The sequence below is a fragment of the Ipomoea triloba genome, chromosome 14, assembly GCF_003576645.1.
Source record: "Ipomoea triloba cultivar NCNSP0323 chromosome 14, ASM357664v1".
Lineage (NCBI taxonomy): Eukaryota > Viridiplantae > Streptophyta > Magnoliopsida > Solanales > Convolvulaceae > Ipomoea > Ipomoea triloba.
Genome location: NC_044929.1, coordinates 1,103,021 through 1,173,488, shown reverse-complemented (window position 1 = coordinate 1,173,488; position 70,468 = coordinate 1,103,021). Strand labels below are relative to the sequence as shown.

Here is a 70,468-nt window from a genome sequence, read left to right as displayed (position 1 = left end):
TTTGTATCGTGTAAGTTGGTGGAAGAGTGTTTGAAGTGAATAAATTGTGTGTTTTTTGTTTATGTTTGGAGTGTTCTATATGCGTCGAAAATTAATATCACTATATATATATATATATATATTACTATATATAAATTATAATACATAGAAGTTATCATAGGTTGAGATAGCTTAGTTGGTAGGTAGTGGTGGTTGTTTACTATGAAAGGTTTAATGACCAAACCTTGTTACTTACATAGTTTATTGCAATCCTAAATACACTATAAAATTTGTTTATATTTTAACTTTATTTTTCTCCTAACACTCTTTGAATATATAATTATATTTTAATTTTATTTTCTTATTAGAATTAAAATTGTAATTTGTGAGATTTATTCATAATTCTAATTGTATATTAATTATGAAATTTATAATGTATTACATGTGATAAAAATTATTTAAAGTGATTAATTAATTGATAAGAAATGTGTTCTGTAATTGAATTATGAAAATATTTTAAAAGAAAATTTTATTTTTTATTATTATCTAGTCAATGTAATATTGAAATTTCAAATGTGCTTTATTGTATTTAAATTCTTGTAGAAATACTCAGAGTTGATATAATTAAAATAAAAACTATTTAGGATTTAGGAATGTTTTAGGAATGTTGTATTAATAGGAACGATAAACAATTTATTTCAACAATTTCGTATTCTATCATAAATATTTATATTTTTTTCATCACTAAACAAAATTTTTAGCTCCGCTTGTAATCTTGTAATTACTAAGCCGGCGGGAGGAGGCGGCATGCACTGGTTATCATGGTCTAGAATGTGTGTTCCGAAAAGTTGTGGTGGTATTGGCTTCAAACGTCTTCATGAATTTAATGTAGCACTCCTGGCCAAACAAGGTTGGAGGTTTTTAAATCACCCTGGTTCCCTAGCTGCTCGGTTATACAAAGCTAGATATTTCCGTGACTGTTCGTTTTTGCAAGCTAAACTTGGTGCTAATCCGAGTTATGTATGGCGATCGATCCTTGCTGCACAAAATCTTTTACAAAGGGGTTGTTACCGCAGAATTGGCGATGGAAATACAACTAGTATATGGGATGATCCCTGGTTGCCTGATAAGGAATCCCCTTTTCTTGCTACACCTCGGTCAGCCCAACATGGTTCTGCGACGGTCTCGGCATTAATCGATCCTGTAACTACAGATTGGGATGTGCCACTGCTTAAGGAGTTGTTATGTGACAGGGATGTTGCTCTTATCCTGAAAATCCCCATATCCCCGTCGTTTAGCGACCAGTGGTGTTGGAGAGGTGATGTCCGGGGAATTTATACGGTGAAGCATGGTTATAGAATGCTGATGGAGAATGCGGTTAATGTCCCTGCGCAGTTCACTGCATGGCGATTATTGTGGAAGCTCAAACTTCCGCCGACAGTTCTCAATTTCATTTGGAGATGTGCCCGTGACATTCTCCCCACAAGTACGAATTTAGTTGGTCGTGGTGTTAACATTGCTCCCTTATGTCCATTATGCCACTCATATCAGGAAACACCATTACATCTTTTCAAGTATTGCTCTCACACATGCAGGTTTTGGGACAATATTTCTGATCTCCCTCAGGTACAGCCAACTGATGATTTTGCTGCATGGCTTTCAAAGGTGGTTGAAGGAAGAAACGATGAAGTCATCCGCGCGTGCATGGCGTTGTGCTGGTCTATATGGAAAGGTCGTAATGATATGTTGTGGAACAATAAACCTTGGACACCTAGTGAAGTGGGGCGGCGGGCGACTGTTATGGCTGAGGAATGGAATGCTCTGTCTACTGCCCCAGGTAATCCATTTATTACTGGTTCAGAACTTGCGGATGACCCTGGAATTGATGATAGAGTATCTATTCATGTAGATACCGCTGTCTATCCAAATAAAGATGAGGGTTTTGTTTCTGCTGTTGTGCATGGGAGTGATGGAGGGTTCCTGGCTGCTCGAAATTGCTCAGTGAGGAGTCTTCGGGACCCTATTCTTGCTGAGGCAATGGCGGTTAAAGAGGCCCTCTCTTGGGCGAAGGATCGTGGTTGGCATAAGGTGGTGTTGTACTCAGATTGTCAGCTTGTTTGCAACCTATTGGAGAGCTCTTTGCCTAACAATTCATATGTTGGTTGCATTGTTCGTGACTGTGTTTCTCTGAAACGTTTCTTCGATGATGTTTCGTTTCATTTTATTTCTAGATCAGCGAATACGTTAGCTCATGTGCTAGCAAGAGCTACGGCTTCTCAGTCTGGTCCTCGTATTTGGCTTTCTTCTTTCCCTGATTGTATTCAGCATTTGCTTTTGAGTAATTAATATACTTGTGGCTTTGGTTTTCAAAAAAAAAAAAAAAAAAAAGTTAACAACTTGATTAACTTGGTAAGGATAGTTCTGTAGATATTATTTTTTTAAGAATAAATATAATCATTAAGAATAGTCTATTCTTAAAATTGATATTTAATTTCAAAAGCTAAACGTGTTACTAGTGAATGATATGTGACAATATTAGTAAACGGGAATCCCATCCACGCATGGGCACTATAGTAAAACTCCGTAACCACTTTTAACATGTTTGCCTAATAGATTTTGTGATTGTCAATGTGTTAATTTGTCCACGTCGAAAATGTAAAAACAAAAAAGTGGTAAACATTCAAAGAAACACACTAAACGTCATCTGTCAAACCACATTTACGGATAACGTTGTTGACCATTGTAACGTTAGTAAATAGCAGAAATCAATGTCCCACCAGGGGGTTCGATCTTGTGGCCACCATTTAAAATGGTGTATAGTACCATTACACTACATAGCAGTTGGCTTAAAATTTTCTAATATATTCCTGCCATATGTGTAAACAATAACAATATCATGCACAAACGCAAATATAACAGGGTCTTAGTAAATAACTGTTAACTGATAGCTGTTAGTTGATTGAGTTAGTGTTGATTGAGTTAGTGAGTTTGACTAGACGATAGCATTTTCTTTATTGTAGAAAGATGTTTGATAAATTAGCTATTAATTACAAGCAAAATGACTTTCCCAAATAGCTTATCGAAAAAACTATTTTGAGCGAGCCTCGATCCTGCCCCCTCTAACATAGGGTGCAACCAAATGCCACTATCGGATGCCACTAGACCACAAGGTCATTGACACAAAAAGTTGTTTAATAAAACACTTATATTGATTGTTTAATCAAATTAAACAACTAATAATGATCAAATAAGATAAAATTGACTTGATCCTATAACTAAATTGCCTCTCATAAGTCATAACTGCTACCTGGCCTTGAACTCTTTTGCATTCTTAAAAGTGTTCAAACTTATGCGGAGAAACATCAAAAGTCTAATAATCATTATTTATAATATGTTGTTGACATGAACAACAATTGCATGTGCAACCACATGCAAAACATATACTTCTTGGTAAGTGTTAACCATTTGACCAACTAACTATGAAATTAACATTAAAAGAACTTAAATTAGTAAAATAAGGTAACATTTGTAGAAATGATATAATTTGATAGAAATAATATTTTTTTTAAATACATATATGATACATAATATACATCATAAATTCCTCTCGTATTCATAAAATCTATGAAAATTTTAATTTAACAAGATTCTATAGTCATTTTCCAAAAATATTTAGATCCAGGCGTTCTAAATCTACAGTATTATTATATGATAATTTGGTGCAACTATAAATTTACTTAAATATATCACTTTCTAGATGAACATATACAAGACAAAATTCTTTAAGAAATTTTAGGAGTAACAAAATTTCTTTAATATATTTAATTTTTTTGTTTTGTTTTGTTTTGTTTTGTTTTTGATTTTTTTGTTTTTTTTTTCTTATCCCTCAGCTTGCCCCGATAGCTCTATCGATGTCGAGGAGTATTGCTAAATTAAATATATTTGGTCCAAGTTGGAGACTTCAACTTATAATAATAAATGGGACCTATTAGGCATTTATTAATTTGACATATTAGACATTAATACATAACACATATAAAACTCAAAGAGATAGACTAAACGTGATTGGTCCAAAAACATTTTATGGATTACGTTGTTGACCTTTGTAACATTAGTAAATAGTTATACGTAAACTTTGTTTGACCAATCCGTAAAACAAATTGATGAGTTCACGTTGCGTTTTGTGCAATTTTTTTAAAAAAATAAACTTTAGTGCAATTTAATTAGAGAATTGTTACACATTATTTTTGTGTTATTGATACCACTTTTATAAAGAGGAAATGGCCATTTTTTCTTACCCCTGAAAGAGTTGGTCAAGTGGACTGAGCATGATTTTCGTACCTAAAGATCACAAGTTTGATTCTTACCAACATTCTCTTGGAGAGCAACACTCACTCGGATAGTGGTAGCACGTGCCCTCTTAGAGTGCACCACTCACTTGGATAGTGGTAGCAGGTTTTCCTCGTGACCTCATCACCCGAAAAATAGAGACACTTTAAAAAAGAAAAATTCTTTGCAAATACTCTAAGTGGTCGAAAATGTGATAAAAATCGAAATTTCTGACAAAAAATTAACGATTTCAGACCACTTTATGTTGGTAAGAAAATCGATTTAACACCCTATCACTACCCCTAAAGTGCCTCACATAATTGAAACCTTTTAACTCTTGTGTTTTCTAATATTCAACATGTTAATGAAAATACTAACACTATGATCCTAACATGAGAGCATAGGTTGGGTTTAAGTTTGTGTTAAAGATAGGAGAGCAATGTAGCAGTAGTATATTGAAGAAGAAGGATAGAAGGTTTTGAGTAATTTGGATCTCTCAAAGTTTAGAATAGAATGAATTTGAATCGATCGCTAGTTTGTTTATAAAAATAATATTTACACTTGCTATTCTAAGATTATAGTCTACAAATTATGGCAAATGAGATAACTAAGCGTGTTCTCTCCTTTTGTGCCTTCCACGATTACCTTTGAGATGCATTAGCAAAAAATCTGTTGAGCGTAAGTAACTATAACGTTATCTTGACCGTTAGATAGGTTTAGACGTATGTGGCTAATCTACCAACTCGTCTACTTCTCCCGCCTTGCCTTAAACATCTTTCTGCTATTAGTCTAGTCAAACATCTAGATCGATTACCAAGTTAAAGGTGACCTCAATCGTAATTTTTCCAGCACAACCATTAATGGAGAAATTCTACAAATCTAATAATCATTTTCAAATATGTTGTTGACATGAACAACAATCGCATGTGCAACCACAAGAAAAAAGTATACTTCTTGGTAATTGTTAACCATTTGGCCAAGAAATTAACAATAAAAAGAACTTAAATTAGCAAACTAAGGTGAAAAAAGTATACTTCTTGGTAATTGTTAACCATTTGGCCAAGAAATTAACAATAAAAAGAACTTAAATTAGCAAACTAAGGTAACATTTATCAGAAATTTTATAATTTGATACAAATGAGGAACTACCCAAGTAAGATAACAAGGATTAAACTTGCCACTTCCCTATGAAAAGGATTAGTGAAGTTGCCTACAATTGAGGGGATAAGTATACACTTGTGTTTGAAAGGCAACCGCCTACCTTTTGCAGACGGCAAATTATTGTGTGGACCATGAATGCAATATACAATTTTAATATATTAAAAATATATTATTTGTGTACTGAATATACATAATTTGATAATATATAAAAAATTATTTACTTTTAGTATATTAAAAATATACTTTTTATCTATGGTTCACACAAATATTTGTGAACTATGGTCCATGGAATACTGATTGTTTGCCAACCTTTCAAGAGGATGTCATTTGCTCGAAGCAAATTCATTATATTTTTATGAGTACTATTGACTCTGTTACAGGCAAATTCATTAATCATTATCTTGTTTAGTCATGAGTTTCGTTTTTAGAGTCTTCCCCTTCTTTTGATAAAAAAAAAGTGTTATTTTTCCTTTAAAAGTAATTAAATTATATAGTACGGTAAATAAAATTTGTGTATATGCATTTTTTAATTAGACCACCGGGTGTCTTTAAGTAGGTCATAATTGTAGGAGGCATATTTAATCCCGTACATAATTTTACCTACTATATAATATATAATTTTATTTACCGTACTATACATAATTGTAGGCCATAAGCCCATAATCGTAGGAGGCATATTTAACTCCGTATCATACTCAGACTAACAAAATACATAATACAACTCAGGAAACATTAAAAACCCATCTTTATATATATATTGACTTACCTATTTGTGCGGAAGTTTAGAATTTTGCTTGGACTGATTTGCCCCTTATTGATGTTTATGAGAATTGAATTGCTGATTATTAGCATGAATTTAGGTGTATGTTAGACTCTTAATCATAGTCATTGATCACTTATTTTTTATGATAAAGATTTGTCATTAATTTTTATATAAGATATGTGTTCTCGTGTAAACGCAAACATATATATAATGAGACCAAACATGGTTAGTCAACCCACGTTTGTGTTTTACTTTGACCTTTTTAACGGCAGTAGTATATGCATAAACGTGGCTTGACCAATCTGAAACTATATCTTCAAATTGAAGTTTTGAACCACTGTCGGATTTCATTTTGAAACTTCTAGTCATTGATGAATTAATAAAATAAGTTTAAAAATTTAATAAAATAAGTTTATTTGTCAGTTAGGGTCGATGGAGTTTATTTGTACGCGTGCGAACAGTGATTGTGAGTTGCATTCATCACATAAAAAAAAGTTTATTTGGTCACAATTGAAATTTATTGATTGTTTGTTCACACATGATTGTCACCCTTACTTTACTTTGTGTTCAAGCACAAACTGTATAATCAATTCAAATATGATGAACATTGAATTCAAACTTAATAAATATTATGATTTCTAATATATATTCTATATCCAAAATATATTATATATATTGATAAAAACCTATAACTAGAAAGCCATGACCATTATATTAATGTATTATTAATATACATTGAAGCTACAATCTCATTCATCATCAATAATCTCCCCCTTTTTCTATTGGACAGTGACCTGTAAAGGATCAAGTCTAGCAATATGTGACTATAAAATTGTTGAGCTGGTAAATTCAGCAACCTACTTATCGAAAACGTGACAGTATAAAAATAAAATAAAATTGCGCCTTTGAGCTATAATTTTTTGCGTAGTAATAAACTCTTCATCCTAACGATTTCAATACTGAGTAAGAAAATTACTTATTTGGATATCCACCACTGGTGCTAGAAGTAGAAGAGCTATTTATCCAATTGTCAGTTAAAGAATCAGTTGAAGCTGGGGATTTGGTTTTCTTCAACAAGATGGCATCTTCTGATGAAGGGGCAATAAGTACTTCATGATTATCTTCTTTCCAATCTCTGAACTCCCCATTCTGAATATCAATCAGTGTTGCCAACACTTCATCCATGGAGGGCCTCATCTCCTTCTCAGGCTGCAGGCATTGAAACCCTAGCTCAGCAACCTTAGTAGTCATATGTAGAATGTTGTTGTCTGTTTCAACCCCAAGAAATGGATCAATTAGCTCTCCAATTTCATGTCTTAGGATTTTGGTCATGGCAAAATTGGCCAAGTTGATCTCATGTCTATGCCTGGTTATGTCAACCGCAGGCATAGACGATAACAGCTCGATCAGCACGACCCCGAAGCTGTAAACGTCACTCTTATCAGTCAATTGGAAACACTCGTTGTACTCCGGATCGACATACCCCGGGGTCCCCTGAGGGGCCGTCGAGACATGGGTAACGTTGTCGGGGAAAAGCCTCGAGAGCCCGAAATCGGAGACCTTAACGCCGAAATTGCTGTCGAGGAGAATGTTGCTAGTCTTGACATCGCGGTGGATGACGTCCGTGGCGTGGAGGTAGGCCAACGCTCCCGCGGTCTCGATGGCGACGTTCATCCTAATGGGCCATGAGAGCAATCCTTCTTTGGCTCTTTGGCCATGGAGGTGATCAGCAAGGGTTCCATTGCAAACATATTCATAAACAAGGAGCCCATGGCTATGCCTTGATGTGCATCGCCCATAAAGGGTCACAAGATTTGGGTGCCTTAAGCGGCTAATAATTTCAACTTCATTCATAAACAGCTCCGTTCTCTTGGGGTTGAATTCATACAGCCGCTTCACTGCAACTTCTCTCCCATCTCTAAGCTTTCCTGGTTATAAGTAATACATAAACATGAACATTGTTCCTAATACTTCTTGAATATAAAATATGGGGTAAATCTCCTGTAAGGTCGTCTTATAGATCCTTACACGCGAAACATGTCGGGATAATGTGAAAATTTAATACTTCATTCTTCCCATTTCATAATATTTCGCAGTATTGCAAAAATCCGACCTAGGCACCGATTATTAAACGGCGTTTAGGCGTTTGCCGACAGCCTAGCATATCACCATAATTGGTGGTCTAGGCGGCAGACTGGGCCGCCTAAATGCCGCTAGGCACGAGGTGACCTAGTTGGTCGATTAGTTATCGTTCTCGTATTTTTTAAATGTGTTATTTCACTCAAAACCATATCGTTTTGAGCGATATAGCCCTAAATACATTTTTTGGGTTAATATTTAATATTTTAGTATAAAAAAAATATTAAATAGTTTATAATTATCAAATTTTAAAAATTTAAACAAATTTATTAAAAAAATTACAAGGGCGTGCCAATTAATTCCCGTCTAGGCGCTAGATGCCCCAATGAGCGCCTAACTATTTTTTGAACCATGATATTCAGTTTAACATTAATATACAAAATTTATATATTTAGAAACTATATTAAAAGGAGTATTAAATATAAAAATTTAAATTTAAAATTAATTAAAGAAATTAAGCAGAAATGTGTTACCATGGTATACAGTTCCAAAAGCTCCATCGCCTAGTTCTTTGGAAGCGTCGAAGTTATTGGTGGCTTCTTGGAGTTCGGAGTAGGAGAACATAGGAGCTCCGAAGTAGTTACTGTGTTCTTCGCTGTATACATCCATGGTGGCATCAGAAGATGTGTTTCTTGAATTCTTGTGTGAGAAGAACTTAGTCCTTTTCTTGAAAAACCAGATGGTGAAGATAATTCCAAGGGATATGACAAATCCACTGGCTAAAACTGCAAATTGAACACAAGGAGCAGTTCTAATCAGAATATGCTATGGGAATTAATTAAAGAAGCAAGTAGCAGTAATTCAAGAATACATTAAAAAAGTTTGCAGTCACTATTCGAGGGTGTGCACGGGTAAATTCCCAATCTTGTAGCCCTGGCTGACAAAGGACCATGTTGGTCAGAGACGTGAAGGGCCCTGACTGACAAAGGACCATGTTGGTCGGAGATGTGAAGGGCCAATTCAAGCACCTTGCCTCTCGAAAATGTAACAGTATAAGGGAAGTAAAGTTGCGTCTTTGTTGAAAAATTGCTAGGCAGAGGTTTGAAAGGATAAGTCTAGCACCCCCTTCTCGAAGATGTGGCGATATGAGAAAATAAAAGTGGGTATTCACTACAGGTTATAGCTTTTGGCCAAGTGTAAACACTTAATCCTAACAGACCACAAGGAGACAGTAACCAATCTAGGTTGCCCAGACCAACTCAAATCAAGAAGGTTAATAGCCGTTCTCGCTAGAATCAACTTGTAACCTTATGGTTACCAACTCGATCAACAGTCTGACTAACTTAGGTAGGATTGTCCTAATTATCTCGAATATTTATAAGAAGAAAGAATATGTTTTACCTGCAGCTAGAATCCCTTTCCATGGAGAGGAGGAAGATGAATGAACACATCTGAATTGATTTGTTTTCTTGTCAGTCACACATTGCCCCCCTAATCTGTAGTGACACTCAGAACAATTTTCAGTCAAAAACCAGCTTATGAAAAACTCAGAACCTAGCATAGCAAACAAATCAGTAGCATTATTGCTTGTCTCATTCTGCTTGAGTGGCAATTGGATGACTGAACAATGAGGAGGAACATTGAATCCTGTGAAATTATTGGGATTTCTGTAAAACACACTAAAACCTTCACAGCCATAGCTTTCATAACCAAGAAATTGATCACCTGTCTTATTGCTACTTATATTGCTGCATTTCAACAAAGTGATAATGGGACTGACTCTGTATGTAACAGAGGGAGAATTTGGGAATGAGATATTCCTATTGAAAGACTGGCAACTTCTGTTCTGCAATAAACCAGACAGCTTTTGATCCGAAAGCTGAAGAAAAGGAACATCCTGGTACTGAATATCATACACATCTCTTCTCAATTCAAGTTTTGGGTATGGTTTAGCATCACAATCTACCATTAACAGCCCACAATCGGGCCGCGAGGATTGGGTTAAAGGAAACCTTGTGGTGTTAAGGCCTCCACAGGGGAACTCCTCTGGGCAATCATTGTGGGTTTTGTTTGAGGCTAGGGATGAATGAAAGAGGAGTAAATGGCAGACGAAGAAGAAAATAGGGAAAGAAGGTATAGCCATAGTATCATATATGGTTTTGGTTGGTTTCTTGCAAGAAAACCATGTAAACATTAGTATAGGATGGTTTTGGCTGGTTTCTTGCTATAACCTTAAACAATGAGGTCTTATCTGCAATAATTGACTTGGAAATGTCTTCAAGGACTTGAGCAAACCGACTTTTCATGGAATCAACGTAGCAGCCTCGCAGTCTTGAGATAGTGGTGGAACAATTAATCTACCAGTGGGAACACTTTGACCTTAGCTTTCATATTAGCAGAGAAGATTTCTGGAGAAAGTTGCATTTTTGTGAATAACTTATAATGAACCTTGAAGAAAAAAACAATTAAAGATATAAGTAGATGGTCATAACTTCTTGAGTGAATATTCCTCCATTTTTCTTGGCTGTGGTGCAACGTGCAATTAACTTTTTGATGCTTCTCTGTTACTGAAATAGATCATCCTACAAAGAATTGGCTGCAAACAATTGACCTTAGACTTTTCAGCAACTCATGGGAAAAAGGATTTGGGGTTAGAGAGGCTCGAACTCAGGATCACTCTAAGCTATGAGACCTACGCGCTAGCCAACTGCGCCACCACCCCTTGTTAATATTCTTCCATACATTTATATGACATCTCTTCGGTTGAGGACTGGTTTTCAACAATGATTCCACATGTATATGTACTTGAGTTGTTTGATGATAAAGAATACCTCATACAAGATCGCTGGTAAAAGGAATGGTGTCTTTGGGAGTTTGACGGACATAAGACACCTACAAAATAAAATAAATTTTGTTTCATTAAGTGATCTAACTAACTTTGCTAAGTATATTAAGTCTAACAACTATTCAATACTTTTTTAAAATCTAGAGTTGGTATATACCTATGATGTTGAGGGAGAGGAAAAACAAGGCTTAGGAGGGATTTCTAAATTGGATAGGTTGCCTTCTAACATTTTCACTATCTTAGACATTGATGGTCGGATGGCTGGATCCATATATTTGCATGCACCACAAACTCAGTATTACCATCTTTCTTGCATATTCATTCTCTCCTCATTTGTAATTCCAGTTAGCTCAAGCTCTTCATCTAATTCAAGTCGTGAATGAATCCAATGTGAAAAGTATATTTCACTTTCATGACTATTTCATTGCCACAAGACTCCCATTATGCATCTTTCCTTTGTATACGCAACCATAGCCTCCTTGACCGAGTTGATTCTTAAAGGACTCTGTCATTTTTTTAACTTTTGAGAAACTGTAGCTTTTTGGAGCAAGTGATTCATAAGTCATTAGAAAGTTTTCCAACCTTTGCTCGTTATATGTTTTAGTTTTGATGAAATTCAAAATTTGTTCAAAGAAATATTTCTTTATGAGGAAGAGCATAAGGATGACAAATATTGCAATTCAACCAACACAAGCAGCTGCAAATAAAGTTAATGGAGTAATATAATGCTTCCTAATTAAGTGGTTTGCACAATGTATCTCTTGTGTACCATATTAGGAATTAAGTGGTTTGCACAATGTATCTCTTGTGTACCATATCAGGATTTCAAAGGTTGATAACTTTATACCTATATCCTATATGTACGCATGGTTCATTGAACACTAATGTGTCATTTGAAACAAAATAAGTCTTTCTCACACGTCCACGAATTTATTTGTAAAATGTACAAAATAATTCTTTCTCACACGTCCACGTATTTATTTGTAAAATGTATAAACTAACGAAATCTATTTGATATTTTCAGCAACTCTTGGAGAAAAACATTTTGGTACAAGAGAGGCTCAAACTCTCAACCTCAAGATCACTCTATAAGCTATGAGACCTACGCACTAGCCAACTACGCCACCACCCCTGTTGATAATTCTCCATACATACTGTTGAAGACTGGTTTTCAACATATGATTCCACATGTACATGTACTTGAGTTGTTTGATGATAAATAATGTCTCATGCAAGATCGCTGGTAAGGGGACTGGTGTCATTGTGACTTTGACGAACGTAAGAGACCTACAAAATAAAATAAAATAAATCTTGTTTCATTAACACTCGTAGTCTAGCTAACTTTGCTAAGTTTCTTAAGTCTAGCAGCGTAAGTTTGTAACTCTAGGAAGTCACAAATTCAATTGTATAATGATTCTGCAATATATGATAGAAGCATTTAAAAATCTAGAGCTGAGGTTTACCTCTGATGTTGAGGGAGAGGAAAAGCAAGGCTTAGGAGGGATTTCTAAATTGGATAGGTTGCCTTCTAACATTTCCACTATCTTTGACATAGATGGTCGGATGGCTGGATCCATTTGTATGCACCACAAACTCACAATTACCATCTTTCTTGCATATTCATTCTCCTCTTCATTTGTAATTCCAGTTAGCTCAAGCTCTTCATCTAATTGAAGTCGTGAATGAATCCAATGTGGAAAGTATATTTCACTTGCACGACTAACGCCAACATCAACATTCTTTCTTCCTCCAACCATCTCAAGGACCATCATTCCATAACTGTACACATCTGACTTGTAAGAAATTCCCCCAATACTTCTGCATACAACTTCTGGAGCAATGTATCCAATCGTTCCTCGTGCACCAACTATAGATACAGTGCTCTCTTTATTCACGCACAACTTAGCAAGACCAAAATCAGAGATTTTAGGACAGAAGTTTTCATCTAGTAGAATATTATGGGGCTTTATATCAAAATGTAGAATTCGAGTGTTGCACCCACGATGCAAGTACTCCAGTCCTCGGGCTATTCCAATTGCTATGTTGTATAAAACCTTCCATCCCAATTGACGCCTTGTCGAAGACGTGTTCTCGTAAATAAACTTCTCAAGAGACCCATTACTCATGAATTCATAAACGAGAGCTCTTTTCCGACTATCAAAACAAAATCCATTAAGTGAAACAATGTTGACATGGGATGTCCTACTAATACTTGCAACTTCATTAATAAATCCTTCTCCATCTTCTTTCAAATCCTTCAAAACCTTAACTGCCACAGCACTACCATTATGCATGTTGCCTTTGTAAACGCAACCAAAGCCTCCTTGACCTAGTTGATTCTTGAAAGATTCTGTCATTTTTCTGAGTTCTGAATAGCTATACCTTTTAGGAGCAAGTGATCCATATTTTGCTAGAAAGTTCTCTAGAGCTTGCTCATCATTTGTTTTAGTTCTAATCAAACTCCAAACATGTCCACAAAGATATTTCCTTCTGAAGTAGAACATTAAGATGATAATTATTGCAATTCCCCCAATACAAGCTCCTGTAACTGTTCATAAAATTCAGTTTTAGATCAAATGAAGTTAATCAAGTAAAGCTTCCTGGTTTGCACAATGTGCCTTGTTGTGAGGAAAGGTAGAAATGTGAATGTGAGTGAAAATTAGTTTTTTTGAAAATTAGTTTGATGTATATTGATGCCGAAACCTTTGGGAGCAAGGGTTTTATTTTTTTATTTTTTTATTTTTTTTATTTTTTTTATTTTTAATAGGAAGAAAAGTACTGTTTGCCAAGAAAATCTGGTGACAGAAAACTAGGTGTAGTTGCTGGTAAGGAGGAAGAGACTTGGAAGAGATGAAAAGGATAACTAAATATGTAAGAGTTAAAATAGTTTTGACTTATATTGATGTGTATTATGTACATTAGTACAAGCTAAGGATTATATATGAGATCGTACTATAGAACGTGGTAACTATTAGGAAACAAGGGGAAAATTGCATATTTCGTCTTTGAGTTATACACTTATACCCAAGTTTTGACTCAGTCCCTCAGTTATGAATATATCCATTTTTAGTACTTCACTTATGAGCAAAGTGGCGTGTTTGGTCCCGGACGTTAGGAATCTGTTTAAACTGACGGAAAAACTAAAAAAAACCTTTAAAATTTGAGAGGTAAACTAAGAAATTCACATTTTATTTTCTTTCTTATATAAAACCACTTTGGCATCATTATTTTTCACTTCCCAACCTCCTATTACAAGGGTTTTCAACTCCAAAAGCATTTCAATAACTTTCGTAGGGTTTTTAACTCCAAAAGCATTTCAATAACTTTCGTATGACTTGTTAAAAACCTGGTTCTTGTATAAGGAACCTGAGACTCAGTACAAAACAAGGAAACACTTGATCATTGTCTTCAGGTGTGAAACACACTATCCTAACAGTTTTCGAGTTCCCTTACTAAGGCAGCAAAGGTAATCAACTCAGAACTTTTGAAATACAAAATGTGTTAAATTTCTCAGGTTGCTTGGATGAGAAATTCACGAACGGAGTAACTAAAGATTTTTAGTATATAAAAATTCTTTTGTAAACTATGCAGTAGCTTAGTCAATAATCGTATATCCTGGCAACATATGATGCCAAAGTGGTTTTATATAAGAAAGAAAATAAAATGTGAATTTCCTAGTTTACCTCTTAAACTTTAAAGGTTTTTTTTTTTAGTTTTTTCGCCAGTTTAAACAGATCCCTAACGTTAGGGACCAAACACACCACTTCACTTATAACTTAGGGACTAAAAATGGATATCGTCATAATTGAAGGACTGAATTAGAACTTGAGTATACCTCAAAGGGCATGCAATCTTTCCGGAAACAAATTACACTATTTTTATAACTATTGTCTTGGGTAATGAATAAAGTCAGTAGCCATGGAGTTTATGCAATAAATAAAATGTGAGTACATCCTACCTAAAACATTCTATAAGCAGAATGGAATTTACCAGGAAAAAGAAGAAAATATATTTGTACCTGCAACCAGAATCCATTTCCGCGGAGAGGAGGAAGTGACCGTATCATTCAAAACTAAGCAATTGAATTGATTTGTTTTCCTATCAGTCAGACATTGCCCTCCTGATTTGTAGTGACAGTCTAAACAATTTTCAGTCAAAAACCAGCTTACGAAAAACTCAGAAGCTAGCATAGGAAACAAGCCACTAGCATTTGGTAAACTCTGCTGGAGTGGCAGTTGGATGATTGAACAATTAGGAGGAATAACATCGTTGGCTGTTGAATTACCTTGAGAACCATTAATGGGATTTATGTAAAACACACTGAAGCCTTCACAGCCATGGTAGCTTTCATAACCAAGGAATTGATCACCTGTCGTGTTGCTGCATTTCAACAAAGTGATAATGGGACTGACTATATGTAACAGAGGGAGAATTTGGGAAAGAGATATTCCTATTGAAAGACTGGCAACTTCTGCTCTGCAATAAACCAGACAGATTTCGGTCCGAAAGCTGGAGATAAGGAACATCCTGGTACACAATATCATACCCATCGTCTCTTCCCAAATCAAGTTTTGGGTATGGTTTAGCATCACAATCTACCCTTAACAGCCCACAATCGGGCCGCGAGGATTGGGTTAAAGGAAACCGTGTGGTGTTAAGGCCTCCACAGGGGAATTCCTCTGGGCAATAATCATTGTGGGTTTTGTTTGAGGCTTGGGATGAATGAAAGAGGAGTAAATGGCAGATGAAGAAGAAAATAGGGAAAGAAGGTATAGCCATAGTATCATATATGGTATATCACTTTAATTTGCAAGAAAACCATGTAAACATTAGTATAGGATGGTTTTGGTTGGTTTCTTGGTATGTCCTTAAACAATGAGGTCTTTTCTGCAATAATTGACTTGGAAATTTCTGCATGGACTTGAGCAAACCGACTTTTCATGGAATCAACGTAGCAGCCTCGTGATAGTGGACTAGTGGTGGAACAATTAATCTATCAGTGAGAACGCTTTGACCTTAGCTTTTATATTAGCAGAAAATTGTATTTTTCATCTAAAAGTCATAATGAGCCTTTGGGGTCTCTCGACCTCAGGAATACTCTAAGCTATGAGACCTACACGCTAGCCAACTGCGCCACCACCCCTTGTTGATATTTCTCCATACATACATAAAACATGGTTCGATTGAGGACTGGTTTTCAACATATGATTCCACATGTACGTGTACTTGAGTTTGTTTGATGATAAATAATGCCTCATGCAAGATCGCTGCTAAAAGGAATAGTGTCATTCGAACTTTGACGGACATAAGACACCTACAAATAATATGTTACAATTTACAATGAGACCACTACATATACGTGATGTGCCTTGGGCCAAAAGTTCCATTTTATTCACAATTTACCAGCATTGGCAATTTCTTTTGTGTAAATACTTAATAGTAGTCATTTCCATTTTTGTCCTATTGTTATTGGGGTATTGCCAATTTTAGTCCACTTCATTAATTTTTGCCACGGCCAGTCTTATTTAGTCCTTACCACTTTTAGTCCACCGTTAAAATTTTCGTCAAGTGGCCGTCCTAAACAGGGGTATTTTTGGTCTTTTCATGTTTTGGTCATTTCCTTGACCCTTTGCAGTGGTTTTCCTTACACATTTTCATCCAATGAAGAGGTCCAGCGAAAGCCATGTGAGTCATATTACAAAGTCATGGCTTTCGTCGGACCTCTTCATTAGATGAAAATGTGTAAGGAAAATTACTGCAAAGGGTTAAGGAGATGATCAAAGCATGAAAAGACCAAAATACCCCTGTTTTGGACGGTTATTTGACAAAAATTTTAACGATGGACTAAAAGTGGCAAGGACTAAATAAGACTGGTCGCAATGTGGCAAAAATTAATAAAGTGGACTAAAATTGGCAATGCCCTAATAACAGTATGACCAAAAATGGAAATAATAGTATGATCTAACCATCTAAACAAGGGATTTAGGTATCAAGGAAAGAATCAAACACCCAACCCCTTTACAGTATGAGAATTGAAGCATATTATATTACAGAATCCAAAAATTCATGTTGTAGGCTATACCTCTCTGATCTTGTAGGAGAAGAAAAGTAGGGTTTGGGAGGGATCTCCAAATTGGACAGGTTTCCTTCTAACATCTCCACAACCCTAGACATTGATGGCCGGCTTGCAGGATCTAATTGTATGCACCACAAACTAACAATTATCATCTTTCTTACACATTTATCATCTTCTTCTTGTGTGATTCCATGGAGTTCAAGATCTTGTAATTTCAGCCGTGAATGAATCCAATATGGAAAATACATCTCACTTGTGTGACTAACTTCAACATCGAAATTCCTTCTTCCTCCGACCATCTCAAGTACCATCATCCCATAACTGTAGACGTCCGACTTGTAAGAAATTCCACCAATACTTCTGCATACGACTTCTGGAGCAATGTATCCAACTGTTCCCCGTGCACCGATCACTGACGACAGAATGCTGTCTTTATTTGTGCACAGCTTAGCAAGACCAAAATCAGAGATTTTAGGACAAAAGTCTTCGTCAAGAAGAATATTATGGGGTTTTATGTCAAAATGTAGAATTCGAGTGTTGCACCCACGATGCAAGTACTCTAGCCCTCGGGCTATTCCTATTGCTATTTTGTACAAAACTTTCCATTCCAGTTGACGACCTATGAAACTCTTGTTCCCGTAAATAAACCTCTCAAGAGATCCATTACTCATGAACTCGTAGATGAGCACTTTTTTCCGACCATCGAAACAAAATCCCTTTAGTGTGACAACATTGACATGAGATGTCCTAATAATACTCCCTAATTCATTGATAAACTCTTCTTCACCATCTTTTAGATCCTTCAAAACCTTAACTGCCACAAGACTCCCATCATGCATCTTTCCTTTGTATACGCAACCATAGCCTCCTTGACCGAGTTGATTCTTGAAGGACTCTGTCATTTTTCTAACTTCTGAATAATTGTACCTTTTTGTAGCAAGTGATCCATAAGTAGTCATTAGAAAGCTCTCCAACCTTTGCTCGTTATATGTTTTAGTTCTGATCAAATTCCAAATTTGTCCAAAGAAATATCTCTTTCTGAGGAAGTGCATAAGGATGACAAATATTGCAATCCCACCAACACAAGCAGCTGCAAAAAATAATTTTAAAAACAAATCAATTTTACATCAAATAAAGTTAATGGAGTAATGCTTCCTATATTGGTTTGCACAATGTATCTGTTTGATTTACAGGAAAACTCACAGTCGTTAAGGTGGACTCTGGGTGAATCCCTCTTTCTAAACTTAACCGATAAAAGACCACAAGAAGGTGAATCAATCTATATATATATTACCCATAAGTCATAGTTGATCAATTCAAACAAAAAAAGTTATTAGACAGCTTTACAAGAAGTTCAACTTAGAGTCTTATGGTTATTAAGTCTGACCAAGTTGATTGGTTACCTACACAATACATCTCTAATTGCATGTGTGAGAAGGCAAGTATGTTAAGTACTTTATATTTAGAAAATATTTTGGGGAAAAGGAGAAGAAGAAGAGAAAATGATACATTAACTGCTGATACACTTGTAAATAGTAATAAAAGGGGAGGCAAACATATTACCTGTTATAATAACAATCTTGAGATTTCGTTTTCGCTTTCCTTTGGCTGGGGGAGAACCTGTAAATTATACATTTTTAATTAGTTGGGAAGCTATTATTAAGTTTAACTAAGTTAGCTTGTCATCTAATAACATTACTATTATTTTTTATAATAAAAAAAAAGATTTCAAATTCTAGTCACATCCCAATTAGGGTTGACATTGTTGTTGAAACAGATAATAAGTTATAGTGTATAAATAAAAATTAAAAACGTATTAAGTCCAAGATTATGTTCAGAAAACAATGAAAATACTTTTTTTTTTAATGGATTATTGAAACAAAATCTGATTGCAACAAATTATTTTTAGTATACCAGAATGCTTAATGCTTTGCCAAGAAGACATGATTAGGTGATTTAGTAAAGAGCATCGGTAACCTAAATCCACGGAGACTCAAATCCGCTCCCTTCCATGAGGGAGTGTAAACCAGGTGTCACTAAACTACAAGGTCTTTGACGTGGTTACCATTACGCTAAAAGAACTAATAAGTGATATCAGAGTCAGGTCACTGGTTCAAGTTCTAACCAAAGCAGTTAAGTTTGGCTAGTGCTCGGAGAAGAAATTGTTAGACAAAGGTCAACAATGGTCAAGTCCAATACCATGTGGCTAAGAAATTATTGGGTGGGAGCCTATAAAGGGTCAAATTCAACTCTCAAAAATGCAATCATTATTGTGTGGATCATGATCCACATAGATACTAAAAAGTATATGATTTTTTATGGTCCACACAATAATTTGCCTCGAAAATACTAGTCAACACCATGTGATTAGGGGATTGTTGGGCGAAAGCGTATAAAGGGTCAAGTCCAACTCTCTAAAATGCAATTATTATTGCGTGGACCATGATCCACACAGGTACTAAAAGTACATGATTTTTTATAGTCCACACAATAACTTGTCTCGAAAATATAATAGTCTTCTGTAAGAAAATAAAATTGTGCCTTCGCTTTTGGGGTGAACACTTGATCCTAGATTCCTAGCATGCTATCCATGCAAACTAGGAAGATGAATTAAGGTAATTTATTTATAGTTGTTACCGTACCTATGGAAACCAAGCAATTGAATTCATTTGTTTCCGTTTGAGTCAGACATCGTCCTCCTGATCCGAAACACTTGGCACAATCCCCAGTCAAAGACCAGGTCAGGTAAAACTCAGAAGTCAGAGTAAAAAACTTTTCACCTGCAACATCATCTGCTTCATCTTGAGCTGGAAATTGGATCAATGAACAGTTAGGAGGAAGACGATGCACGTATCCTGTATCCTGAGACATATTTGTCGTATAAGGATCTCTGTAATACACAGTAAATCCTTCACAGCCATAACTTTGATACCCATCAGCAGTATTGTTGTCGCTACAGTTGAACAACGTTTGAACGGGAGTTCTCACGTACGTGATCGAAAGGGTGGTCTGAAAAGATTTCCTTATCGAGGAGAAATTCCTGGAGAATTGGCAGCTTTTGGTGTCCAGGAAATTGCGCAGATTTGGGTCCAAGAGCAAGATAGAAGAACCGTCGTGGAACTTAGCATCATACGCTTTTCCCCCTGATTCGATTCTTGGGTATGGTTTAGCATCGCAATCTAGCCTTAACAGCCCACAATCGGGTCGTGAGGATTGGGTTAAAGGGAAGCGTAGGACTCCGAGGGTTCCACAGGGAAATTCCTCAGGGCACTCATCAGGTTCATGTTCATCATCTTGTGTCTGGGCAAAACAATGAAGGAGAAGTATATGACAGAGTATCAAGAAAAGGGTAAAAAAAGATGGTTTTTTAGCCATGGAGATTCTTTTTTTTTTTTTTGGGAATAAACTAGTATGGAGTTTAGTCTAGTCTTATATGCCATGGTTGACTTGAAAAGTATTGCATTGACTTGAGAGAGCAAGCGCATTTTTTCTTCTACATTATTATGTCCACATATAGCTTATTTCTAAAATAATTTACATTGTTACACAACTTTTCAGACCTCCTCTCCCATTGGTTGGTCGGAAAGAATTAGGCACTTTAAATTCTCAACTAAAGAACAATACAAAAAATAATTAAATTGCCACCGAGTTTTTTTAAAAAAGTTTTCTCCAATATGAGCTATTGGTTTTAATTAGATCCATGGCTGAGATCAAATCTATTTTTTACCTGAAGTCTATTACCGCACCTGATCTTCATATATATATATATATATATATATATATATATATATATATATATATGTCATTGTCACTCTTTTCCAAAGTCTGTATCACAGTATGGACAGATCTTAGTCATTGAATACTTGAGATCAATATGACTTAGATTTCATCAATCGTACAACGTACATGCAACTGAATAGTGGAATATTCTTTTATTATGGTATATAATTTGAACAGAAATATTTTTTTTATCAATATTTTAATATTGATTTGAAGCATGTATGTATGTATGTATATGTATGTATGGGTATTTCAAATGGGTTTGGAGTAAGCATGGACAACATTCATTCATGTTCAAGTAGTCATTTATATGTTCTGGTTCAATTCATATTTGAAAATTGCTAAATAGACAAGTACCTACCTCTATTGTCATCCATAATAGCATGGGTAGTGTTATATGATATGACTTATGAATTGACAGATAAGTAAAATGAAAGTTTACAGATAATAGTAATGGTGATTATAAATAAAACTTTGTGTATGTGCTACTTATTTTGAAAAAAAAAAAAACAATAAACAAATATTTTTCAAATCCTTTGTTGAATTGGAAAAATGAAAAACAACGCTAAAAAACACAAATGTTTTACTTGTTTTTCATTTACCAGAAAAATGAAAGAAAACAAATTCCAAGAACCAAACACTTTTAAATCTCATGATAAATCATAGAAATTTTTGAGAAATAAATATACCAAAACCATTTAATCATATACTTTAAAAAAACGAAACAAGCATGTAAATCACTTTATAACTATAACATAGAAAGCTAGAAGGATAAGTTAATCTTTATGAAGGAAAAATTATATTTTTATTCTAAGTAATATGCTTACAGTGAACTAGTTGGCTCATTTCCTAGCTATGAGCACTGGCGTGCTCTCAATCGTTCGTTTTTATTGGTAGTTCTCTCCCTGGGATTATTTACTGCAATTTTTGAGTTGATTTAATGAATTTTCTCTTTAAAAAAATGCTTATGATCACTTCTAAATTATTAATGTATCTATATATTAAAATGTATTAGTGAAGCATAAGTGGGGTGGTGGCGCAGTTGGCTAGCGCGTAGGTCTCATAGCTTTGGGTGATCCTGAGGTCGAGAGTTCGAGCCTCTCTCACCCCAATTCTTTTTGCCCAAGAGATGCTGAACCCGTGCGTGGTAGGGTTTTGTTCAATTTGATTTTGCATACACATGAGGATATATTATGGGTAATGAAATTTTGAACACAAATGATGAGCATATCAGTATTGATTATACATTTTTATATGGGTTAATCACATTTTTGTCTTTTTTTTTTTGTTTTGGAAAACCAAACAACCAAATGCATTAGAATAAGCGTTACAATACAAATAGGAGTATAATCAATCCAACTAGTATGACCAGCATCAAAACGAGTAGCTCGAGCTAACTTGTGGGCAAACTTATTCGCTAATCAAGTAAGAAACTGAAAAGACACCACTTCAAAGTGTTGTTGAAAGAGCTGACATTCATTTATAACACAACACGTATAAGAGCGATTCGACATGGTACCATTGATCATATTATAATCCGAGAAAACCTTAATTTTCGTTATACCCCATATCCTTGACCCAAGAGAGAGCCTCCTTAATCGCAAGAGCTTCGGCTAGGTGTGGATCGTTCAAGCATCGAATATCACCATTCTTAGCCGCCACAAAATTCCCATGCATATCCCTGATCACCACAACAAAAATAACCCTGCTCAAACATTTTTGTCTTTTAATTATTAACGACATAGTATTATGTATGTATGAATACTTTCAGTGACGGAGCTGCCCTGGGGGCAGTGGGGGCACCTGCCCCCACTCACCCCACCCCCACCCCATATATAGCTTTGTATGTATATATGTATATATATCCCACCCCATATATAGCTTTGTATGTATATATGTATATATATACCTGCCCATATATAGCTTTGTATGTATATATGTATATATATACCTGTTTTAGATAAGCTTTGTATGTATATATGTATATATATACCTGTTTTAGATATAAATATATAAAAACAGATTATATATATACCTGTTTTAGATATAAATATATAAAAACAGATGATATATATACCTGTTTTAGATATAAATATATAAAAACAGATGTATTAAACAAAGTATAATTGTGTAAGCTAGACAAGATGGTAGAATTGTGTTTTGCTTTAGCAAAGGTTGTGTGTTCGAATCCTATGTGAAGCACAATTGTTTATGCGAATCCTGTAGCTTCTTTAGTGATTTTTTTATACACAAGATTCTTGTGCTAAGAAAGGTTATGGCCTTATGGGGTTCAATTCCCTTGCTTTAAAAAAGTTTTATGAATTTTTTAATATATATATATATATATATATATATATATATATATATATATATATATATATATATATATATAGAGAGAGAGAGAGAGAGAGAGAGATATGTAATTTATAATTTGTTTTCTATTTGAATTAATTTATCAAATTAATTATGTTTCATATTTTGTTATAAATATTTTTATAAAGTTTTGATATGTTTTATTTATCGCCTATATCCAACAATATTTATGATTATATTTCTTTAAGTATTTCTTTCTTCTTTTTTTTTTTTTTTTAAATATTTCACCCCCGCTGGAACAAATTCCTGGATACGTCCCTGAATACTTTGTAACTGGTGGCTATAATCCCACTACCCTTTATTTAGTGGGTTAGGTACAATTATTATTGGATGTATATATATTTACAGATATCAATGAAAAGTAATTATAAGTTTAAGTGTTCAATTCTATATTTTTCTCTTTTATATTGTTCTGAGTATACGATGATATCATTACATAACATTCACATGAGGATACACTGTAATTTTTCAACAAAATTGTCATTTATTTTCAATTTTAGATTTAGACCATCAATTATTTGATCATGTTGTAAATTTGTCTCTTAATGAATTAAATGGTCTTACTATCACATCACTTTGTAAATATATAATAATAACAATAATAATAATAATAATATATAAATGGTCAAATGGGCTTTGATAATCAGAATTTCAGAGGCCCAAAACATGACAAATAAAAAAATTGTTAGGTCAGTTTGGTATCAATTGCCAATAGCCTATTAAATTAAGGACCTAATTTCACTTATTTTTTGTGTGTCGGTTAAATCGCGAAGAATTTGACCACAATTGTTGACCGCTTAAGCCGCGGAATAATTCTAACCACTCATCCTAACCGACATACCAGCACTGCGTGATTTCTACGTTTGCTTTATCTGAAACGCGTCTCAGACCTATAAATATATCTCAAGCCTTCCCTTCTTTCATCTCGTTCTGATCTGATTCTCTGTTTTGCAGTCTCTCAAAGCTCTCTCATATTCCATGGTGTTTCGGATAGCTGTTTCAGATTCGCAGTGATCGGTTTGATTATTCGTGTTTCGTTATCCTATGCTTAATTTTCTGGAAATTTTGGTTTCTCTCTTGATCGGTTGCCGAAGATGTCTATTTCTAGTTACTTATGCTCGTCTGTATGTCTTGTCATGCTGATGTAGCTCAGATCGTGGATTTGAAGTCAAGTGCCAAAACTTCGGATTTGTTCTAGTTGGAACGGAAACGATCGGTTTGATCGATACGTGTCTAGTTATCCTGTGCTTGATTTTGTGGAAATTTCGCGTTTATATTGATCGGTTGCTTAAGATTTCTGTTTCCGATTATTTATTGTTGGTATGTCTCCATGACTTGATGTAGTTTGGATCGGGGATTCGATTTTAGCTTGCTGCTTCCGGATGTCTTTTGGTTGAACGGCATGGATCGGTTTGATTAATTCGTGCTTTGTTATCCTATGCTTGATTTTCTGGAAATTTTGGGTTTCTCTCTTGATCGATTGCCGACGATGTCTATTTCCAGTTACTCATGTTCGTCTATATGTCTTGTCATGTTGATGTAGCTCAGATCGTGGATTTGAAGTCAAGTGCCGAGGCTTCGGATTTGTTCTAGTTGAACGAAAACGATCGGTTTGAGCGATACGTGTCTAGTTATCCTATGCTTGATTTTGTGGAAATTTCGCCTTTATATTGATCGGTTGCTTAAGATTTCTGTTTCCGATTATTTATTGTTGGTATGTCTGTCATGCCTTGATGTGTCATGCCTTGATGTAGTTTGGATCGTGGATTCGATTTCAGCCCACTGCTGCTTTTGGATGTCTTTTGGTTGAACGGCATGGATCGGTTTGATAATAAGTGTTTGGTTATCTTATGCGCGATTCTCTATGAATTTTGGTTTATGTCTTGATCGGTTGCCGAAGATGTCTATTTCCAGTTACTGACGTTGATGTAGATCAGATCGTGGATTTGAAGACGAGGGCAAGGCTTCGGATTTTTTCTAGTTGATCGGAAACGATCGGTTTGATCTATACTTAGTCTAGTTATCCTGTGCTTGATTTTATGGAAATTTCGTGTTTATATTGATCGGTTGCTTAAGATTTCTGTTTCCGATTATTTATTGTTGGTATGTCTGTCATGACTTGATGTAGTTTGGATGGTGGATTCGATTTCAGCCTGTTTCTTTCGGATGTCTTTTGGTTGAGCGGCATGGATTGGTTTGATAATACGTGTTTGGTTATCTTATTCGTGGTTCTCTGTGAATTTTGGTTTATGTCTTGATTGGTTGCTGAAGATGTCTATCTGCAGTTACTTATGCTCATCTGTATGTCTTGTCATGTTATGTTGTTCAGATTGTGGATTTGATATCAAGTTCAAGGCTCCGGATTTGTTCTAGTTGAGCAAATAGATCGGTTTATCCTATGCTTGGTTTTTTTGAACTTTTGTGTTTATATTGATCAGTTGCTTTCAGTTTCTCTTTCCGAATATGTATTGCTGCTTTGTCTGTCATGACTTTATGTAGTTCGGGTCGCAGATTCGGTTTCAGCAGCATGCTTTCGGATTTCAGGCATGCTTTCGGATTTCATTTGGTTGAACGACCTCGAAAGGTTTAAAAGCTTGGTTCTAGTCCTTCATCACTCATCAGCAAGCTTGTTTGAATGACAATGATCGGTTTGGCAGGCCTTTGAATTTCCCTTCATTAGTAGACTCATTTAATATTTTATTAGACTTAAATTTATGGGTTCTTTGCTGTTTTGGTTATTCATCCTAGGTTTGATCTAATATTGGGGTTCATTAACCTAACTAATGCTAAGAGGTCCCATGTAGAGCAGCCCAGTCAGTCCCATGATGATCATTAGTGGCCTTGCCAAGCTTGGTTTTATTCCTTCCAAAAAATTGTCCTTGAATTTTGGTTTTGATTTCCCAAAATTTCTTCACTCTTTTACTGTATATATTTTAGTATAATCCTAATTCTTCCTTTATATTTATTCTTCTGCATAATTGCAGGTCTAGTTGTGGTGTTCCATGATGATCATGATCATTAGTGCCCTTGTCAAGCTTGGTTTTATTCCTTCCAAAAATTTTTGTCCTTGAATTTCGGTTTTGATTTCCCAAAATTTCTTTTCTCTTTTACTGTATATATAATTAAGTAAAATCCTAAATTCTTCCTTTATATTTATTTTTCTGCATAATTGCAGGTCTAGTTGTGGTTTAGAAAGACCAGTTCAGGACATCTTCCAATTGTAAAAATTTTGGTTTGGTTGTGGTTTTGTTTTTTTTGGTGCTTTTGCCCTTTTCCCTTCACTAGTAGAGTAGACATATCATTGTTTGTTTACCCTTTAACTTTTTGGGTTTTCTTTGCTCTTGATGTTCTTTCTAGGTATAATCCAAGATTAGGTTGATTAACCAAGTTCCTAGAGGAGGAAGCCAGTCCATTCACTGTTGTATGATGATCATTAGTGGTGTGCTATTTATTATTATTATTTTTAAAATTTTTTTTTTAATCTCTAATGGGTTCAGTTTGATGCATGAATGCCTGGTTATCTCTTATTCGTCAAATAATCAGTTCAGTTGTATTTAAATATATTTTGTACCTTTGGCCATATTAATGGTCAGGTTCTTGAAAGTTTGCATTTATATTGATCGGCTGCTTAAGAAGATTTCTGTTTCCGATTATTTATTGTTTGTATGATGTCGTGACTTAATGTAGTTTGGGTCGTGGATTCGAATTCAGCTGCTGATTTTGGATGTCTTTTGGTTGAATGGCATGGATCAGTTTGATGATACTTGATTGGTTATCTTATGCCTTTATATGTCTTGATTGGTTGCTGAAGTTGTCTATTTCCAGTTACTTATGCTCGTCTGTATGTCTTGTCATGTTGATGTAGCTCAGATTGTGGATTTGATATCAAGTTCAAGGCTCCGGATATGTTCTAGTTGAGCGAATAGATCGGTTTGATCATTAAACGTTTCAGTTATCCTATTCTTGGTTTTCTGGAAATTTTGAGTTTATATTGATCGGATGTTCAATTTCTCTTTCTGATTTGGTTTTCTATTTGATCTGTTCCTAAAGACTTCCCATCCAATTACTTATTGTTCTGTCTTGACTTGATGTAATCCAGATTGTGGCTTTGATGTCACCTGCAAGTTCTTGGATTATTGTCCTGATTGAAGTGTTGAACAACATAGATCGGTTTGATTAGTTTTATCTTCTGGAAATTTTGGTTTGTATATGAATTGTTGAGATATCCATTTTCCACTATATATGGTTGTCTTTTGGTCTGATGATGCAGCTCAGGTTATGGATTCGATATCAGCTGCAATGTTTTGGATTCTTGTTCTGATTAAACAACTGAAATGGGTTTGGTTAATTTGTGTTTGGCTCTCCTATGATTGCATCTTTGGATACTATTTGTTGCATTAATGTTCCCACTATAATTATTCCATCTCTTATGTACTTCAGATCATGGATCCTTTTATGTCAGCTATGCAAGGTTTCAGCTGCCTTTTCTGGTTAAATGACATAGATTGGTTTAATTTATTCATATCTTACTCTATGTTTTTTTTTTCCTTTTTTGGAAATTTTGCTGTCTTTATGGGATTGCTAAGAATTTTGTTACCCCAGTTATTCATCAATCTTTTGATCTGACTTGATGATCAGATTGTGCAATCTATGCCAGCTGCAAGGTTTTAGATTCATATTCATGTTCCGTGTGATCGGGTTGATACTCAACAATATGGTTTAGATCTCAGAATCAATTTCAGCTGCAAGGTTTCAAATGCTTATTTGGTTAGCAAGGTCAATTGGTTTCATTAGAACATTCTTGTTTATCCTAATGCTTGATCATATTTTGTCATGAGTTTTTAAAATTTCAGTTTCTGATTATTTACAGTTTATGTTGACAATTCTTATGGAGTCCTTTGGTATTCAGATGTGTATGGTTTTCAACCCTGGCCTATTCTCTTGTATTTTTATTTGGTTATTTCATTTCTGTAATCAAAATGATACTTAAATCCTTTGAATCTTTTGGCTTTTTAGAATGTGGTATGTGGTAGTAGGTATAGTTGGTGAGCCATAATGGATTTTTTTATTTGGAAAGGTTCAAGTAACTTTTTAATATTAACATTTTAATTTATGTACCTTTATAATGATAATGATAATATAGTAAAATCATTTTTCTTCCCTTACATGAGTTCTGCATATTTGCAGGTCTAGATGTGTTCTGCGTTTGAAGGGTTAGTTCTGGTCATTTTCCATTCATGAAATAATTTGGTTTTGGTTTGTGGTTAATTATCCTTTTTTCTGTGCTTTTGCCCCTCTCCCCATTCCACCAGTAAACACATTAATATTTGATCAGACTTAATTTTGTTGGGGATTCTTTGCTCTCTTGAAATTCATTCTAGGTTTGATCTATAAGATTTGGGGTTCATTAACCTAATGCTGAGAGCTTGCACCAGCCAGTCTTATGATTATCACTAGTCGCCTACACTTGAGCTTGGTTCTATTTCTCTAACTTGTGCATGAAGTTCAGTTGTGGTTCCCAAAATTTTCTATACTCTTTTACTACATACTATATTTTATATAATTAAGTAAAATCATATTCCTTCTCTTACATATATTCTTCTGCATATATGCAGGTCTAGATATGTTGAAATCCCAGTTGTATGATTATCATTAATGGCCTTCTTGAGTTCAGTTCTTTTTCTATTTAACTTTTGTCCATAAAGATTTCAGTTGTGATTTCTCATATTTTTTGCACTCTTTTACTACATTACTTGCACAATGTACATTAGTAAAATCCATATTCCTTCCCTTATATTCTTCTGCATATTTGCAGGTCTAGAGATATTGTGTTGTAAGTATCCGTTCTGCTCATCTTCCATTTTGATGTGGTTAATTGTTCTTTTATTCTGTGCTTTTGTGCCTCTCTCTCTCTCTCTCTCTCTTTATGTGGCGTTAATATTTCTTTATACTTATGCAGTTCTGCTCTTTATACTTATCGTTGGTGCTGATTCATGCAAATTTCAGTTTGATTATTGGTTCAATTGTATCTTCTTCTTTGCCCCCTTCTTTGGTTTTTGACTTAAATTTTACTAACTTTTTTTCATTATTTCCCCACTCCAATACTACCCTTATTATTTTTGTATATAAATATATATGAATTTATATTGGGTTCTTTGCTCTTTGTATGTTTCAAGGTTTGCTCTAGTTGTGGTACATGATGTGTCGAAGAACTCTGAGTAAGGAAAATTTAAGTCTAAATTCTTGATTGTTATAGATAGTTTCTTGTTTCTAGTGTGTAGTGTGTCCAGGAAAGAGCTTCCAACCAGGGTAGCTTTCAGGAATCAACTACTTCCTACACTCTTTTGGGATTTGCTTTAATGCCATGTTATTGATTATACACAAAATCCATGTCCCGTCTGAGATGGTAATAACCACTTGATTATTAAGGAACAGTATATGATGTCAACTACTTCTGATGCTAAGTTTTGGGATTTGATTTTAATGCCATGGTATTGATTGATGTTTATGGATGCTATAATAAATTGGTCTGGTTTGTGACATCTTTTGGTAATGGCCACCTGACTCTGAAGGAACAGTAGATATTGATTTGGTTTTGTCCTACTTGGAGCTAGAGTCCAGCTACTGAGGTATTATTGTTCGAGATATTATTTTCCCTAGATTGCCAGCCCATGTTTTGTTCTTTGTCTTGTCTCATGATTAATTTTGTCACTTACGTTTTCTAGAGGCATAATTCTCATGTAGAGAAACTAATGGCTTGGAGTTAAATAGCGACATGATGATTAGCCCATCCTCTTGCCTGGTTACATGTACTGAAGTCTGTCTGAATCTGGTTATATTGGGAGCATGAAAGAGATGAGCTTTGATTATTTAAACTCAAATCAAAATCCTGGTATAGTTCATATGCACCTTTTTCTTCTCTCAACATCTGGGGTAATTAACTAATTATGTTGGAGTTAGCAACAGATATTCTTTCCAACCATCTGACTTGAGCAATGGATATTCTTTCTGGCACATCTGAATTGCATACTCTCTTTGTTGTCTGAGTTGGGGGAATTCTTTTACCGTTTTCTTTACAGTTGACAATGGGTTGTAATGTGAGCTGATGAACTTCATTAACAACAATCTTGTTTCCATGTGAGATGGCTTATGTTGTGTGAACTAATGAACTACTTCTTTTACAAAATCAGTATGAACATGAAGGTGCATGATTTGGCCTTTTGCGGTGCTGGTCATTGCAAGTATTTGCAACTACATGGATTCTCTGTTTAATTGTTTGGCAGTTCTGGTTCATGTCTACTAGAAATGGTTTATCTACAGCATGTCGACAATTGTCTCCGGTTTTGTTTGTCACTTGTTTTCTGCACTCCTTGAAGAATGCTTTTCTAGAGAATGGTTTCTCCCTAGTGAAAGACTGTTTTTCTGACTTTTTTAAGAGTACAAAGGTAGCTTTATGTAATTAATTAATGATTGCCTGTCTGAAAGGCGTCTGTTTATGATTTCTCCTTGTGAAGATGCTCCTACTTGGGCTGGTTTTCTAGAGAATGGGTCTCTCTTTTGTGAAAACGAAGTTAAGAGAATGCTTTACTTGATTGTATATCAACCTTAATTGGAGATACATTTTGGGTGGCTCAAGTGTATGCAGTAAAGGTTCAACATAGATATCAAACAAAAATGTTACATAATGTCGGTGATAATTGTTGGTTTTGTTCAACAATGTGTATTCATCAGAAACTCAAATTCATGGTTTTATTTTCCAAGATGGTAATGCTTGCATCTTTAGTTTGAAGTATTTTGTTTTTGTTTTGCTTTTTTTGTTTTTATTGTTAATTTGGTTTTTTGCTTTTTAACTCTGCCTGTGAAAGCAGCCGGTCCCAAGCCCGGATAAAGGAGGAGGGAAAAGCCTGTCAGCATTTAATTTTAAAGTTGTATTTTATTATTTCTTAGAAGACATTACTTGTTCTAATTAGTGCAAGAGAGTTGATCTATTAAATAAATCTTAATTAAGTTTTGAACTAAAAAAAAAAGTTCATTATGCGATAGTGGGAGGTATGCAAAAAAAAAAAAAAGTTGAAAATATTAGATAGTGTATGCAATGAATAAATAAATGACTTAATAGTTCTTGGTGAAACTTAACAAAATTACCAAAACTTATCTCTATTTATAAAATTTAATGAGAGCTAATGATGATAATTCTTAATTGGAATGAGTTCATCTATTTTGATTATATAATTTACTATTACTATATATTTTTTCATTACTTCATAATATATATATAATTTTTTATAACCAACATGATTGGCGTGGTGGTTCAGTTGATCCCTACCCATGTGAATGGGGCAAACCATCTGGTCAGTCCCCTACTACTTAGTACTTACCTTTGATTACTACTTAGTACTTACCTTTGAGTGCTCAAATCAATTGTTGTTTATTTATTTAGTATTTTTACTTATTTTTAAATTAAATTAAATTTTTTATTTTTTATATTTAATAATATTTTTAATGTATTTTCTAGAAAAGGTATTTTTAATATATTTCTTAAATATATAAATATAAATTTCATATATTAATATTAAATTTATAAAAATTTAAATTAAAAATAACTTTAATTAAATCTAATTAACTCTTACCTTTGATTACTACTTAGTACTTACCTTTGAGTGCTCAAATCAATTGTTGTTTATTTATTTAGTATTTTTACTTATTTTTAAATTAAATTAAATTATTTATTTAGTATTTTTACTTATTTTTAAATTAAATTAAATTTTTTATTTTTTATATTTAATAATATTTTTAATGTATTTTCTAGAAAAGGTATTTTTAATATATTTCTTAAATATATAAATATAAATTTCATATATTAATATTAAATTTATAAAAATTTAAATTAAAAATAACTTTAATTAAATCTAATTAACTAAAATTTAAATTAAAAATAACTTTAATTAAATCTAATTAACTGAACCAGACAATGAGATGATGAACTATTATTATAGTCAAAATAGAACCATTAAAGTCTAACATGTTACACGTTGAAATATGAGTATATATACAATAGACGTGATATAAGCAAACTATTCGTAGCGCTCAACCGACCCGTTCGTACAAAGAGCAACCAGTTACCAGTCTGCCACAGATAAGAAGTATGGGAGCACTCCGAACGTGTGGTGGAGGGAGTGCCCCACCTCATCCTACCTCACATCTCAAGTCCTCCATAGTTCCTCGCCAAATCTATGTGTCTTTCTGCAATGGAGTCTCTCATCCCATTCCTCCATTCAGCTACGGACCAGTGTATGCATACTGTCGTACGGTATCTTATTCCCGGCTCCGGCTCCGGCTCCGAGCTTCTGGCCCCGGACATTTTGGCGGTAGCGATGATCAAAATCCTACAAAACCACAGACAATGCTAGAAGGCGAAGCGGAGAAGTTTGATCATCGGAAAGGCTCTGTTGCCATGCTAGAGAGCATGATCACAGAAGGAAACATCGCTATAATTTCGGCCTGCTTTGTCGGTCTTTTTACCGGTATCTGCGTTGTACTCTTCAATATTGCGGTACGTCGTTGTTTTGTTTGCCTATTTCTATGATAAGTTGTGCAGTGATATGGTGAGCGATAGTAATTTGGCTGAACACTTCACCACGAACTTTAACTTCCAGCGAGCGTGACATCTTTATAGTGAAATCTTCTTTCGAATGGCTCTGAGATGCGTGGTTTGGAATGTGAAAGAATGAAATCTTCACCGTTATTACTGTGCAATCTGAAATCAGATGTGCAATTAATTTAAACTACAGTAGTTACGAAGCTTGACATATTTATAGTGAAATCTTCTTTAGAATGGCTCTGAGATGCGTGGTTTGGAATGTGAAAGAATGAAATCTTCACCATTATTACTGTGCAATCTGAAATCAGATGTGCAATTAATTCAAACTACAGTAGTGACACTTAGTGATCCTTTGAAGTTTTGATGATATTTGCTTTCCTACATTCCAATCTGGAACTTAAGCTCAGTCAATAGTTGAGAATTTACACTGTATTTCGTATCTTCTGCAAATGTAATAAGGATACATTTGTGTAACTTGAACCATTTTCTTTAAAAAATTTGCTGTTGAGTGGTTATATTTCTATTGGGGCTTACTTCTGGACTCATGGAGGTTATTGACCTGCTAATAGTTCGTGATGATGCGCATTTCATGTTATAGGTGCATGAAATACGTGACTTTTGTTGGGATGGCATTGCAGATCAGGGTGCCTCATGGTTACGAGAGGAGCCCAAAGAGGTAATTTGGGGACGTGTAATCTTAGTGCCAGCTTGTGGGGGTTTGGTAGTCAGCTTATTAAATTTTCTGCGAACCACACTAGATGTATCCATTAAAGGAGATTCAAGATCACAAGTTAAGTCTTTAGTGCAATCATTTTTAAAGACAGTGGCTGCTTGTGTCACACTAGGAACGGGGAATTCATTAGGACCTGAAGGTCCAAGTGTTGAGATTGGTAACTCCATTGCAAAGGGAGTTGGTCCTTTCTTTGACAAAGGTGCTCAAAGAAAGCTGTCACTTCGGGCTGCCGGATCTGCTGCTGGAATATCTTCTGGTTGGTATTCCAACTAAACCATCACTCCTATATAGATGATGCGAATTTTCTTCTTCCTTTTAGTTCTTTAAGCACACTTGTTGAAATATGGTCATAAATTATCAACACATCTTTTAAAAATCTGTAAAGCTCTTTTAGGTGAAAATATTTCCACTTATTGATACTCAACCTAAACCTGTGCAATAGCTGAAGCTTATTAAAACTTTAAGAAGCAAGTTTATATTTTTCTCCCAAATGGGGAAAAACAAATTGGATTGTAGGTGGAGTTGATTCAGTGTGATTCCTTGCTGATGCGCTTTGGATTATTTATTTATATTATGTGGGGGCAGGGAGAGCCAATGGATATATCACATTTCAGATAGATACAATTGCTAGGCTGAGATTCAAGTGGCATGTAGTGACTCTCCCAAATGGGAGGTCATGAGATCGAACCTTAGTGGAGACAGTATTAACTCTTTGTGCTTCAACAGGTTGAGAAAGTATAGATGAACAGATACTACAATGTAATAGAGTCGGTAGTACTAAAAAAAAAGTATTCTTTACATTGTTGCTGTGCCAGTGCAATTGTCCATGAAATGCCATTTTCATTTGCTTCTAGATCAATTCTGATAGTGACTTCTATCTTTATCTTAGTTCCTTGATGTTTGCTCTGATATATAAACCTTGAAGAAAGTGAAGCAAAACCCCCCCCCCCCCCAAAAAAAAAACAGAAGAAAAATCTGGAAATTGAAAGTGGGGGAAAAACAATAAAAAATAATAATAAAGGAAAACAGTTTTGACTTGTTGAAATAGATGAAAAGTAGTACTAGTTATGCAAATATAAAATCATTGACACAAGTAGGGCTAATATTTTGCTATCATATTTTAATTCACTTCTAAATCCTTTTTCATTTTTTGGTTTTCAAGGTTTCAATGCTGCTGTGGCGGGTTGTTTTTTTGCTGTAGAATCAGTTTTGTGGCCCTCACCGTCAGAATCATCATTATCATTAACAAATACAACCTCAATGGTCATTCTCAGTGCTGTGCTAGCTTCTGTAGTGTCAGAAATAGGCTTAGGGTCTGAACCTGCCTTTTCAATCCCTGATTATGATTTTCATTCTCCAACTGGTAATTTCTTGTTTGCTGTTTATGTTTTCTTTTTTAACGCTTTTGTATTATATTGCATAACATTAATCTTCTTTCCTTCTGAATCAGAGTTACCGCTTTATCTTTTGCTTGGTGTTCTCTGTGGATTGGTTTCAGTGGCATTATCTAGGTGCACATCTCTTATGTTGCTTGCAGTCAACAATATCCAACAGACCATTGACCCACCAAAATCAGTTTTCCCTATTGTGGGTGGGTTTTCTGTTGGGCTTATAGCATTGGCATATCCCGAAATTCTTTACTGGGGTTTTCAGAATGTTGACATTTTGTTAGAATCTCGCCCATTAGTCAAAAGTCTTTCCACCGATTTGTTGCTGCAGCTGGTGGTTGTCAAAATAGTAGCAACTTCATTATGCCGAGCCACTGGATTGGTTGGAGGCTACTATGCACCTTCGCTCTTTATTGGTGCTGCTACAGGAATGGCATATGCTAAAATTCTTGGCTTCATCTCTCAAGCTAATCCCATCTTACATATCTCCTTGGATGTTGCTTCACCGCAATCATATGGCCTGGTATGAATTAATCATGGTCCTATATAAAAGAGTATCATGCTTTCAACTCCGCAATTTAATCCTCTGTAAGAAAATGTGAACTTGTTCACGATTAGGTTGCATAAAGTGTGTAGCTATATATCACTTTCTAACACATGAATTCTTACACTTGTTCCACCATTATGATACAGGTTGGCATGGCTGCTACTCTTGCCGGTGTATGCCAGGTGCCTCTTACTGCAGTTCTGCTACTCTTTGAACTGACACAGGATTATCGGATAGTTTTGCCCCTTTTAGGAGCAGTGGGGATGTCATCTTGGATTACATCTGGCCAGATTACAAGAATGACAAAGGAGGATGTCAAGGAAATGAAAGACGACAAACCCTATACAGCCCAACCACAGGAAACACCTTCAGTCCCGCCAATTCCTTCCTTTACTGGCCCTGCTCGTGTAGAACAATCAAGAGAAAGTGACCTTTGTGAACTTGAGAGTTCGCTCTGCCTAAATGAATATGATGATGATATAGGTGAATGGGCAACGAAGATCCTTGTTTCACAGGCCATGAGAACGGACTACATAACTGTTCTAATGAGCACTTTGCTTATGGAGGTTGTGTCTCTCATGTTAGCTGAGAAGCAATCCTGCGCTCTAATCGTTGATGACAATAATTTTCTTCTTGGTCTGTTGACACTTGATGATATCCAGCAATATGGGAAAGCGCAAAGATCAAAAACTAAAAGACACGAGGTAACTTCCTTCTGCAATACTGATACTGTTAGAAGAGGTGATGTTTCTGAATGATAACAGGTTTTCTTTTTTAGGATCTTATAGTCTCTCAACTCTGTTCTTCTACCGAGAATGGGTGTCGGGTGTTGTGGACTGTAACACCAAATACAAGCCTCCTTTCTGCTCAAACTCTGATGGACAGGCATGGTTTCAATCAGCTACCTGTTATTCTAGAGCATGTGGAGGATAAGGGTGGTCATCCTGTTGGCATTTTAGACAGAGAATGCATTGTTCTTGCTTGCAGGTTCTAATATTGGAACTTTATATCTCGGGAATATACTATCTTCGGGAATTGATGTATCTTCATCTGTGGTAGTGTTGGTGGAAATACATTTCTAAACCAAAATTTTCTTTGTGTGGCAGTGCATTAGAAGCCAGAGAATGCCTTTGCTCGTCCCCCACACCAGAAATGCAGAAATATTGATTGCTATCTTAATGCTATGAGACCATTGAAGTTGTGGGAATCTTTTATAAACCTCCCAATAAAAAAGGTAAGACTTCTGGCTATCATTATAGTTACTGTCGTTTTGTATATTCGCTGTAGTCATTCTAAATTGATAGTTTTAGATGAATGTAAATAGGACATACATGTAAAGAGAGAATGAACTAAAGTGAATATGTTTTAACTAAATATGTTTAACATGACTAACGACAATTGTAGTATAACCAATTATTAAAGTGTTACACTTTGTGCTTCTATGTTTAGCTTGTGACGTCTTTGTATATATATAATTTTGTTTAATTTAGTTCATGTACTTTTAAAACATTTATTTTACTAGCATTACATATTACATATTCAAAAAATAATAGCAGAACAATCCTAATTAAGTTGATCGGATTGTTAATCTAATAACCACAATGTTACACCTTCAGTTTGATTTACCGCATGGTCTTTTGCCCATGACGACGGATCAAGAATATGAAGTTTAAAAGCCGCCTGGTCCACAATATAATTTGCAGCCATGACCATTCAAACAAAATTTTTATGTATCATTCACCTTTCGCAATCAAGAAACAAAAGAAAAATGTTAGATACATAATACAAATTTGTATATACCCACTTGAATTTATGTGATTAATTTACAATAGAATCAATCAATTCATGTCACAGGTCTAAAATTTTGTCTGAAGTAAGCATTTTCTTAAAAAAAATATTAAAAGTAATTTATTTACTTATTCATATGCTACAAGAGAATTCTATACAGGTAAATTCAACCATCTCTTCCTTCAAGTCAGGGATCCATTCCCCCTGCCCATCCCTGGTTGGTCAAGTAATCCGCACATATATCTTTTTGTCGTTACTTTTCTTTAATTTATGAAAAAACTCGTAACCGCTCAAATGTGCGTTCTGAATTGTTGTATGTTTCAAAACTCCACCGATTTCCCTCTTGAATAATATCTTGGCCCCAAAACAAGAACCCTAGCCCTCTCACTTATAGAGGGAAGCCATGAAAAGACTTTCATTCTCATTCATTGGTGCTAGCTATACTTGAAGACCTTGAAGTAGTACTAACCCACTTGTGGATCACAGAATTTGGTGAGACAGGAACCTTAAATTTCTTGAGCAGAACAACATCATCTTTTTCAGGAGACTGAGGAATCTCTGATTCTAAGGAATTGGGAATCTCTACACTTGGATGCATATTTGAAACCCCATTTTCACTCTTCTCTATTATCTCGTCTCCATAATCATTACCTTGAATCTCCACCAATCTCTGCAAAACTTCCTCCATTGTAGGCCTCATTTCCTTGTCCATTTGCAAGCACTGAAAACCCAACTCTGCTACCAAAGTGGTCATCCTCCTCACTCCAACATCTGACTCAAACCCTAAAGTTTGATCAACCAACTCACTAAATTGGCAGTTCAAAATCCGTTTCATCGCCAAATCCGACAAGTTGATCTCGTCCCGATGCCTGTTTATGTCCACGGCAGGCATCGATGACACGAGCTCAATCAGCACAACCCCGAAGCTGTAAACATCGCTCTTATCCGTGAGCTGGTAACACTTGTGGTACTCCGGGTCAACATAGCCCGGGGTGCCCTGTGGGGCCGTCGAGACATGGGTGACATCCGTCGGGAAAAGCCTGGACAGCCCGAAATCCGCGACCTTGACACAGTAACGGTCGTTCAGGAGAATGTTGGCAGTCTTGACATCGCGGTGGATTATGTCGGACGCGTGCAGATAGGCCAACGCCCTCGCGGTTTCCACCGCGATGTTCATCCTGATAGGCCATATTAAGTAGCCATCTCCCTTTGCTCTTGCACCATGGAGATGATCTGCAACTGTTCCATTGGGAATGTACTCATAGACCAGGAGGAGCTCACGGCTGCGCCTAGATGTGCATCCATATAGAGTCACAAGATTTGGATGCCTTATTCTTGCAAGAATCTCTATTTCATTTACAAATTGCTCCATCCTCTTGTAATTGTGCTCATAAAGATACTTCACTGCAACTTCTCTCCCATCCTGAAGCTTCCCTGTAACATCCAACAATCATCACTACTTTATTTAAGAACTAAATTTTGTTAGGATCAAACCATTATGATTGATCTTAACAAGTAGTATCAAAGCATAAGTTATGAGTTTGAGTCATAGCAAGACTAAATTGTGTGTAGTTAAGGTCGACATGGGAAACAATTAAGGCTGATAGGTGCTGGGGGAATTGTTGGGCAGCACGGAGGCGTGAATGACGAAGTCTAGAAATAAAATTGCGCCTTCTCTAAAGCTCAGTCTAGAACCAAGTGGTGGAGGTTTGAATGGCCAAGTCCAGAAATAAAGTTGTGTCTTTTCTACTAGTTAAGGGCCAAATCTAACATCAGGTGGCGCCGTGGTAGAGGCCTAAAGGGTCAAGTCCGAAAATAAATTGTATCTTTGCTACTAAGCAAATTATATCATGGACCAGGGCCTACAGTGTATTGTAGACCCTAGTAAAAAATAACGTAATCTTCAGATTCTGTATATGTAGTTGATACATTCTGTATATGCAATTAAACTCTATACTTGTAGTTATCATATTATGTGTCAGCAATTATTAAGTTATTTGTTTACATGTAAAGACACTATTAACGGTAGGTACAGAATGTATTAACTGAAGGTACGTAATTTCTGTATCAGGTTCATAATGCAATATGAACCCTGATCCATGGTATAACCTGTGTTGCTACTAATTAAAGGCCAAGTTTAACACCAGGTGGCAAAGACCTGAACGGGGGTTGAGCCCAGAAAAAAAAAATTATATATTCAATTTACTACTAATTATAACTTTTGGTATAATGATAAACGTGTCATCCAAACAAACTTCATAATTCTTACCATAGTAAACCGTCCCAAAACCTCCATCTCCAAGCTCTCTAGAGGAAGCAAAATGGTTTGTGGCCTTCTGAAGCTCCTTGTGGGAGAAGATGGGAACTCCATAGTCCTTGTTGCTCCCCTCCCCATCAGAGGACGTGTTTCTTGAAAGAGCGTATAAAGAATTGCGCCGCCGTCTCTTGTAACGCATCACCATGAATATAACAACGAGTATAACCACAACACATCCAACTGCACCTATAACTGCTCTCAGCAGTAGTCTGAAATTTACTTTCCCTGCACCCAAATCCAAGGCAAAAAATCAGGGACCCAATCAAATATCTATACTTGCCCACAAAAGAAAAAATTCAAGCCCAATCAGAATTTAGCGACTCATTAAATAAGAGGACCATGACAAAATCTCCCACCCCAGAGTGGCATACTTTGACTCGACATATAGGATTTGTAGATGTGGTAAATCAGGGTGGCTAAGTAGCCTATTAGGTGGGGTGACCAGTGTATGGTGTCCGCACCGAACTAACCATAGCAAAATCTCCCACCCCAGGACAACATACCTTGACTCAATAAGATTTGTAGATGTGGTAAATCACGTTGACTCAGTAGTCCATCAGGTGAAATGATCAGTGTATGATGCCCACAAGAAATTCACCACATTGGGTATTGTCCACAAAAAGTGAAACTCTGCCCATGAAACCCCACACTCAGACTCCACAAGATTTTTGTAAATGTGATAAATCACGATAACTCAATGACATATTAAGGTGAGAGGACCTAGGCAAAATCTCCCGCCTCAAGATCCCACACCTAACTCGTTAGAGGTGGTAAATTAGGACAACCCAACTACCTATTAAACAGAAAAATTAGTGTCTAATACACATAAAGAAGGAAACTCACCACACTAAGTGACTATCAGGACTCGATCTTACGTTCTTATCAATAATCTGTCACGCAAAAACTAATCAAACTACAAGTCTACAATTAATTATGCAAGCGTACCTTTAGAACAACGATACCTATTCCTCTCATCCACAAGACACCGCCCTCCTCTGTCGCGGCACTCATAACAATCCCCAGAAACTTTCCATTCCAACAAAAACGAAGCGTTCAACAAACCAAAAGGCCCATCACCATGAGGCCTATTCTCCGTGCTCAAAGGAATCGGCAACTCAATCCTCGAACACCCAGCCGGAGTATCACGGCCCACAACATACCCAAAATTAGGATCATCGTACGGATTCCGCTTATAAAACACCTCAAACCCTCCCTCGTAGCCGTTACACTTATTATAGCTCCCTAAACCAGCCAGCCCACTCTTATCCGATCCCAGGTCGCATCTAAACAACGTTAAATAGTGATAAACATCATAGGATATAACAGGGGAATCTGGGAGCGATAGATTCTTGTAAAAAGTCTCGCAACTGCTGTTCTTCAGAAGGCTTTCCAGCTCGCGATCCACGACGCGGAGAAAATTCCCGTCTTTCTCGACCACCTCGTATTTTTTCCCGACCAAATCCAGTTTCGGGCGCGAAATATTTGCGGCGCAATCCAGCTTAATCAGCCCGCAATCCGGCCGGGGAGATTCGCAGAAGGGGAACCCCACAGTTCCGAGAAACCCGCAGGTGAAATCCTTACACTCTCCATTCTGGGCTGTTTCCTTAGAGTCTGCTAAATGGAAATTCAAGAAAATCTGACAGAGAATCAAGAAACTGGGGAAACAGATTCTCGCCATGTCTGAAAATAACCAATTTCTCTCTCTCTCTAAGTGTCTCTATAGCTTAATAATATATACAAAGGTGTGGCGAAGAAGATGACGATTGTTGCTTTAAGAATACGTTCCATGCATTGATCAAACGCGCAATTTGACTTGGAAATTATTGCTGGGACTGAGGGGATATTGTAAATTTATTTTTGTGGAGAGGACAAGAAAAGAGACAAATTAAAGAGAGTGGGAGAGACAAAGAATGGGAGCTTTTGAAGAAGACAAAATAGTGGAATTTCATTGGTGTCTTATTGACTAGGATGGGAAGAATAGTGCTCGACTCCTGAGACAATAACTTTTCAGTCTCTCACTTTAGTAATTTCCAATTGGACAACTGAACCTGAACCTGAACATGAAGGTAGGTAGATAAATCATGAATTTAATCCGGCAATCTGCACAAGAGGTAAAGATCTGGAATCAATAATTTATCCCCTTTTTTGTTGAAAAATTAGCAAAAAAAAAATGACATTCAAGTTGTTATTTTAAGGGTTTGTGTTTGGGGTGGGGACCACTTTCGAGTTGCGTCAGGTTAAAGTATATTTTGGGCGTTATTGTAAAAATAGGCGCTAGATGGCAGCCGACTTCTTAGAAAAACACTGAAATCCGGTGACTTATGCGGCTAGCCGCATGCCTAAGCAGCCTTGGTGGACTAGGCGACTGATTAGCTATTATTTAAACATTTAAATTGTTTTCAAAAAAAATAATTATTTAAACCAAACATGATAATATGACATTAATTATCTTCCTAAGTTTTCATGATAATCTTGGATTACTTGAACCAAACGTATCCTTTAGTTAACACTCTTTAGTACCGTACGTCCTAATCCGAGTATGAGAAATCCCAAACCCAGACCCTTTTGTCACAAATCGATTCAGAGTTGGTTCGATCTTAAATTGACTTTGTCAACTCTGCTCTTAATATTCATTCTTGAGCTTCATTAATCTTTTTTTTTTTTTAAGTATTTGATTATTATATAATTTTTTATTAACTTGTGATTGAGATAATCGATCCATAGTCAACCAATGAAACTAAAGATTTTTTTTTAACCTTATAAATAATGCCATGTTCGGATTCGAGATTATTATTTTGGATATTAGTTTATAATAAGTTGTTCTAGGCCTCTTGACATAGGGACCATTTTATTAGTTATATATAGTTATAATAATCGATGTAACAATGGTCAAGGGTTCGATTCTTGGTCTTGGGTATGGAGTAGCCTTAAATCTCCAAACCAGTTGTCCCATGCATCCAAAGAAATGCCTACAATTCAGTGAAAGTATTAATCATTGTGTTCGATGATGAAAACCCTGATACAACTAAACGAATAATCGACTAGCTTTCTAAGTAGAATAGTTGTAATTACATTATGGTATTTAGTAATTCAATAAATTATAAAAAGCATAATTTCCAATCACATGTATAGACAGACAACTTCCTTAGTAGTCTCATTTTTTTATGGAAGACTATGGTCCTAAAGTCTCCCTTTTAATGGAATAATTTGGTCTCGAAATCTTATTTTATGGAAGACTTTGCTACACAAACAATAATTCAGTCAATTTCTATATAAATATACCTATAAACTTTTAGCATAGTGTTCCAATAGTTACCTTACATTTACAAAGACTAAATTACTAAATTTCAATCTAAGTATACTATTTTAAATTAATATTTAATTTGGCTTACTATTTGGTTTTATTTTACTTTCGCATACAACTTCCCGTATGCTAACTACGGTGACTCTCTGATATGACTAATTTGCATTTAACTCAAATCGCACCTGTAGAATTTGATTCTTACTTGGGAAAAGTCGGGTTTAGAACTATTTAACAAGGCTTACTCACATAAGAAGCGATCTTCTCGTCTTACAATCCCCTAAAGTCAAACACCCGAAGTATCAATTACAATGTCCGCTAAAATACCCTGAAAGAGGTAGTTGAGTGGGTTAAATATGAATCTCATATTTAAATGTCACGAGTTTGATTTTTATCAATACTATCGATATCGATTGAGCATGTCACACATTAGCCACTATATGCTGTTTAGGTGGTGTTTATGTCACCTTTGTTTTTTTTTTTTTAATGGAAAAAGTTTTTCATGGAAAATTTAATAGGACAATTTTGCCCTCATTGATTTTTCTATTATTATTATTATTATTATTATTATTATTATTATTATTATTATTATTATTATTATTCCTTACAATCTCAAACCAACCAAACATACTTTCAGTAATTTCTTTTTTCACTAACCAAACAATGTAATTAATATTTCTGCTAATTTCTTTTCTATGGAATTTCAATTTCATCGCTCTTCAAATATTTTTCACGAACCAAATGGGGATTAATTATACTTTTTAAACTTTTGAATTAAAACTCTTACCAAATTGAATAACACAAAATTTTAAAAAAAAATTATGCATTAAATTAAATAATAAAATGTGGTTTAAAATCTAATAATGAGAAAAATGGAAAGTTGACTGGTGAAAATGGGAGTAGACGACATTTACGAATTGTTCTAGATGCATATACTTATTGCACGTAGCATTATCCTAATTCTTGACTCACATTTACATGTGCTATGTGCCCATCTGTCATATACTTTCATATATGGACCAACTTTTTTTTAATTATTATTTTACATGAATTTATCGAATAATTAATGCTAAGATTAAATTTTTTAATGAGAAAAGATTAGGGGCTCGAGAACAAATCAAAGCTTACTTCTAAGAAGAATATGACTACTGGCGAGCGAATTTCTCAAAAAAAAAATAAAAAATACATTGAAGTATAATTTTTTTAGTTTCCACCGTCGAATGCAGTGACTACGTTGCTCCATACCAAAAGTCAAAAATCAAATCATTAACGTTTGGTTAAAGATGGATCAGTCTATTCCACTCAACTATACCCCAAGCTTACATTGAAGTATAATGTTATAGCTTGATTAACTAATTCTAACAAAGCGGAGAACATTGAGGCACAATTTGAGTAGATGACAGTCGACTATTGGTCTTATTTTATTAGTTTTAAAAAATTTACTGTCACCACTACCTGATGTTTTTATCTCTTTTGTTAAACGATTAACGAATCGAATTGTTTATATGTTAGCTCGAGAATCCCTTTCTATGTCTGATCATAAAAATTAGACTGATGTTGCTCCCTCTTTCATTTTTGACCATTTTCTTTTTGAAGCTAATTAATAGGAGTTGTCTTTCTTTCAAAAACAAAATGAGTAGAAATTAAAGTAAAATAATTACTTTCTCAAAAAAAAAAAAAAGTAAAATAATTATGATGATGAGGAAAGTCAAAATCCATTTCCTTAAAAAGTGCATGTTTTTCCAATCAAATGTGTAGTACTTGTACAACTAACGTGAATGCACGTTGAAATGAATTAGCACGCGAGTGACGTGTGCTTCCGTAGTGCTTACGTGCTAATTATTACTATTTTTTTTCGTGGCGCCTCCAAACACTTAACCTAAATTAAGTAAATTGAATACAATCATATAAATAAGGACTCTTATTTTTTTTAGTATTATTATGGGCTTTAGGTATTTACGCAACAGATGGAGGTTTACAACAAATATGTATACCTAATTTTATTAGATAGGTCGCAGAGGTAAGTTATTTTGGTGATACTAATAATAAAACGTAGAAGGGGAAATGTTCGATTTTGAACCGCGTACTAGGTGTATGGGGGAATAGTTATGATATGCAATTAGTTATATTTGAATTAAAAATAGTAGTATGTCAAATTGAACGTCCACAACAAAAACACGTAATTTTGAAATCACTTTGACTACTGTTTGACATGTATATAACGTCCAATAAAGATTAGTGAAAATCTCAGTCATTATATTTTTGTCCAGAATAACCCAGTTGCTCATGTATAATTTAAAATCATCAGGTTATAAATGTCAAAATATTTATACCGAGTCTTATTTGATTATAGTATTCTTATGAAAAAGAGGTCAAATAAGTATCCCAAGTTAACAAAATAGTAAAATTGAGTCTCATAACGAATTAACTTCACAGGTAAGTTTTTTTTTTTTATTTTTTTTTTTATTTTTTTTTATTTTTTATGTACCAAACTCTAAACCTATAAAATGCTAGTATCGTACCAGAAAATATGAATATACATGGGATAAGCACAATCATATCAATAGAATAAAACGTCTAAATTGTGAGCATTTGATATTGAAATAAGATTTTCTAACATTGGAGAACAAGATGAACTTAAATTTAGTAGAGTATAATAACAAAATTCTCACCAAGTAAGAGAATGTATTTCTAACACGTATTTTCTTACATAGAGTTAATGGACAATCAATATGAGAAATAAATTATAGAATATAGAAATAGAGTACTCCAATAAGATTATGAAACATATTGAGATATCGCTTTCCTAATTATTGCACCCATTATATATATAAGTAATGTTTCATAAATCAAAAAGTTTCACACACACACACACAAAAACAATTGTCAAATTTTGATCAATAATGCCATTTTAATTTCTCTTTTATTTCGTGGCAAGTGATCATATGAAACACAACTATTATCCCATGGTATACATTGGGCAAATCTCGCTTTTGTTTAATAATATGCAAATTACACATTAGAGGTAAAATTCTTAATGTTCACATCTTGACATAGCAATAAAATTCTTTTTATTCATAGGTTGCCGTAAATTAGTTGATCCAACCCAACCCTATAAAAAAAATTTTATTTATTAATCAAATATTGTCACTTAAAAAATAAATTTTGATAGGTAAAATCAAGCCATAAAGAAATATAGTATTGTCCGCACGGGTTTAACTCACTAATTAAGTAGGGTAGTATTTGAAAGAAGAAAAAGAAATATAGCATTTATTTAATGTTGATTTGACATGCATGTTCTTACTTAGTTAATTAATTACGAATTTATTGTTCTCGAGTAATGATTATGATTTTTTTTTTTCACTTAAAAATTTAATAAAACATTCCTTCCAAATTAGCTAATAATAATATGTCACATGGACATTAACAACATGTTTGGTTCTTAAGAAAGGAAGATCATTTCGTTTACAATTTTTTAGAACTATGAATTCCCTTGTTTTGTTCATAGATGTTTTTTTTTTCCTTCAAATATCAATTTCTAGCTAGAATATAAGGAATTTAAATTCCTTTGCATACCTTATATGTTTTTAAAATTTCTTATGAAAATTTTTAAAATTTTTTACCAACCAAAAAATAAAATTTAAAATTATTTGTTTTTTTTTTAGTACAAATTATTTGCTATTTATTTCTCATGACATTTAAAATTCATTTTTCATACATTCTTTTGTGAAAATTAAATTAGTTGATAAATATTTTTAAAACTTTTTGGATCTATCTAACAAAGTGGTATATATAAATTGGGATCGTCAAATTAAAAAAATTAAGGAATGAGTTGTGTTAGAGGCTTAGAGCATCTCCATTGACTAAAAAAAAAAAAAGAGTTTTTGATAGAGATTTTGTGATGTAGAGGGGAGAGAATATAGAAGAGAGTAGGGTTGCAAACGAACCGAACACAAATGAACATAACTTGTTAGTGTTCGTATGTTAAGATTTCTAGAGTGTTCATATTCATGCATGTTCGTTTGTTAAGATGTTTAAAATTCTACTCGTTGTCATTAACGTTTGTGAACATGTTCCTTTGTTTGGTCAATTAATTGTGTTTGTGAACAACCAATCTACTTCACGAATACTAAACAAACAAGCACTTGCACATTTTCATGATCATAATTTGTTCACGAATAACAAATAGTCTACGTTCACGGACAATAACCAAACAAACAACCTAACAAATATAAAAAATAATACAAATAAGTCTAAAAACAACATCTAATACTCCGTATCAAAGTAAAAAATGAGTCTATTAGAGCAAATTGTCATTTTGGTCCACTGACTATAGGGGTTCTATTAATTCTAGTCCACCGACTTTTAAAAGTGTTAATTGCATACCATAACTTTTCAATTTGTATCAATTGTGGACACTCTGGTGAAATTTCCGGCCAAATGTCGCCGGATTCTCTTAATCCCTCTGATCTAACTTAAATCAATGGACAAAAATGTACTTTTCACTATCTAAAATAATCCAACCCAAACCATTAATCCCAAACCGGTTCATGCTTTGTCCTTCGAAATCCACCCATGATTCTCCCTTCGAAATCAAGGGGCAAAATAACACTTGTCTCCATTTCCTATGATTCTCCCTCACCAAACACCCAATCTGGCTATCCTCATCCATCACTGATCTAACAGCCCTGCAAAGATTCTCCTTCGAAATCCACCCATTTTCGCCCTTCTCCACCTCCACTGCAACTCCAAGCTCATCAGCCATTAACCTAGTGTTCAAGATTTGATCGATAATGTTGGGCACAAACACTAACTGGGAATCACTCATCAAAGCCTCCCACATCGACCCATACCCACAGTGATTCACGAAACACCCGATTGATTTATGGGCTAAAACTTGCGTCTGTGGGACCCAATCAAGAACCATTCCTCTGTGTTTAACACACCAGACTCATGCAAATCATCACTATAACCGGCTTCCCTATTCTTCCGCCGCCGCCGCCGCTGCAACCTAATCTTACTCTCTTCCTCGCCTCCGCCATCTCCGCACTGCTATTACTATTACCATTCCTTCCGTTGCCGCCAGCAGTAACCGCCGTCGCGCCGGTAGAATTGCCGTCACCGTTGTTTTCCATGGATGCCGCCGTCGCGCCGGTATTTGTTTAAAAGATCCAGGACAAAGCATGAACCGGGGTTGGGATTAATTGTTTGGGTTAGATTATTTTGGATAGTGGAAAGTACATTTTTGCCCCTTGAATTAAGCCAGATCAGAGGGATTAAGAGAATTCGACGACATTTGGCCGAAAATTTCACCGGAGTGTCCAAAATTGATACAAATTTCCGAAAATTTCACCGGAGTGTTCAAAATTGATACAAATTGAAAAGTCATGATATGCAATTAACATTTTTGAAAGTCGTGGACTAAAATTAATAAGACCCCTATTAGACGAACAATAACATTATTAAACGAACAATAAACGAGTTTGTTTACGAGCACTTGGCAATGGAGCATACAAATGTTTATACTCTATTAGATCGTTTATTAAATTGACTTCTAAAATTTGTTCATTTATGTTCGCTCAATTTAATAAGCGAACATAAACAAAAACATATTGAACATTAACACGAACATAAACACAAATAGTTTATGCTTATACCCGTAGTTATAATAACTATAATTGTGAATGGTCCAATGTGGATTACAAAAATCTCATCGTTTATTAAATTGACTTCTAAAATTTGTTCATTTATGTTCGCTCAATTTAATAAGCGAACATAAACAAAAACATATTGAACATTAACACGAACAAAGCGAACATAAACAAAAACATATTGAACATTAACACGAACATAAACACAAATAGTTTATGCTTATACCCGTAGTTATAATAACTATAATTGTGAATGGTCCAATGTGGATTACAAAAATCTCAACTATAATTGTGAATGGTCCAATGTGGATTACAAAAATCTCTATATTATAATGTCTTTGTGCCTGAGATGAATATCTCTTTAATAGTCAAGAAATCATTTATAGTCAAACTAAAAGTCGATTATGAAAATTGTTAAAAGTCAATATATAGTCAATATAGACCATTATTTATGATCCAAATAAAAATTAAAAAAAATATTGATAAATATCAATAGTTAATAGAGCATAATTGGAATTAACTCTATGCAAAATCAATTTAAACAAACCCCTATAATCTTTATGTATACAAAAACAATTTAAACAAAACCTACCGGCTACCACGCACGGATTCAGCATCTTTTGGACAAAAGCATTTGGGGTGAGAGAGGCTCGAACTCTCGACCTCAGGATCACTCTAAGCTATGAGACCTACACACTAGCCAACTGCACCACCATCCCTTTGTGACCAATTTTACAGGTATTACATAATATCATAGGATAGGATATACCATCAGGAAAAAGGTATTGGGGTGAGAGAGGCTCGAACTCTCGACCTCAGGATCACTCTAAGCTATGAGACCTACGCGCTAGCCAACTGCGCCACCACCCCTTTACTTACAAGTTTCTATAAATTATTAATTATACGTTTACATTTGTGTGTGACTGCTTCTCAAATTCTTATTTGTGAGATTAGTTGGGTTAGACCAATATGAAAATTGATCAATCAGAATAAGGGTCAAATTGCCTCCCCGAGTTAACCGAATGGTGAAATTGGATCCCTTAATTTTTTAAAAAAATTCATTCAAATCTCCTAAACCGGTAAAATTATCCAATTAAATCCAAATTAACTTGTTAAACACGTTAATTTTTCAGAGGTTTGACACATGTCTTTTGTAATTTTTTCTTATTTAAAAAAAACTTTTTATTTATTTATTAGAATTTTTTTTTAAAAAAAAAAAAGAAAAAGAAAACAACCATCAACTGTCTGGGGATGGATAAGTATTAAAGGCGGGCAATTGTTTAATGAGTACGTAATTATTGCTAGAGATCATTGATCTTTCTTTTATTGGGATTCCTTTTGTTTGTTATTGTGTTCAATTGTGATTTTTGTGATTCTTCTTGAGATAAAATCACATGATCAAATCTCATATGATGAAATAAAAAAAGCATATTGAAGAGATATTATCTTGTAAAGAAAAGCAGTAAACAACAGTAAATAGTTTATTGACAAAAATGAGGATATAGGAGTTGAGATTAAAGGCAGAGCAGAGTTTAGGCGTCGACCATATAAGATATAACCATGAGAATTAGTGATTTACATGTAACGTCGTGGACCATCGTCCACGTTGCATCAATATAATGTACCCGTGAGTCTTACTTTTCGATTTCGGTAACGGTTTCACATTTGTCTTCAATTGGGTGTGAATATAATGCAGTCATTATTGATAGTCCAGTCCTGTGAGAACAACGTTGTCACTATCAATCATGAGACTTGAGACCAATGAATTCTTCTGTGTACGACAAAGTTATATGAATGTCATTGCACTTGTCCATTCATAATCTATTAGACCCATTAAGATTAATAGTTAAATTTTATTCTTTAATTTTACTACTTGGCGATCACCCGATGCAACTGCTTGACGCACAAGGCATGTTCACCCGTGACTTCTCAGATTTTACTCTAACAATCTTTCGTCCCCTCCTCCCGATCACCCGACGCAACTACTAGGTGCACAAGTCATGTTTACCCGTGACTTCTCAAGACTTTACTCTAACAACGCTCCTCCTATCTCATCTTTAGTTCTCCTCTCTTCAAGAGATGTCATATGGGGGGTTAGCACGCCAAATGTCTAGTTATTACTCTGTATTTGAATTAGATTGTGCTAACCAAGTTAAAATATTGGTCATGTTGAGCTAAGACAAACAATAAAAATATAAGCCCGACCAAACTCACAAGGCAAAAGATTAATTTTTTTTTCAATTTATTTAGTTTAGCTATTACATTTATCAATGTAAAATTAGGAAAATACTACATGGACTCCCACTTCTTACTCCCAACTTCTACTCTCTTTTACAAATCCTTGATGTAAACACTTTTTTTCGGAGAAAATATATTATCCTTAATTTTCTCATCAGGAAATAAAAGTGAAGGAGTAGAATTTAAGAGTACATGTAATTAAAATCGTAAAATTAATACATTGGTAAGGTTGGGCTGGACCAATCAATAAAATTCTTGGCTTGGCCTACGTACAATCCAAACAAAAATTAAATGATAAAGTTTTTTCTTCAATTTCTTTATTCAGAATTTTCATATTTGAAATTCACAAAAGCCTCGTACTAAAGTTTCAAAGGAATCAAATAGTTATAAGTGCACAATATAATCATTATAAGTACAGGAGGTAAATCATTTTAAGTTCGTTATCTACCGACTCAAACCGAAAATGTCAATAGATAACTCCCATTAGGAATTGAACTTGAAACATTGTGGTACCTAAGTATGATTATATAAGTTTTCCTTTGATCCGTTATCTATATATATTACATTCATTCATCAAATTAATATTTAAAATCGTAAATAAACAAACACAAATAAAACTCAAAATAAAACCACCCTTACAAGAAGGTGAAACTTTCGTACTGTAACTACCCAGACTCAATTTTCATCCTTATTCATGGTCTAATATTTAAGAATCATATGAGCTACCGTACACGTACATTTACGCAATTACCTTCTGAGTATCCATAAATGTTACTTCTCCATTATGGGAACGGTTCACATTTGTCTTCTATTCGGTGTGAATGCAGTCATTATCACGTACGAATAATGTTGTCATTATCAATCATGCGACTAGTGAATTTTTCTGTGTTTCTCAAAAAGAAAAGAAAAAAAAAATTCTTCTGTGTACGACAAAGATTTATTTGAATGCCATTGCCCTGCATTGAACTTGTCTATTCATAAATCTTATCCTTCAACGCGCATTTAGTTTTCCCACGTTCACATTAGTACTTACTGTACTTCTACTTGATAGTAACAAGTTATACAAATATATCGGGAAATGACACGTTTTCCCTCTGAGTTATTCGTTTATAGTATTTTTTTCGTCTTAATTATTTATATATGTATCTATATTAGCCTATTTAATTATAATTTTTTTCTGTTTATATAAAAAAAATGAACATTTTTACCGTTAAAAATATAAATGTAAAATAAGTATTTTCATTTATTTTTCTATAAACAAAATGAACATTTTTACCGTTAAAAATATAAATGTAAAATAAGTATTTTCATTTATTTTTCTTCTCAACAAATTATTATTACTTATATGTGGGAATTAGAATAAATTTTGAAAAGAGAAAATACCATTTATAATTATGTGGGATTTGAACCCACGCCGAGAACCAGAACTTGAGTCTGGCGCCTTAGATCACTTAGCCATCCTAACTTCACATATTATAAATTATATTATACAGTAATTATCCTCCATATGAATATGACAAATTTGACGGCTATACCTCAAAATTACTCTCCACCACCACTTTTCCAAGTCTTGGATCTAGCCCAGAATCAAACCATTAACTATAGTACTATAGCCAAACTAGTTGTTAAATTCTAACATTTTACTGAAATTTACAAATCCATTCAATCACGAGTCACGACAGTCACACAGTGTTTCACCTGAAACATTACAAGCTAAGATTGCATTAATAGAGACATGTAGTTAGTTTTATCTATATAATTTTCTATACTTAAATTGGTTGGAAATCCTCATTATTCCATAACCATATTTGGTTGCAACTAATTTGTAACCATTTTTTTATCTCATATAGAGGAGCTCTTGAGATTAAATATCCTTGAATACGAATTCTATCTCGCATTTTATCGTTTGAACAACAAATCCGCGTTCACATTGTGGAAAACAAGAACCAGTTAGAAGAGACAACTATAGCCAACAACTTACATTTTTTTCCTAGGAATTAAATTGAAGTAAACTGATGCAGATTTTCTGTTTGTCTTGTACTGTTTGTCAAGAAGATCGAAGAAGAAGACCTCAATGCCAAGACCTGTGACTAGAATTGTCTGCCAAATCTGTATGACTTGACTTGTACTAATACTTTGATGAGTTCAAAATCTAAGCCACTTTTGAAGCCTTGCAATTATTAATTGGTGCAAAAGCAATTGATGAATTGAAAGAACTTGCCCACCAAGTTCAGAAATTATTAAGTCAAAGTCATAGTGAAACAAAGTTTGTAAAACCTTATTATGTGCCACCCCCTTATGAATTGGTTAATACATAAAGTGGTCTAGACCGCATTTAATTTATCTGTGTAAAAATTAAACTGGGTGTGATTTGAGTCAATTTTGAATTAATTTCGCAATAATAATGATTAGGGATAGCAACAGGACGGGGCAGGAACAGGGAATAGGTCCTCGTCCCTACCCCTGAATTCATCCCTTATTCCTCGCCAGGGATGTGGAATTACTCTCCATTCAATCCCTACGGGTATTTTTTGAGTACATGGATTCCCTGCTCTAGATATGCCATTTAAAACGAAATATATACTGTGGTTTTTCTAAACAGTAACATAATTGTAACAATTTAAAAAAGCAATGAACCTATGATTTTGCACTTACATATATAATTGTAAAAGTCTAGGCTGATTAACTACTGAGCTGCCTTACTTTGAACTTCTGATTTCAAATCTTATCCCCGATATTCAAAGTTACCATCAGAACGTTTTTCAGTCACATAAAGGCTCCTTCACGAGCAGATTCATTTTCTCGTGAAGAAATTCAAGTACGTCCTTTCTGTCTTCCTTCAAGAGAAGTTGTCGTAACTTTCCAAATGTTTCCCTATCGGGACGAATTCCTTTCTCGATCATCTCTTCCATCAATTGGCATGCCCTGCGGGTATCACCATCGTCACACAATCCACTAATAAGCACGGAAAAAGTGTGCATGCTCGGGACAAATTGCTTCTGTTTCATAAGCTTCCATATTTTACGAGCCTTTAGAAGCTCCTTGCTCGAACAGAACATTTTTATCATCATAGTATAAGTGTCTGCATCGGGTTCACATATCTTGGTCATCCTGCAGAAAATTCTGAAAGCCTCATCGGTCTCACCTCGACCAATTAAGCTGCTCAAAATTATATTACACGTCCTTGAGTTTGGGGTAACCCCTTTGCGGTCCATCTCATTCACTACCCTATAAGCATTTTCGTGCTTCTTCACTTTACAGAAAGCGCTTATTAGAGAATTATAGACAGCTACGTCAGAATGAACTCCACTTCGTTGCATTTCATGGAATGTATCAATTGCATCTTCAATACGGTTATCTATCCCGTATGTATGGATTAAGACACTATAAATGAAGGATGTAGGCCTACATCCTTCATACTCCATCTCCTTGACTATTTCGACAGCTTCATCAACCCTACCAGCCTTGCAAAGGATATCGACCATAATACCATATGTCACTATATCAGGGTTGCAACCGACTTCAATCATTTTTCGGTATATCTCCCTGGCCTTAGGGAGATTGGGATCTCTTCCCCACCCCTCGAGCAATATGCTATATGTTTTCGCATCAGGAATGAATTGATTTTTCATGCTATCGAAAATTTCTTGAGCTTTCCGTACGTTTTTTGATTTGCATAGAGCACTCAACAATCCATTGAAAGCTGCGAGATTGGGAGGAACATCGTATTTCTTCATGACGTTGAAAGTGTACACTGCCTCTTCCACCTTTTGGGCCCTCGTATACTTCCTCATGATTATGCAGAACGTCTCGATATTTAGCATACCCTTTCCTTTCATGCTGTTCACGAGATCCCACATGACCTGATACTGCCTTATCTTCGCAAGGGATTCAATCATGGTGTGATAAGCTCTAACACTATGCTCGTAATTACGTTGTCTGCCAGCCCATTCGAAGAAACGGTGTGCCAGCATTCCGGCATTCTCAAATCTCTTAAGTACTTCTTCAACTAGCTCAGGTGAAGGCCTAATCCCACTCTGATCAAGCTCAGTATCAAGCCCCGATTTTGGGCAAGACATCAAAATATCGCAAACCTTTTTTGTGGGATCAAACATAGGTAGCATTGTGTCTTTGGAACAGTACATTCTGGTCAATCTCATCCATCTGAGACTTGATCTATAGGTGCCGCAACGTAATACAATCATTTTGATAAAGAAAATTCAGCCCACCAATGTACCCAGTGAATTTGGCACTAGTAACTTAACAAAGAAGCTTCTATATGAACTTATCGGATCCAAATAAATAATCTAAACGCAATGCAGCAGTGCATCGTCTCTGTTCTCTTTCTTTTGGGCATTGACCATTTGCCTATATTGAACAACAAAGAGCATGAAGAATCAAATCATCAAAATAAGAACAGTGAGAATGCATCATAATTCATAATATTATGAATTATGCATCATAATTCATAATATTAAATTCAGAATAATAAAACATTAGAGAATATGTATGCATCAATTATATTGCATTTTAAGAACATCTAGGAAGACTGTCTCAGACTGTGTTTCAGAAGTCTTGTCTGAGAAATTTTCTCTGTCTCTCTCTATTTCTTTTTGATTTAGATAGTTTGTTATTCAGTAAGCTGATATAATGCTATACACCTATTATTATATATGCAAACCAACTGGTGAAGTATTCAAAAAAAATATACAACCAAGTTAAAGGAGTACTCCAACAATATACAAATAACCCAAGTAATAGTTGCATTTGCTAAAGAATAAGCATTGCAATTGCTAAATAACTATTTAGAACTAAACTATCCATTCTTTATGAATTTATGCAAGAAAGATTTGATCTTTTTACAAGTACATGTCTGGGCAAGGAAGCGCATACCCTAATGGGTATTTCATCAAACAGGTAGAGTGCCTTAAACACAATAACAGTTGCAGGGAAACAGAGTAAAAAATTAGGGTTTTTGTTCATTAACGATCATAACTACTAACCTTGAGCTGAACGTTGATTGATGAAAACAAAACGGAGAATGCGCTCTTGATTTAGACGCAGGAAGATTGAGAGCTCTTCCCAACAAGCAGTATTGTAGTAAACATTACTGTATCAATTTAAGTCATAAAGTAATTTTTGAACTGATTTATAAGAGGAGCTAAATGAAATTTACTCAGAATAAAGGGGTCAATAGTAAAATATATGCTTTGAAATTTTGTATTACAAAAGTGACTAAGGCCGTCGGGGTGGGCAATCGGTGAATCGGACATCTGAGCTTAAGGGTGTAAATGAACCGAGCGGCTCGAGCTTGAGCGCAAATATCTTAATTTTTAGATTTCTGGCTTGTCGAGCCACTCACGAGCATGTGTGTGTGTGGGAGAGAGAGAGAGAGTCGAGTGGCTGCTCGACTCGAGCTTAGTCAACTTCGAATTCGAGTCAAACTCGAGTCGGTTCGTTTCGTAACCGAGCCAAACTCGAGCCCACCTATTATTTACCGAGCTCGAGCTCTGCTTGGCCCATTTACAGCCCTATCGGAGTGTATGGGAATAAAATTTTATATGAAGGACCTAATTAGTTATTTATTTCATTGTCTAGTTAGTTAATTATTTCAAGAAAATCTTATTTCATTCTACATTTGAGCTTTCCTTTGTTACCCATGGCCGAGTTACAAAAATGGTACTACCATAATAAACAGTACGGAGTAGTTTGACTCTTAATACCACGTGTTTGATAGTTTAATTTAATTTTATATTTGACTTAAATTTTCTTATACTTTTAAATCCATAATCTAAAATCAAAAATTAAAAATTAAATTATATAAAACTACGTATTTAAATATAAGCGATTGGTAACCAAACCTTCCATTCTAAAATTACAATACAACCAAACACTTAACATTGTATAACCATAATACAAAGTCTCCATTACAAAAAAGCCATTTAATATCATCATAGTACAACAACATAGAACACATATTAAGAGTAGCTAACAATTGTCCCATATATGATACCAACTCTCTTTTACTAGTTAACAAAATACACCACTTTAACTTGGATGATAGGTAGTATATATGTAGGAGTTGTATATATAATTAAGAGACCAAATAAGATAGTAATAGAAACGATTACTGATACAACTTGATGGGACAACTTAGTACCAGATCAGAGTCAAGCGTTTGCCTGCCTTTAGCAACGAGGAAAGGGGGACCCACAAGTGTTGGCGACCTTCTTGGCATTAGGAGAGGCAATGAACTTTTGGAGCCTCGGATCCTTCATGTACTTGCATAGGCAAGGCCTTTGCTCTTTGAGCTTCGAGCAGCACACCGGGCTAGGAGAGGTGTTGGAAGACGTTATCGCGGTGGCACAAGGGCTGAGTTGTAAGGGGTTACATGTCACCGCTTCAGTCACTTCGACTTTTGATGCCCCGAGAACCAACACCAGTAATATCACGCAGATTGCTATGCTCCTCATTGCAATGTTTGTTTGGTTGGCCTTAATTGGGGATTGCCAAGCTAGCTTAGCTAGAGTGTTGTTTGAGTTTGTGTTTGCTTTGATGAGTGCAATTGGCTATGTATTGTGCCTATTTATAGCAACTGGAGTGAACTAAAGGTGGCTACAAGACACAATTAAAAGGGGAAAAAAGGCAATAGTATATATGGCTAAGGGTGCAAAAGAAAAGTCATTTTGCTTTCATTGCTTTTCGGTGCTAAATATTCATGCTTACAAAAGAAACCCAAGATTGTTGACTTTAATACAGTGCTTATATACTTTCCTTCTTCACACTTCTTTTCTTATTACCACAGTCTTATATGTACCCTATACAGGGAAATTGGGAACCAATGAATCATAGGAATAATGTATAAACATTTAGAAGCAAGTCATCCAAATTTATCAAGTTATTGACTTGGTAACTAACCACAAGCTTATAGTTCGACTTTCTTTTTTGTTTGAGTCAGCTATGGACAACTTAAGCTAGTTTACACCATTGTGGTCATTTGCCAACTAGGATCACAAGGCAGGGTTTGCACACTATCGGGTGGGTTTCCCTTGTCATTCAAAAAAAAAAGTAAAAACATTTATTAATTTCATTATCACTAGCTTAATTCAAATGACCAATGTTAAGACAACATCCAAAAAAAAAAATTATGAAAAACATAATCCCTTGTCAGATCAGTGAAACTTTTTATATGTTTAAGTCAATCTACGCAGAGTGAATCAATCCCTAAGAAACTGTACCCTGACCTGAAAATGTTATCATTCGTGTAAGTATGTATTTGTGTGTAAAATTTTATATGTATTCAACATACATTACCCATAGTAAAATAGTTTGGGCATGTGCAAGTGTTGATGAACAAGTTACCAAAAATGAAGCAAAATTGAAAAGGGAGATGAAGGGGGTGGGTGGAGGTGGAGGGGGAGGTGGGGGTATGGGATTCCATTCATTTTGTGGTGTAAAGGGAAGGATAGGAGCTGAAGTGGAGAAAAGAAAAACATGAACACTCATCCACAACATAATTACATTGGCATGCTTGGTAGTGCTTGAGGTAATGATAATAAGGGAGCTGAGTGAATAATTATATTAGCTTTAACCATTATGACAAAATATATAAGCAACTATACTGTAAATTTAGAGTACAATGTGCTTTGTACTCTTAGCTTGTTAATTGGTACACCTGCACCACACATGCATGTTCATTCATTACCTCTATGTGTTGTTATGGTTTATGGAACAAGTAGTATATAGTTCAAGATTTAGTTCAATCTTTGTAAAATAAGTAGATATATACAGTTCATACTAGCTTAAGGAGTTAATTCAAGGGAGCGTCACGACAGATTTAAAGCAGTAAAGACTGGACCATACAAGTGATCGGTGAGATAGTTCGAACTGAAGTTCAAGGTAGTTATTCCGTTGAAGATCCTTTTCAAAGAAAGATATTTAAAGCCTTATTCTGTCATTCTCCTGAAAATAACAGGTGAGTGCTGCAATTGAGGGGAGCCTCAATTTGATTGATTGGGAGATCACTTCACGATTCTTCAAGAAGAAGCTCTACATTTGTTGGCTATGGTATAGCTATGAAACTTGGAGTTCTTCGCGTACATCATTATAATTTGGTAAAATGTTTCCAACTTAGAAGTATCACTGATAGGGGTAAATCCCGGTCTACGTATCCCGACCTCCCGGGCTGTGTTCCCAGTTAGGGGTTAACCAGACCCTCCGAATCCTCCTTCCGATCTGACCAGGCCGGGCATCCTTGCGCTACGGGCTGCAGTAAGGGCCTTTGCGGAGGTTCGAACCAGAGACCCCGCACCAGCGTGCCTATCCGCGACCGTGTTGGACCGACAGAGTGACCGGTGCATGTCCGCCACGCGTCCTACATGCCGCCAGACCGGAAATCTCACTGGAGCCACTATAAAAGGCGCATTTAATGCGGTAGAGAGGACTTTTGGCTATTTCTTCTAATACAGTAGCTAAAGAGACCGGGAACCTCCGACCCACTGTCACGTAGCTCGGTCTCGCCTAGGGTATTTTTCCTTGTACCCGACCCGTATAAATACAAGTATCTTGCTCCGTATTTTACTTTATCACTTACGATTACATATTCACAAATTTCTGGCACTGGGGGAGCACACTCAAAATTAATCCTCAGGTTACTTATACTTTTAGAGTATATATAATTATAATGAGATTTATATTAATTAGGAGAAAATATTGTTTAGAGTATAGAATGAGAGTATGTATTGTGAAATAGTAATACAAATCAAAATGATTTTGGTTACTATGAAATGTGAGCAATAACATATATCATTATGGACTCATATCATTGCATGGCCAATGATGATCACAAAGGGCCCCAAAAATAGGTTATATTTTCTCATTCAATTCCACCCTAATCATTAACAAGTTATTCCTTTCGGTGATGTGATCCAACGCCTCGGCATGCGCCCATGCAAATCATTGCCACATGTCTTTGTTCTTTTTATTATTATTATTATTTAATAATTAACGAGATTTACAATATGATTACTATTAATGAAAAATATAAATATTTTTCGTCATGACAATTGTGATTAAATATTTAATATTGCATACAAACATATCTTATGTATTAAGTTTAAATTATCATTATACATGAAACTAATTTATTTTAAATGGAATTAGTAATCAATGAAAAATAAAATGGAGCTTTTTATCAATTTGTTCTATTCTTTTATGAAAGTGTAAAGTTGATCTAATGAGGATAGTATTTAGATCAAGTTAAAAATTGGTTAAAATTGCACGGTGTGCCAAGTTTTCATATATATTAAATAAGCACATCTTTGAATTTTCTTTTTATTTTTACTAGAAAGGAATCTACAATATATACTCTTTATACTCTTTCTAGTGCAAAAATGAAAACTCTTTATTTTCATTAATTATATGTGAATTATTAGTCGGTCTACAAGTTAATAAAGATTTCATTAATATATATATATATATATATATATATATATATATATATATATATATATATATATTTATTTATTTATTTATTTATTTATTTATTTATTTATTTAGAGTATTTACAAGGGAAGGTAATATAACTTAATTAAAAAAATTATTTAAATAATATTTTATAAATTAATTATCTACTCAAATTAAGCCTAATAGATATTTACTCTTTATTCTTTAACTTTTTAAAATTATAGTAAGAAACAACTACACTTGAGACTGTAATATTTTTTAAATTAAAATATAATATTTTTTTTATAAATTTATGAAGAAAAAATTATATTTTAATTAAAAAGTATAATACGTCAATATGAAACGATGCTATCCAAAAGTGTATTTTTTTAGTACTATTGACTCCGTTACATTGTAGTATAAGCATAAAGAGTCATAGTTATATTGTTTGACCACAAGTTCTTTGGCATCCAAAAAACTCGACCTTAAACTTGAACTTCTAATAAATTTTCCAAAAAAAAAAAAAAAAACTTCTAATAAATTAAAGTGGTGCCACTTGTTGTAGCTTTCCTCATTTATTATTTGTATCCTAAAACATTACCCGCCGCTCTGCTCCTTCCTTCAAAGATGTTATGATTTCATCACTATGTTCCGACTTGATTTGACTTATAATAATTTATAATTTTAAGACTTCAACTTTTGTTACTCTTTTGACTACATACTTTACTAATAAGGTAACTCGCAAGCGCACCCTTAGCCAAGTGTTTTTTTTTTTTTTTTTTAAATAATCATAACAAGTCTTGAAAATAAAGTCGTCACAGTGTTGGGCAGAGGGCTATGTTAGAGCGACTGAATTGAACTAACATTTTGATATCGACACAAGACGCTAACTGTTATGCAAGTATAAAAAAATTAGAGGTGTATCTTAGCTATTAGCTGTAGTTTTTTGCGTAATAGTAAACGCTTAATCCTAACAATTGGTATTAGAACGGGTCATGAGTTTGAAAGCATGTTGTGCAGTACAGTTGAGATTGACAAATTCTGGGAGGGATTGTTGGGCATATGTTAGGAGGACCAAGTCCAGATCCTGCTATCGATACGTGATGTTGGCTGCTACGCAAGTATAAAGAAATAAAGTTGCGCATTTGCTCCTAACTATAACTTTTAGTGTAGTAAGAAATAAAAGAAAATAATTATGTGTACTCTTAAAGAGTAAAACTCGCCAAAGACCTTGTGGTCTAGTGGCACCCAATGTCCCGGTTTACACTCTCACATTGATGATGGGAGTGGATTCGAGCCTCAGTGGAGGCAACTGTTGACTCTTTGTGCTTCAGTAGGTATAAACAACATATTTCATAGATACAATAATGTGCTTAGTAGTAATATTGATGGTAATGATTTGTGGTATATATTTTCTATGTAAGTTGAGCAAAGGAAACACATATACCAATCATTTGTTGAATCTTTATCAACCTAGTGACTGTGGTCAGATCATCCTTAAATCATTCATAGTGACAGTATTAGACAATTTCTTCTACTCTTATAGTATTTCTTTTTTTTTTTTTTAATCTTATGTACCAAAAAGAATAATAATATTCAAATGAAAACATACAATTATTTATAAGATAAATTGTACTTTAATTTGATCTTATGACTAACAATCTTATATTATAATACAAACACGAAAGATCAATCTAATATTTATAATTTAGCCAATGATGGACACCTACACGATTATAATCTAAATATCAATATATATGGGGAAGGGTTCAGGTGCGGGGATAACTTTCTGTGCGATTAACTCAAAATAACGCATCTTAAGTACAAAAATCACATACCTTAAGCACACAAATTAAACAAACCACCTTAAAAACACAAATCATGCACCTAAAGTTTTAAAATGACGCACCTTAAGATCATAACACAAACCACACACCTAAAGTTTTAAAATGGCACACCTTAAGTTTCAACAATTGACACACCATAAGCATATAAATCACGCACCTTAAGAAGGAAAACTACGATCTAAAGCTCTATGCCGACGCACCTTAAGCTTCAACAACTGACACACCTTAAGCAGACAAACCACGCACCTTAAGAAGAAAAATCACACACTTAAAACTTTAGATCGACGCACTTAAGTTTTCAACACCTGACGTATCTTAAGCCACACAGTACAAAAATCACTCACCGTAAGTACAAAAACCATGCACCTTAAGAAAGAAAACTACGCACCTTAAATTTGACCTAGATGTAAAAAGACCAAATTGCCACCGCACATTTTTTTAATCACTGTTAATTTTGGGTGTTGATTTAAGCAAGATCATGGCTCAGATTTAACCGTACCGAGCAACGACAGTTATACCTGAACCTATTTATATATATTGTGGCTGAATCTTGTAGTCAAAGAAGGATTGCACCATATGAGTATTGGGATCCAAAAAATGTTAAAATCTTTAATTTTTTATTAGGATAAAATCAAGATAGCTTTATCATATGTATCAAAATCGATTGTAGTGATAATGAACATTGATTAAATCACATCTATGTGTAATGGTTTCAATCATGTGGCACCTATCCCTCTAGGAAGGCCACTTTAAGCATTTCTGGTTTTTTTTTTCAAATGTAATAAATAAATATGTATTATAATCAATTATATGATTATTAAATTGATAAAATATTCTTTTTTCTTAAAATAGACTCTATAGATAGCTCTGTAAATAGAATTATTAAGTCTATATATGTGAGGGTCTCCAATCTATTTGATCAAATAAAAGGATTATAAGAGAGTTGACGTGCAATTAGATTTGGAAGAGATAGTATGTGAGGTGCAATTAGATATGAAAGAGATAGTACGTGAAAGCTTTACATATGAGAGACTCGAAGAAAGGAAAGTAGTGACACTAACTCCTTTTGGATAAAAAAAAATTGCTATTAGAATGGAGATACTTGAGATTTTCACATATCCGTAGCGAAAATATGTATAAACTACTTAACCGACTTGTGTTACGTTAGTCAAGTTTTGGACCAAGGTTAAACTTGATGATGTATCAAAAACCTACTATTTCTATTTTCTAAGTGCCCACAAAGTTAAAACTCGAAAGGTTTTAAACACTTTTTTCTTTTTTGAAAATTCACAAGAACTCCAAAAGTGTTTTATAAAAGAAAAAAAAAACATTTTAGGACTCTAATTGAAACGTGGTTCAAGAGTTGAATTGAAAATTTTTAATGTTACGAAAGAAAATTTGTTTCTAAATTGTTGTATCTCCATGTCATAGCAATTGCTATCTACTTATCTAGGTTGTTATACAATTACAATTGTGAAGATTGAAAATGGAAGGAAAAAATAGGCCATCATGCGTATTGAATTTATGCAATTAAATCACAAAACTAAAAGCATATGCATTTACAATATCAAATGAACAAAAAAATATATGTGATTTGTAATTTTTTTACCAATAAACTTACAATTTTTTTTTATAATTGAATATTTGGCATGTCACGTAGTACTTGAAAGGGTTTAGTTGGAAAACTATCCAAAAAATTAACTCCAAAAAATAATTAAGGCATTGAGAATTCCTATAGACCAATGGTTGATTGATGCGTTGGCAGCCAAAGAATGCATACGACTTTTAGTACGTCTTTTCTGATAATTGTGACAGGTCAGCACTTCTAGAAAAGTCTTATCCAAAATTAATCTTTAAATTTTGTACTCTTAATTGACACGTTCAGTACTTACACCTAATCGATTATGTACTAATGTAAATAAAATTGAACACACATTACATGATAATTATACACATAATATAATAATTACAGATACATAAATTATTGACTGTAATCACAGAATATGTAACAACAAACACATAACAAGTTAATTAACATCTTATGTATCTGCCGTTGATATATTAAAATTAACAATTTATGTGTTTGTAAAACACATAATTTTCAATTTAGTATAGCAATTGAAAAGTCAGCTTTCAGCCAACTGCATAGCCAAAAAGCAGCCTCTTTGGGCCATTCATCTCCCGAAGAGCCAAAGTTGAGAAGAAATATGGTTTAGGGGAGACGAGAAAAGGGTAAGTTCTAAGCAACTAACTGAGAAGAGATGAGTAGAGACCTGAGAAGCAATGCAGAGGGCGGCTATGGCGTAGGGATTTCGGTCTTATGGTTGGCTCTGCTCGGCCTGAGTTTCATCTCCGCCGTCATATTCTCCTGCTCCGACGGCAAACTTCCCAAAGAAGACACCACCAGAGACACGAATTACGTCGGAAGTGCCGGCTGCGGCGGAGCTTGCGGCGGAGGCTGCGGCGGTTGATGAAACTCAGACTTTGCAAATTTCTCCTCATTGGCAATCATACAAACACAAACACCACAGGAATTGACTTCATGGAACTTCTGAAGTAAATATGAAATGTCTTTTTCTTTATTTCTTTTTTGTTTTTGGGGGGTTCTATAATTCTATATATTTTAGAGAAAATTGTAATTTATGCTCAATTATTAATGTCACTCCTAAATTATTAATTGTATACATGTTGTCCATAATTTTTAAAACGGTACATATATTGTCCCTCTCGTAGGTACGAGAGGGACAATATATGTACCATTTTAAAAATTAATGAGCAACATTTACACTAATACTTCAGGAGTGACATTGATAATTGACATATTATTGATGAGCATAAATTACAATTTTTTCTTATATTTAAATATTAACAACCAGAAATCAAAAGGTTGTACTTTTCAATAGAGAAAGTCACAAATTTATAATATAACGCTATTTGTATCCTCTCATTTTAAAAAAGGAAAAAAAGCCAATAAGCCCTCAAACTTTACTCAAAAGTGCAATTAAGCCCTCCAACATTAAAAAAAAAAAAGTTCAATTAAACACTCAAACTTGTTAAAATAGATCAAATAAACCATATTTACCGGTAACCTATCGTATTGGTTACTGGTTATTCACCATCCATAAAACTCAATTTACGATCACCTTCCCCGAAAGACCACCGCCAGTCGTTCTCCACCGCTGGCGGCTGCATTCATGCTACCGGAGTTCAACATCTGCTCGTCTTGCTCGTCGGAGAAGACGACCGCACAACTGTTCGTTTTCTCCAGTCGAGAGAAAATAACATTTTTGTTAGTGATTTAAAAAGTGGACCACTTTTGAAAGCCATTAGAATTGTATAGATGAATGGAATGAGATGGTAGTAGAGTACACTTCTAAAAGTATAGACTAACAACTTGCTAAGTGTCAGTGGTGTACAATTAGACAGGAATGACAAGCTGTTTATACTCAATCATTTGTGTAAGAAACAATCAATAGTTTGTTTTTCTATAGCTTTTCATTTTTCTGTTTCTTAATTAGTGGAGCCCCAGGAGCAATCTGATTATTTGATAGACATATGACATTACAACCTAGTTCTTTAAATGGAGAAGTTACCCGGCTGATGAAAGTAGCAAGCTTCACATCCCTCGGTTTTTCCTGATTTCAGTTGATGAAATATCCACCCGGAATTTTTCTGCTGGTATTGAGATAAACATGTCTTTCAACTCCTCAGGAATTTCGAAGTCATCAAGCACCTGGAGAGCCAATGCAAAGGCTTCTAGTTTAGACTATCGTTATAGACGCTATGAAGCAGTGTAGATTTCATCATGGTTGCAGTAAGCGTTAGGCCCTAGTCCGGCAGTAGAGAAGCGCCTAGCGCCTAGCGCCTAGCGCCTAGACAGCCTAAGCAGGCGCCTATGCGGCTAATTTAAAAAAAAAAAAAAACAGTGCACGTGTGTGGGTGTGTGTGTGTGTGTGTGTGTGTATATATAATGAAATAAATTAGCAAGACTAAGCCGACCGGATTAACTCGATTAACTCAATCGAAATGGACGAATTAACTCAGCCGAATTAGGCGCTAGGCGGTTGAGTCGGCTGAATTAGGCAATAGGCAGGTACCTAGGCGACCGGTCACCTAGACGGACGCCTAGGAGGGAAATCGCCACGGTCTAAGGGCGCCTAGCGCCTAGACCGATTTTTGCAACCGTTGATTTCATAAGCATTTCAAAAACTAAATGGGTAAAAGGAGATTCAAGCGTACCCTGAAAGCACCATCTACATTCCTACCCCCCACCAGGAAAGTACATCCTGTGTTCTTACATCCAATAAGTATCTCCAGCATTTTTCCATAATCATTGCCATAATACTTTGGCTGGAAACAATAAATATGCAAAGTCAGTAAGTCTCGAATCCTTACTGAACTAAAAACAAGAGACCATCTTGTAAAAACAATTTCAAATCCTTACATTTATCAGTCTTACAGCCGTGTCTGCACCAATAACAAAAGCACTGCCAGGAAATAGTTCTGCTTTCTTGTAAAAAAATGGCTGGTTAGATATTATGACTGTCTTGCCTGCACTTCAGAAATGAACGGATACCGGTTAATATCAGGATTGTGAAAAACATTAATGCAAGGATTTTATATATTGACAGCGAGTTAAGAGTGTAGGGATTTTAGCATTGACACAAGGAATTCATATACAAATGTGCAAACTTATTCACTTCCACAGAAAAATCAAGGGGGGAAAGGGGGGAAACTTGGCACATCTAATAGTACCACTTGTCAGCAGGGCAATAGGAAAACCATTCTTTAACTTTAATCTTTCTGATGAAAAAACTATGTATAATCACTAAAGAGGTTTGAGACTAAAGAAAGCTAAACACCACAATCAACCCTAAAAAACAAATTAGCTAAATATTCAGTTTATCATAATTCTCCATGAATCACGATTCCTGTAATCCCATAATATTGATGCTACAGAGCATTCATTTGTATAGTCAGCTTCTCAGCTAATGGCACTTACTCTCCTATGTTAGCCTAAACAACTACTGTATTTGTCTCCCAGAGAATATGGCCATTATGTTAGTTCACATTTGCATAAGAATTAAAGCCTAGTATTATTGTTGTTATTATTAGCATTAAAACATGACATTTGCACTTGAGCATAATATATAAAAGTATTAAGTTTACTCCTGAAATATTTCTATGAATTACAGTGATAATATACTTATATAAATATACTCACCAACTTTTTCAAACTGCTTTACACGATCCTTGATTTCAGATACTGTCAATGGAGGCTTGTCTGCATTGACTGCAGATAATTCAAAGCATGGATATCCACCACCACAAATGCTGCATAATGAAGCTAACAGTGGTTAAGGGAAAGGATAACACTTTTATTTAACAAAGGCCATCAACTCCCAGGAATAAACTCGGCCATAAAGTAACATAAGCAATTATGTGTCAACAATTATTCTGTTGCAATCTTTGTTTTCTTCAAACTTTTCCTTAGCTTTCTAATTCAGCTCATATATCAATCTCAGAAGTAAGAACCCCCTTTCCCCCCTTTATCCTATCTCCTTAACATTATCAAAGGAAAAGCATAAGACCCTTAACCTGTGAATCAGGTTCACAACCCCTTTTCATCATTTTACAGTCATAGTTTGAAAGTGATCTTTGAGGTGCTGATGAATGTACCTACTAGCAACTTCCAAGAGCTTAAGGTGCCCGTCATGCAAGGGGTTGAATGATCCAGATAGAATTATTTTCCTCTCTTCGTTGACTGCATCTACAAAAGGTATCTCTTAGATTGCAAAACAAAGGGAAATTTGGAATTTAGTATTAGTAGGTTTTTACCATGGTGTAAACCATACCACTTGAGAAGGGATAAACCTTAAAGGATACTTGACCGCTGATAAGTTGCTCTAGCTGTTGGTCTTCATTAAATAGCCATCCATGTTCAATAGGAATTTCTGAGTCAATTAACTCTGGAACAAAATTTTCCGAAACTTTGCATGCATTTGCTATTGCCTACACCCAAACAAGAATTCAAATTGCAATGCCTTCACAGTAAAGACATCAAGGACTCGTTTACTTCAAGAAACTGTTATCTACTTTTTGTGTTCTAATTTTTCAGTTTTCATTCTCTGTTTTCTATTCTCTATTTTCCGTTTAGAAAACTTGTTTAACACTCATTTTTTAAAATTTATTTTTTTTAGACTAACGTTATAAAATTAGCACAAGTTTAATTTCGAGTGATTTTTAGATCTTATATTTAAAATATTTTTGGATATGTTTGGTTTAAATGCAATAAATATAATTTTTACTTTTAAGTCTAATATATGTAAGATTTTTACATTTGATATCTGAACCAAATTTATATGGGTATATAACATAACTAAAAACATTTACAATCATAGTAATGAATAAATATGTAAGTAGATAATGGTGAGAATGTGGTTATAGTGATATATAGCTAAATAGATGATTGATGATTCTGTTTTTCATTTAGAAAACAATTTTTAAAAGTTCAATGTTTTCAGTTTTCAAAATGTAAAATTGTACTAGTAAACATATTTTCTGTTTTATATTCTATAATTCTCCAATTTTCTGTAAGACTAGAGAAATTCTCCAGTTAGTAAACGAGGATAAAAGGAAAAAAGGACTTTCTTTTTTGAATTCCATATATTTTGTATCCGTAGGTTACAAAGTGATCATAAACATGAACGAGTATTCAATTCAAAATTGTCTCAACCAATCTCTCATTATATTGTTATACTTGAAAACAAACAGGTCAGTATTCTTGGCAATAAAGAGCTCTCATCAGTGGACATTTAAACCAAAATAAAGTTGCCCTATTGTTCGAGAGCTTTTATCATTTAAAGTCAGGACTTATTTGCATACTTTAAACATCATAGACCAATATCTGCATAACATGCTATTATAAGCCTTTCAGATTCAAAATAACATTCATCACACACCTTGAGTAAGAACTGGCTTGAGACAGTATCCTCCTGCTCACGAGTTCGCAGACCCTGAATAACTCATTGATAGGAAGAAAAACAAAATCTTCATGGAATCAGGTCCAGAGCTCAACCGAAGAAAGTATGAATAGCAAGAAGAATTAATACCTTTGACAATGTAACCGTCGACACCAAAAGCCTTTCAGACGTCCTTGTCGACAAATGAAACCTTTCATAAAGTAAAACGTGAGCTCAATAACTATTCTGTAACTAATTCCAAGAGAATGAAAATAGAGGTACTTCTAAGGATTGAATCTTTTTATTTAATTTTATTTTTTTCTTTCTGACAAGGTTTCTGCAGACTGAACATTCAAACTGAGAAATGAAATTCATCCTCAAAAAATACTTAACTAAGGCAAAATCAATATCCCCATGACATCTTAATTTATGTTCTTTCTTTGAACCAAAATTAATGATTCTCACCAAAACTTAACAAAAATGTTAGAAATATTATAATCCATACATTGTTGTATTATTATTACAAGTACAATTTTTACGCAAAAACTTTTAATATTATTTTACTCCACTGACCTATTTGACATTATTTTGACTAAACTAAACGTTTCAATTCTATGAAAAGAATCAAATACTTTTTAAACACTGAGTAGATGCCAATGTAGCTTGGCTACCTAATCGCAGGGCAACATATCCAACTGATTTAACTGTGCACCTATGGATTCATTGTTCTAACTAGGGCTGCAAATGAGCTGAGCTGCTCGTGAACAGTTCGCAAGCCGCTCGGTCAACTTCGAGCTCGAGATGTAATCGAGCCGAACTCGAGTTCAAATATTTTAGGCTCGTGGCTTGTCGAGCCATAAATAAATAAATATTATATATATATATATATATATATATATATATACTTAAATTCGAGCCGATCTTCAACTCGAGTTCAAGCTCGAGCTCGAACAGTCGAGCCAAACGAGCTGCTCGAAAAATTGCCGAGCCGAGCTTCAGCACATTTATTATCATATTATCAAACTAGAAAGGATACTACCAAAATGTTAAGCAAGCCAACATTTCTAGAAACAATATAATAAAATGACATAAACCTTAAGATGCATAATTTATAAGTACCTATGATCCCCTCGTTTGGGTTGCAAGCTAGCCAAAGCACCTGTAAAACCCACACCTAGAGCTGGGTAACCTATACAACAAATCATGTAGAAGTTTCAACCAAAACAATGCAGATCAGAAAATAGCAACCGGTTAAAAATGAGTCAT

At 34.7% G+C, this 70,468-nt stretch overlaps 8 protein-coding genes, 1 long non-coding RNA gene, 1 other non-coding gene and 1 pseudogene across 32 annotated transcripts in view; 3 read left to right on the top strand and 8 right to left on the bottom strand.

The window, feature by feature from the left end:
- The window catches only part of LOC116004244 (17.8 kDa class I heat shock protein-like), an 808-nt gene extending 746 nt beyond the window's left edge, over positions 1–62 (top strand). Inside the window, exon 1 of the mRNA XM_031244209.1 lies at positions 1–62. This exon is cut by the window's left edge and continues 746 nt beyond it. The gene's annotated coding sequence lies outside the window, so the exon portion shown is untranslated.
- A 6,843-nt stretch (positions 63–6,905) lies between these two features.
- LOC116004320 (LEAF RUST 10 DISEASE-RESISTANCE LOCUS RECEPTOR-LIKE PROTEIN KINASE-like 1.1) lies at positions 6,906–10,482 on the bottom strand. Of its 2 annotated transcripts, XM_031244311.1 has the most exons (4): positions 10,037–10,482; positions 9,713–9,958; positions 8,845–9,096; positions 6,906–8,160 (listed from the first exon to the last, which is right to left on the bottom strand). In XM_031244311.1, the coding sequence occupies exons 1-4, from the start codon at positions 10,452–10,454 to the stop codon at positions 7,205–7,207; spliced, it is 1,872 nt and encodes a 623-aa protein (XP_031100171.1). In that variant the 5' UTR covers positions 10,455–10,482; the 3' UTR covers positions 6,906–7,204. The 2 variants fall into 2 exon arrangements, with proteins under 2 accessions (XP_031100171.1, XP_031100170.1); XM_031244310.1 differs by having other exon boundaries at positions 9,713–10,482.
- A 1,738-nt stretch (positions 10,483–12,220) lies between these two features.
- Positions 12,221–15,935, bottom strand: LOC116004731 (annotated as a pseudogene).
- A 1,103-nt stretch (positions 15,936–17,038) lies between these two features.
- On the bottom strand, positions 17,039–20,607 carry LOC116004730 (LEAF RUST 10 DISEASE-RESISTANCE LOCUS RECEPTOR-LIKE PROTEIN KINASE-like 2.4). The gene is made up of 3 exons (XM_031244892.1): positions 19,875–20,607; positions 18,796–18,852; positions 17,039–18,322 (listed from the first exon to the last, which is right to left on the bottom strand). The coding sequence occupies exons 1-3, from the start codon at positions 20,605–20,607 to the stop codon at positions 17,199–17,201; spliced, it is 1,914 nt and encodes a 637-aa protein (XP_031100752.1). The 3' UTR covers positions 17,039–17,198.
- A 3,719-nt stretch (positions 20,608–24,326) lies between these two features.
- LOC116005297 lies at positions 24,327–31,174 on the top strand. 20 transcript variants are annotated; one of them, XR_004094942.1, is made up of 5 exons: positions 24,327–26,824; positions 27,256–28,462; positions 28,573–29,053; positions 29,201–29,218; positions 29,345–30,399. It is a non-coding gene; the product is annotated as an uncharacterized LOC116005297 (long non-coding RNA). The 20 variants fall into 20 exon arrangements; XR_004094938.1 differs by having other exon boundaries at positions 24,327–26,238; positions 26,370–26,424; positions 26,561–26,824; positions 28,573–30,364; XR_004094939.1 differs by having other exon boundaries at positions 24,327–26,424; positions 26,561–26,622; positions 26,743–26,824; positions 28,573–30,364.
- Positions 31,175–32,485: 1,311 nt separating this feature from the next.
- Positions 32,486–37,102, top strand: LOC116004417 (chloride channel protein CLC-e). Its single transcript, XM_031244461.1, has 7 exons — positions 32,486–32,938; positions 33,585–33,975; positions 34,882–35,082; positions 35,170–35,630; positions 35,801–36,358; positions 36,433–36,641; positions 36,761–37,102. Exons 1-7 carry the CDS (start codon positions 32,531–32,533, stop codon positions 36,819–36,821), a joined length of 2,289 nt encoding a protein of 762 aa, XP_031100321.1. The 5' UTR covers positions 32,486–32,530; the 3' UTR covers positions 36,822–37,102.
- A 437-nt stretch (positions 37,103–37,539) lies between these two features.
- Positions 37,540–41,602, bottom strand: LOC116004418 (LEAF RUST 10 DISEASE-RESISTANCE LOCUS RECEPTOR-LIKE PROTEIN KINASE-like 1.1). The gene is made up of 3 exons (XM_031244462.1): positions 40,705–41,602; positions 39,712–39,984; positions 37,540–38,876 (listed from the first exon to the last, which is right to left on the bottom strand). The coding sequence occupies exons 1-3, from the start codon at positions 41,435–41,437 to the stop codon at positions 37,864–37,866; spliced, it is 2,019 nt and encodes a 672-aa protein (XP_031100322.1). The 5' UTR covers positions 41,438–41,602; the 3' UTR covers positions 37,540–37,863.
- A 5,938-nt stretch (positions 41,603–47,540) lies between these two features.
- On the bottom strand, positions 47,541–48,195 carry LOC116004728 (UDP-glycosyltransferase 79B3-like). The gene is made up of 2 exons (XM_031244890.1): positions 48,007–48,195; positions 47,541–47,963 (listed from the first exon to the last, which is right to left on the bottom strand). The coding sequence occupies exons 1-2, from the start codon at positions 48,193–48,195 to the stop codon at positions 47,541–47,543; spliced, it is 612 nt and encodes a 203-aa protein (XP_031100750.1).
- Positions 48,196–49,497: 1,302 nt separating this feature from the next.
- On the bottom strand, positions 49,498–49,581 carry TRNAM-CAU. The gene is given in 2 exon segments: positions 49,498–49,533; positions 49,544–49,581. It is a non-coding gene; the product is annotated as a tRNA-Met (tRNA).
- Positions 49,582–53,319: 3,738 nt separating this feature from the next.
- Positions 53,320–56,064, bottom strand: LOC116004323 (pentatricopeptide repeat-containing protein At1g77360, mitochondrial). The gene is made up of 2 exons (XM_031244314.1): positions 55,953–56,064; positions 53,320–55,317 (listed from the first exon to the last, which is right to left on the bottom strand). Exon 2 carries the CDS (start codon positions 55,152–55,154, stop codon positions 53,712–53,714), a length of 1,443 nt encoding a protein of 480 aa, XP_031100174.1. The 5' UTR covers positions 55,155–55,317; positions 55,953–56,064; the 3' UTR covers positions 53,320–53,711.
- Positions 56,065–65,117: 9,053 nt separating this feature from the next.
- The window catches only part of LOC116003487, a 6,736-nt gene continuing 1,385 nt past the window's right edge, over positions 65,118–70,468 (bottom strand). For 2 of the 3 annotated variants that reach the window (XM_031243376.1, XM_031243378.1), the window contains exons 4-13: positions 70,322–70,391; positions 69,353–69,413; positions 69,203–69,256; positions 68,096–68,252; positions 67,920–68,010; positions 67,465–67,574; positions 66,685–66,791; positions 66,480–66,590; positions 65,834–65,973; positions 65,118–65,491 (exon numbers count right to left, since the gene is read on the bottom strand). In XM_031243376.1, coding sequence (XP_031099236.1) covers positions 65,857–65,973; positions 66,480–66,590; positions 66,685–66,791; positions 67,465–67,574; positions 67,920–68,010; positions 68,096–68,252; positions 69,203–69,256; positions 69,353–69,413; positions 70,322–70,391 — 878 coding nt within the window. In that variant the 3' untranslated portion in view covers positions 65,118–65,491; positions 65,834–65,856. The remainder of the gene's footprint in view (positions 65,492–65,833; positions 65,974–66,479; positions 66,591–66,684; positions 66,792–67,464; positions 67,575–67,919; positions 68,011–68,095; positions 68,253–69,202; positions 69,257–69,352; positions 69,414–70,321; positions 70,392–70,468) is intronic. The other variant, XM_031243377.1, reaches the window with a different exon arrangement.

What these genes read in the sequence shown, in the direction of transcription:
- LOC116004320 (XM_031244310.1), bottom strand. Translation starts at nt 10,454, where the DNA reads ATGGCTATACCTTCTTTCCCTATTTTCTTCTTCGTCTGCCATTTACTC. An exon ending in GAAAGGGATTCTAGCTGCAG is followed by an intron (nt 9,097 to 9,712) that starts GTAAAACATATT and finishes TTCAATTTGCAG; the next exon opens with TTTTAGCCAGTGGATTTGTC. An exon ending in TTTTGGAACTGTATACCATG is followed by an intron (nt 8,161 to 8,844) that starts GTAACACATTTC and finishes ACTTATAACCAG; the next exon opens with GAAAGCTTAGAGATGGGAGA.
- LOC116004730 (XM_031244892.1), bottom strand. Translation starts at nt 20,607, where the DNA reads ATGGCTAAAAAACCATCTTTTTTTACCCTTTTCTTGATACTCTGTCAT. An exon ending in CAATTGCTTGGTTTCCATAG is followed by an intron (nt 18,853 to 19,874) that starts GTACGGTAACAA and finishes TATAATTTACAG; the next exon opens with GTTCTCCCCCAGCCAAAGGA. An exon ending in CAAGATTGTTATTATAACAG is followed by an intron (nt 18,323 to 18,795) that starts GTAATATGTTTG and finishes TATTTTTTGCAG; the next exon opens with CTGCTTGTGTTGGTGGGATT.
- LOC116004417 (XM_031244461.1), top strand. Translation starts at nt 32,531, where the DNA reads ATGGGAGCACTCCGAACGTGTGGTGGAGGGAGTGCCCCACCTCATCCT. An exon ending in TGCTGCTGGAATATCTTCTG is followed by an intron (nt 33,976 to 34,881) that starts GTTGGTATTCCA and finishes TTGGTTTTCAAG; the next exon opens with GTTTCAATGCTGCTGTGGCG. An exon ending in TGATTTTCATTCTCCAACTG is followed by an intron (nt 35,083 to 35,169) that starts GTAATTTCTTGT and finishes CTTCTGAATCAG; the next exon opens with AGTTACCGCTTTATCTTTTG.
- LOC116004418 (XM_031244462.1), bottom strand. Translation starts at nt 41,437, where the DNA reads ATGGCGAGAATCTGTTTCCCCAGTTTCTTGATTCTCTGTCAGATTTTC. An exon ending in TAGGTATCGTTGTTCTAAAG is followed by an intron (nt 39,985 to 40,704) that starts GTACGCTTGCAT and finishes ATTTGGGTGCAG; the next exon opens with GGAAAGTAAATTTCAGACTA. An exon ending in TTTTGGGACGGTTTACTATG is followed by an intron (nt 38,877 to 39,711) that starts GTAAGAATTATG and finishes TGGATGTTACAG; the next exon opens with GGAAGCTTCAGGATGGGAGA.
- LOC116004728 (XM_031244890.1), bottom strand. Translation starts at nt 48,195, where the DNA reads ATGGAAAACAACGGTGACGGCAATTCTACCGGCGCGACGGCGGTTACT. An exon ending in TGATGATTTGCATGAGTCTG is followed by an intron (nt 47,964 to 48,006) that starts GTGTGTTAAACA and finishes TGGGTCCCACAG; the next exon opens with ACGCAAGTTTTAGCCCATAA.
- LOC116004323 (XM_031244314.1), bottom strand. Translation starts at nt 55,154, where the DNA reads ATGATTGTATTACGTTGCGGCACCTATAGATCAAGTCTCAGATGGATG.